This window comes from Lissotriton helveticus, chromosome 7, assembly GCF_964261635.1.
Source record: "Lissotriton helveticus chromosome 7, aLisHel1.1, whole genome shotgun sequence".
Lineage (NCBI taxonomy): Eukaryota > Metazoa > Chordata > Amphibia > Caudata > Salamandridae > Lissotriton > Lissotriton helveticus.
This window is the reverse complement of record NC_136068.1, coordinates 358,607,900-358,679,988: the sequence shown is the minus strand read 5'-3', so window position 1 is coordinate 358,679,988 and position 72,089 is coordinate 358,607,900.

Sequence of the window (72,089 nt, the reverse complement as noted above, 5' to 3'; positions counted from 1 at the left end):
CAGGGAAGGTGCTTGACAGTGGTGGAGGGCAAAATAATTATTCTAACTCCTCCATGTGTTTCCTCAGGGAAGGTGCTGGACAATGGTGGGGGGCAAAAATATCATTCTAACTCCGCCAAGTGTTTTCCTCAGGGAAGGTGCTGGAGAGAGATTGGGGGCAAAAATATTATTCTAGCTCTGCAAGGTGTTGGCGTCAGGGAAGATGCAGGACAGTTGTGTGGGCAAAATTATTATTCTAACTCCATCGGGTGTTTACCTCAGGGAAGGTGGTAGACAGTGGTGGGGGGTAAAATTATTATTCTAACTCCGCCAGGTGTTTTCCTCAGGAAAGGTGCTGGACAGTGGTGGGGGGCAAAATTAAATATTCTAACTCCGCCAAGTGTTTTCCTCAGGGAAGGTGCTGGACAGAGATGGGGGCAAAATGGACAGTGGTGGGGGGGCAAACATTTGTATTCTAATCCTGCCAAGTGTTTTCCTCAGGGAAGGGACTGGACAGAGGTGGGGGGAGAAATTATTATTATAACTCCACCAGGTGTTTGCCTCAGGGAAGGTGCTGGACAGTGGTGGGGGACAAAATTAATATTCTTACTCCGCTGGGTGTTTGCATTAGGGAAGGTGCTGGACAGTGGTGGAGGGCAAAATTATTATTCTAACCGCTGGGTGTTTGCCTCAGGGAAGGTGCTGGACAGTGATGGGGGACAAAATTATTATTTTAACTCTGGCATGTGTTTTCCTCAGGGAAGGTGCTGGACAGAGATGCGGGTGAAGTTATTATTCTAACTCCGCCAGGACTTTGCCTCAGGGAAGCTGCTGGACAGTGGTGGGGGAGCGCAATTATTCTTCTAACTCCAGTGGGTGTTTGGCTCAGGGAAGGTGCTGGACAGTGGTGGGGAAAAATTATTGTTCTAACTCTACCAGGTGTTTGCCTCAGGAAAGGTGCTGGGCAGTGATGAGGTACAAAATGAAAGATGTTGGTCAGTTGCAGCTTTCAGAAATGTAATCATTTAACAGTGAACATACAATCAATATTCTTTTCTTCACAGTTTCATAAAAATCTGCAAATAACAACAGGATGAACCTAACAAACAGCTTAACTTCCCCATTGTCACCAGCACTTACTCAACAAGCAAAAGGCCTTTCAGAGGTAAAACATTTGGAAACCTTAACGATACAGCCAAAACTAACTAGAACATTACGCATTACACAAACAAAAATCTCTTTAAAAACAAATAAGAAATGGCGATAGCAGGGTAAGCAAACATTAATTTCAAAGAGCTCTGTTAATCTCAATTTTATCTTTCGGACATACCCAACATAATCCAGAAGGGAGAATACTAAGTCAGCCAAACCACCAGGAGCAAACTAATGATAAAACCATAATAAGGTGAGGAAAATTGTATTACCCATATATAAAACCTATTTTTCTTCTCACATGAGTCAACAGCAGACCATAAAAAATCTTAGCTCAAAAAAGCAAAGTCAAAAAAATTAATTTTCACAGGTTGCAATAAAAGAAAAATAATAATTAACACACATAATCACTTTCTTGAAGTTTTTTTAGACAAAATTCCAGATGACATATGGAAGACAGGCAACATACATGACATCCAACAGAGGCAATAGATTATTGTAGCACAGTGGCTACGTTTATTGTAAGTAGAGATTAACTGAGCCCAGGTGTCATTGGAGGTGTGTGCAATATTGCTCATACCATTGCACAGGCAGAGCGGTTACTCTTGGTGACACTGTTGAAAGGATCACAGAGCATAACCACTCTGTCTCTGCAATGGAGAATGAGGTTAGAGAAAACAGAAATCAAATGAAAGACATTGCATCCACCTCCAATGAACCATGTGCCGCAGTTTTGAGGGCGGTATCCCAAAACATTTCTATGCATGTAGAAGGTTGTATGCCCACAATTCCAAACTTATGCAGAAATATAGATTTAAAAAAAGGCAAGTAACCTCCAACGTGTTACACCCCAAACATACTCTGATATTAACATTCCTCCTGAACTAACTGTCACTGTTACTAATGAAACCTTTCTTTTGCATGACAACAAAAACTCTCAAAAACGAATACTAATCTTTAGCACACACCATAACCTAGTGAAATTGGAGACTAGTCATATTTCGATGATGGATGGGACATTTAAATCCACACCCCACCCATTCCCCCAAATATACACTATTCATGCCTACTTTAATCACACCCTAGTTCATTTAGTGCAGTTTACTCCCTGATAAGCAAACCTCTACATAAACTGAATCATTAACAGTGGTAAAATCTAAAACCCTGGACAAAAGTCTTTGAAAAGTGTTAATTGACTTTGAATTACCCATGATTAACACCATCACCAAAACGTATCCAGATACCCAAATTCAACAATGTTTTTTTCAATTTTCACAGGCATATTGGAGAAAAATAAAAAAAATCCATTGTTGAGGATTACATATCAGACAGTAAACTGCAATTTGAGTTAAAAAACTAATTGCCCTGTGCTTTTTTCCTCCTGACTCTGTGGATGAATACTACACATCAATTACTGAATCAGAATATTTGACTACAAATGAAGAACAATTGGCACCCCTTTTAAATTACTTTGAGGACACATGAATTGGCCATCTGAGCAGGTCAGGTCGCAGGAGGAAGCCACGTTTTTATGTGAAGTGGTGGAACTGTTACAAGACGTGCTTAGAGGGAGGAGCAAAAACAAATAATCCCATAGAGGAATGGCACAACTTCAACAAATCAAGCGGAAGTCCTTACCTTAACATATCCTTTTTTGGAAATTTTGAAGTAGGCGCAAAGTTTGCAAGAGATGAGAATAGCGAAATCATTGACTGGTAGTCTGAACACACAAATTTCAAAAAGAACAAAAGAAAAGTCAGACTATGGGTCAAATTTAACAATTTTCGTTGATGGTGGCTTCAGACTACCTAGACAATATTGCACACATGCTACATTTCTAACCTACACTAACACCTATTCAATTTTACTTGATGTTTTTGTGTTTCATTTTTACTCATTCAATTAGCATTGTTCACATTTTTTTTCATTTAAAAAAAGTCAGATTTCCTACCTTCAGTTGTCTTTTTTCTTTGGATCTTGGACTTGCGTACAATCCCACATTTCACCAAGAGTCTTGTGCAATCCTAAATCCATAGTAACAAATCCATAATCCAAAATGTAACTCAATTCCCGAGTCAAACTATCAAAAAGGTACACAGATTGGCACAGCTATTTTTTACAGCAAATATAGTATTGCAAACGGTACTGTTTCCACCTAAAAAACACACCCCAAAAAAATTCCAGAAAAACTAAGCCAGAAAACACAAGAAATCCATCGTTGTAATCCATTATCCACAGAAATCCTGCATAAAGTAAAAAAACATTAAGCAAAACTTCCAAATTGTCCAAAACATTGATTCATCCATCCATGCCATCTCTGTTATTGAACCTTCGATTTTTTTCAGAAACCAAAAGTGTCAAAAAAGAAATCCACTTGACGTGGGCCTAAAACCGCTACCTGCATAGAAATTAAAAAGTTGGTTAAAACATTCAAAACATGCATAAAAGTACTATCCTAGTTCTAACTACCTCCTTCCTCTTTCCTCTTACAATAAACTATGCCACTCTCAATCTATCTATTGAAATGTAAATTTACCTTACCTGAGCGCAGCACTTCCTTGCTTCTGATCTTAACCAAAACGAAAGGGAATAATCAGCACATAATCTCCACCAAGATAAAATGTCTGCTGGTGTATCTCATTGTTACAAATCACTTTAAAAAAAACTTCCTAAACTGATTCTATGCAATTGAAGCTACAGACTCAATTCTTTTAAATTAAATGATGATTTTCACACATCTTAATCCTATGATTCCCATCACGCAATAACAAACTTCACATGTCTTTGCGTAAAATATATGCTATTTAAGGCCATGCTCTAATGCTATATACCTGTTCTCATAAAATCGATCACAGCACGGGCCTCTCTCCACTACTCTTCTTTACAGGGACACCAAAACACCCCTTCCTATAGGCTAGATGTATGAAAATGAGAATAATGAATACCTAATTGCACTTGTTTGTGATTTACAATTAGAAAATTGTTATTCCTTACGTATGGAACTTTTTGGATTCATTTATCAATTCTGAGTTGGTCACAAATAGACCTACCTCATACATATTAAAGAGGTAGGTCGCAATTTGCAACCCACCAAACTTCTCTGCCATCACAGGAATGGTGGACTGCTGGGGTCAGCAGACCACCATGTCTGTGTTTGCTTTTAAATTATGCAATATTTTTAAATACAGCCTGTGGTCCTTTAGGGAAATGAGATACGTTTCAAAAGAAAAAAAGATGAGAGAACATAAGCATAAAAGGTTGCAGCAAGGAAAGTCATCAACTTGGAGAAATTAGTGTTGCACACATAAAATGGTGGTCATTTATAGAGAAGCACAGTTCACATCAGTAATGAAGAAATTTCATTGCAGAAACTGCCTTCAATAATAATATAGTACTATGCTGTAACATTTGCATTCCAAGAGGCACATCATCCTGAAATTAGTCAGTTTACCCAAACTCAGTGATAGAAGACAGCAGATAATTGAGGACTCGAACAGCACGTAGAGGAAATTGCAGCTGCCCTTGTTTGATTGGAATTCATTGCTGCGGCACCGGGGCACAAAAGACATTCCTCCGAAGTTTCCCACTGGCTTGCAATGTTGCAAGGGTAAATGGGAACACAAACATTCACCCTAGGGCACCAGGAGCGGCTGAATGGTGGCTAAAAAGTCAACATTAGCTGCGGTTCATGACGGAGCTCAACAACCCGCTGCCATCTCGCTCGATGAGGAATGCATGCCCCCGTAATTCTATTTGCTCTTTATTTCATTTTGAACTTGCCTATTTCTAACTGTACTGTTGTATTAGTGTTGATCTTGATATACCGCTTGCAATTTTCTAAGGGGAAAGTCTTGCTGTGAATGATAATTAACAAGGGGAAACCATGGATTCATCATAGAAACCTGTTTGTTCACAGGAATTTGCTCAAAGGAATCTGATTGTTTTGACTTTGTATGATTTCATCAGCAGTTCATCAAAGTCTGAAGAATTTTGACAACATTACCCCAATACTGATGGATCTTCAGAAGCTCCCCAACATACGTGCATCCCCTTCAAGACTAACTGTATCACTTTTGAGGCCATCAGAACAGGATTTACTGCCTATTTGGCTGAGAAGCTATGCACCTCTGGTGGACTAGGCCTGCCAGGACATACCTAAACTGGAGACAAATTACGTCAATAAAGAATAGAAAAAAACAAGCCTTTACTCTTTCTGTCTCAGGATCTGGAATAACCTTTCTGTTATCATCAAAAACGTCCAACTATCCTATGCCTGGCTAATTGAGTTCTGCACAGCAAGGGCCTATGGCTATTACAACATCTGGTTTGCCCCTACATCCCCAATAGGACATTTGTCTACTGACAGTTCCTAAGATCAGTAAATCAAGAAGTGGTGGTAGTCCTTTTGTCTACTTGGTTCCTAAACTATGGAACTCACTGCTTGTTAAACTACGGAGGATCAAAGATGATCTAAGCTTTAGGAAGCTTTTGGAAATTATGCTGTACACCAATATGTAATTTGACAACAATATCTCAACCGGATTTAATAAGCAGGAAAAAATAAAGATGTTTGTACAAGACATTGTGAGAACACAGGAAAAAGGAAGAGAGACTATCAATTTCAGTTTTTAGAAAGTGCATCTAGCATCATATATTTTGGAAAAAACACATTTCATACAAAACAGTTGGAACGACACTGGGGGGGCGGGGGCTTTGTGCACTAGTGATAGTGAAGCAAAGAGTGACGGCGCGAGTGACAAGTGGGTATATACAGCGAGGGACGCAAGGTGACACTGTGAAAAAACAATATATACAAAGGCAATGGTTCTTCCTCGATCAATAAGTAATAATTATTAGTGTTGGGAACCAAAGTTGTTGGTGCGCCACAAGTCGCGCTGTAAAAAGGGTCGACAGCATTTCGATCCTATTTAGTTCAGGATCTTCATCAGGACCGGGTTGCCAGTTCAGGTAGTGCTGTGTTCAGGTAGTGCTGTGTGGGGAAAAGAGGACTGGGGTTCCGGAAGGTGGGCGGGCAGGAGTCCACGGAGGTATGTGCAAGAGGTCCGGTCAAGTGTGGAAGGTGAACACAGACATCCACGGGGCAGTAGGTACAGCTGTACAATTCAACTGCCGGGGTCCTAAGAAGAGGGAGGAAGGAAGGGTGAGGACGGGCCGTATTCAAAAAGGGGGACAGTGGGAGGAATTACTGGGTGTAATAAACTCACAATTGTTGGCGAAATTAGGGGACAGGCTCGGAGCCCCGAGCTGGCCAAGGAGGACGAATCCGTCTTGTGGGGAGTAAGATTGTCAGGTGGAGGGGTAGTCTGGAAACGGGCCCCTCGTCGGAGGATGACTGCCGAAATCTGAATAATCGGAGAGGGACGAAGTAAAGTTTAGCTATGGTGGACCACAGGGGGGAAGTGAAGTCGCACTCAGAGGTACCGGGTGCTTACCTCGGATGATGGAAGGCCAGCCGTTAAGTACAGGTGCCGAGGCACGGTTCTGGAGAAGATGAGTTGCCGGAATCCATGTGGGGCCAAAGTATAACGTGATGTGGATTGAGGGTGGTTATGATACTTCCGGGGTGGGCGTGGCCCAAGTGTGGCGAGGTGGGCGGGGGCGTGGCTATGCGGGGCAGCAACGTCAAGCATGAAGGGACTAAGGAGAGTTTATGAAGAACAATGAACGCGCATGCAAGGAATTCTAGGAAAAGCTCTAGGCAAGGGGTTTCAGGGAAAGCAATGTTGGTGCCATGTGAGTTATGGCAGTGTTAACCGATGTGGAACATAATCAAAAGAAATGACTGATTATGAAGTGAGGCATGAAAAATACGTGACAAAAACCAACCTTAAACAAAATATTCTCTTAATTTAATCATTTGGGAAGAGAATCATAATCAAAAAACCACGTGATAAAGGCAGTTTTACGTATGCAATGATGGTGAATATTCCGTGGGAAATGAGGGTGTCATATGGTGTAGAATTGGAAATTAAGGACTAATGGTCAGATCCAGAGGGGATCCCTGTGTGGTTGTAGCTGGAGGGGCCAAAGTATGATGTTGTGCACAGGATGGGAAAAGCCAAATTGGTCCAGTGTAGGGTGATTCTGAAGGGAGACGGCAGAAAAACCTGGTCAGGGTACAGTATAGCCGACAGATGGGTGTGGGTCCAAACATATGTGAATCAAGGGACATCAGAATAAGGCAGATGAGGACGTGGGCTATAGCCAGGTAAATTGCTTGGGGATTAGAAAAGTATTGGAAAGCTCAAGTCAGATGGTATTGTTCCACTCATCAAGAGTGTTTAACCCATTGTGTACCGAGTCACAGATGGAAATCCATTTACATTCTCGGCGGTTTAGGAGGCTCAAGAGGTTGCCTCCTCTAAGGGGCAACACTGGTTGTACAATCACCTACCACATCATTTCAAGTTCAGTGTGGTTTTTCTCGATGTAGTGGGACACTAGAGGTGCGGTCAGAATTTTACAATGGATTCTGCTCTTATGCTGGGCAATCCTCTGTTTAATCATCTGTGTCGTTTGGCCGATATTCAGCAGGTTGCAGGGGCAGCGGATCGCGTAGATCACATTTTGAGATCTGCAGTTCGTGAGGGTTTTCAAGGGATAGGTCTTGTTGTTATGCTTGAACTACTTGGTGTTGAGGGTCAGGTCACATACAATGCAGGATTGGCATCAATAGTGTCCAATCACCGGTGGTAGTCCCCAAGCTGCTGTGAGTATGGTAGGTTTAGTAGGTTTGGTTGGCTAGGTAATTGCATGTACAAGGTGATTAGCAAAGTTTTGGCCGCGCTGGTAAGAGAACAATGGGGGTTCAAGGAAAGGACCTTGTGCCCTAAGGATCGGCCAGTTACGGGTAATGATTTTCTTGACGTGGTTGCTTGAGGGGCTGAACTTGGTGACAAAGGGAATGCGGCTGTTGGTTTTTCTAGGTTGGGGTGTTAATAGATCGTCTCGGTGGCAGTACCATGCCCTTTTGCGTGCCTGTTGTACGAGTCGTGCAGGATAACCCCTAGAGCAGTGTTTCCCAAACTGTGGTCCGCGGACCCCCAGGGGTCCATGACACATTCCCAGGGGGTCCGTAGGCAACAGTTTTAAAAGCACAGAAATGTTTCTTGTATAATTAGCAGCCTTCCAGCAACAATAAAAGTGTGAAGAGAATGCCAGTGATTAATGTACCTGCTGGAGCTGAGGAGAGTTTTGTCCAGTGGCAGCTTTGATTGAACTAATGTAGCACAGAGGGTTAATGTGCCTACTGCAAAGAACGTGTATCATGCATCTTAAAAAGCAGTATTTTATGTGTATTGGTTCGTGGTTACTGCTTTTGTCACAGAAATTCTTTTGTTACTGTGCACTTCATAAGTGACAATCATAATTAGGGCTCCCGGTTTTCCGTTTTTACGGATATTTACTTATAAATACAGACGGAAAACAAGTTTTCCTTTATCTGTATTTATATGTAAAAACGGGAAAATACTAGTACATTTTGTTCTGCTGCAATCTGGTGTCTCCCCCTCCGTAGAGGGTTAAGAGGTGTCAGCCCGGGTTGAGACACCTTCCCGGGCAGGCACGGAGCTGCCAGCCGCACCCGAGCACTTCACAGGTCTTTGAAAGACCATTTACAGAGACGCGGCAGGGTGCTGGGCCACCTTTGTCGCAGAGTTCAACAACGGGAGAAGAGACAAACCCCTCCCAGCAAGTTAGTTAAACAAAGCATCTGGCAAAAAGAACGGCTCACACAGAGAATGCAGAGAGCTCAATTGCAAAGCTTTATGCTGATGGATTTAAGAGGGCCAAACCCGCTCTGCTCCCCTCATTATCATTGGGGGTAGGGATGTGAGAATTCTATTTGTCTGGAGCTCAGTGACTCCTCTTAGAAGATGGTTCTGTTTAGGCGCTACACAGCAAGACCTCCTTTGCACACACACTAGTGTCACTCACAGTCTCTCGTGCAATTCTAGTGCTTGAAAGCTACTAGAACCCGAAGATTTTGGAGCGCTTTACATGACGACAATCACATTACGCATGACAGTTATTCATTTTTTGTAGGCACGGGGATATTAATTGACTTGCCCAGAATCTAAGGATGTTGAGCCGGCGCTGAGCCTCGAACCTCGTTCTTAAGTTCCAAAGTAGGCAGTTTTGGCTGTTATACCACATCCCCTCCCTCATATTCAGAGAGGATTATTGCACAAACTGTGAGACACTCGACTCTAAATATAATTTTACAAAGTCTTGCACAATCTGATTGCTCCCTCCCCAAAATATCGCTTCTTGTCTTTTATTCGGTCTGATCTTCCTTCCCCACGAATTCTTGTATTTGTAGTGTTTAATGTCCTCCGTATTCTACCGGCCAAGTGGGCCCGCCGGATATAGCTATTAGAAAAGCCTCGAGCTAGTTAGCAATTATAATTTGAAATCATGCTCTGGAAGTTTTCATGTACACATTTCATGCTCTTTGGCAATCGTCAGAGAGAAGTATTGCTATCTTTTTGGATGGAGGATCCTAGTATGTTGTTTCCAGTGGTCGAAGTGGGGTACCAAAAAGTAGGGAAACTGTGGGAGTTTGAATCAGACGGTGGGAATTTCCGGAGGAATGGGTCAGTGAGTGGAGCCAGAGGTGTGGCCAGAAAGAGCAAACCATCCCAGTTTTTAGTATTTGTTTGGGATTTCAGTGACCAGTTCCAGCTTATTACATAATTTAATTCAACCAATGGATACACATGTTTAAGGTTTAATATGATTTATCGACATTAAAATACATTCACAAACTGGGACACGTTTCTAATCAAAGAATGTCCCAAATAAGCTTAAAAATTGAATCACAAGCCATATGTCTCTGAGCCATGCAGTTTCTATCATCAGCACTTCTCCAATTTTCCACAAAAGCAGTTCAAACATGAATGGCAAAATATCCTAGTTTGCAAATGTTTTCCACATAATTAGGCTCTGCCATATTTGCCACATAATACATCATCTGCTGCATAATCTGACGATTTTAACAAAAAAACGTGTTTGTAGCTCAAACAGATCAAAAGTTACAAAAAATTTGACTTGTGTTGCTGCAAAGGAGAGGGCCCTTTGCAAAGGTTGACTGGTCACCGTTCTCACTGCTGCATTTGTATGTTACACTGGTACAGATGAAGCAAAATCTTTGCAGAGACTGTTAATATGTGTAAAGATGTCAAAATAATAAGGTATCAGAAAACGTACAGCATTACGATACAGTCTTTTTTTGCTGTATAATTTAGTTAACACTGCAACATAATTTTGTCCTCCATTGCTGCATAATTCCAGTGGCCACAAAGGAGGCAGCATGTGTTAAAAGTGATTGTGCATGAAGCATTGTAGCATTTGCGAACTTAGTTTGGTGCACGTGCAAATCCTGCATTGCTGATCTATGGTGAGTTGCACTACCACTGCTAAAACAAGGCCAATGGAGGTACCAATGGGTGAAGAATACTGGCCTCAAGGGTCCTGAGACCTCATTCACATAGTGGCTGTTGCTCTAGGGTAGGCTGCTTCGTAGGCCTACCCGCAAGACTGGAGGTGAACGTCAGTATGGATTGTGGTGGACAGGCCTTCAAGGTTAACTCACACTTGCCACTGCTAGGGCCAACCTGCTGATGCTAAGACACCAGGGCTTCTAAGGTCTGGCGTGGCGTTCTAAGGTCTAGCATGGGAATGTGCTCCCTCTGGAGAGTGGTCTGGTTGACTAGGCATGACGGCTGAGCCTGGTTCCCCAGTTCCATATTCAGCAGCTCTGGCCATAGTGCCACATCCTCTCCCCACTGAACACCATACTAACCCACTGAGAGAAAATTGCAGTGCCTTCAGCTACAACCCAATTGTGCCCCGCTATAAACTCCTGGGGGCAGATTTATGAAGGCCTTGCGCCGCCGGTGCGTCACTTTTAACATGGGAAAAAGTGACGCACCGGCGGCGCAAGGCCTTCATAAATAAGGCCCCTGGATGTGACTCAATTCAAATTATGCACTACACAAGAGTAATATGCTGTCTGAAAAAAAAAAGTAACAACATCCTGGAAAAAGCAAACACTCATAAGGAGTGCAAGATTAAGTAAAGCATATGAAATGTGAGCAGGAACAACATGGTTACCTTAACGCTTTTACACTAATTATTCAGAAATCAATGAGTGTTTTTGCCTGAAAAGTTAATGACATGACTACAGGGCCCGGAAAGGACCCGTTACAATGTCCATTGGTTATATACTTACAAAATGGAAGCAGTATAGTGGAAAAATCGTTTGTAATTATTTAATGCACATGCACTCTGTGTTGTTTAATGAAACATTTAATTTTGCTTCATGCAGCCTGCCTGTTGGAATACAACAAACATGTTAAGATATTATGAAAGTGTTTTCGATTCAAGTAGTGTTACAAGAAGCTTGCTAGTCTCCCTGGAACATGCTATAGGCAGACAAAGGAGTAATAAACAAACATTTTCAATGCAATAAGTCTTGCATTTACCCGAGTTTAAGCTATTGGCATGGTAAATGACAATGCCTTTTATTTATATATTTTTTTTAAAACAGATAAATAAAAGGCATTGTCATTTACAATGCCAATAGCTTAAACTAGCGTAAATGCAAGACCTATTGCATTGCAAATGATTGTTCTCCTCTGCACACACAAAACATCAATCCTCATAGTAATAGCCAGGGACAGCTTTAGCGCTGGTGGGGCACAATTGGGTTGCAGCTGAAGGCAGTGTGAGTTTCTCTCAGTGGGGCAGTATGGTGTTCAGTGGGGGAAAGGATGTGGCATTCTGCCAATGACAGAAACTGCAAGGCTCTGAGACAAAAGGCTTGTGATAGCACATTTAAGCATATTTGGGACATTTTGCAAAAGGCAAAGTTTTCAAATGAATGTATAGTGTTGACCAATAACAACTGAGCGCATGTGTGCATTGTCAATTTAAATAAATGTGGAAAAATACTAGCTGTAGCGTCGTCTTTTGCTTGTGGCAAAAAGAAATGTGGATAAATACAGAAAAAATGGCTGAAAAATAAATATGGATAAATACAGACGGAAATGGCAAAAAAATAAATACCATAAAACCGGGAGCCCTAATCATAATCTAGTAGAGGGACCTATAAACTGTCATCAAAGAGCTGCTTGCAAACTGCATTGTACCAGTTATTAACTTATATTTTTTCCCAGTTATTTATTATCCTGATTCTGCTAAAAAGATTTATTTGGGAGGAAATGCATTTTTAATGTTAAAGTCAGTGCTAGCCACTGTTATGTTCTGAATCCTGAGTTTGTGCTTTTCCAGACCAAACACTCTTTAAACATTTTATATACACACTGATTTACATGCATGATTCAATGTCTCTATATGTGTGTGATGTAAAGTGCTCTGACATCCTACAATGGTATGAGAGATGCTATAAAACAAATGAAATACATGTGAAAGAGGGGCTTTTACTTCAATATAAAATACTAAGTGCCAGATGTACGATCTGTTTTTATATGTGCGAACGGGTTCGCGCACCCGTTTATGCATGCAAAAACCTTTTGAGCCCTGTACATAGCCTATTTCGCGAGTCGCAATTTGTTTGCGACTCGCTAAATAGGTTTTGCAACTTGCTATTTGGAAGGGACATTCACTTCAAAATAGGGAGTCTCAAAACTATGAACAAATGTTTTGCGGTCGCAAAACAGTCACAATTACCACCTACTTCAAGTAGATGGTAATGCATTCGCAAATGGGATGGGGTCCCCAGGGAACCCCTCCCCCTTTGCAAATGCATGCAAAATTATTTTTTTCCGGGCAGGCAGTGGTCCCAGGGACCTCTGCCTGCCTTTAGAAAATAAAACGAAAAAGTTTCATTTTCTTTTTTATTTTAAATGCATGGTAAACAGGCTGCATTTTTTTTTTAAACTGCTTTATTTAAAAGCAGTCCGAGACATGGTGGCCTGCAGAGCCCAGCAGGCCACCATCCCTGGGAGGGCCGGCATTCCCAATGGGCTCGCAAATTGAGAGAGGCTAATTAATATTAATGAACCTCGCAATTTGCGACCCCATTCGGAATCCCAAACAGTGTTAAACACACTGTTGTACATTTCATTTAGCGACTCGCAATTTGCCACTCGCAATGTGTCGCCAATTGCGAGGCGCTAAATAAAATGGTCGTACATCTGACCCCAAAATCCTTAGTACTTTGAGTATTTGTTTTGTGTGCACATGTGTGTATTTTTTTCGAATTACTGTTTTAATTTTGAAATTTAACTCATACAAATTGCTTGGGGGTCCCCGGCTTCCAGTGGTGACTCAATGGGGGTCCTCAGGAGTCAAAAGTTTGGGAACCATTGTCCTAGAGTTCAGTTTGTTCTGTAAGATGTGTGATTCTTTAAAATAGTCCTTTCGCCATTTGCAGTTTCTGCGTATATGCAGAAATTTACCAAAGGAAAGGCCATCCCTGAGGCCTCGTGGGTGATAGCTTGTGTAGTGGAGCAGTGTGTTACGTTCTGTGGGCTTGCGGTACAGGGCAGTCCCAATCAAACCATCCTCCGCATGGATGGTGACATCAAGAAAAGGGAGGTCGTTGGTTCTGTACTCCATAGTAAATTTGAGGTGGGATTGGTAGTTGTTGAGCCATTCCACGAAACTACTCAATGTGTCAGAGTTGCCTGCCCAAAGCAAAAGAATATCGCCAGTATTTGTATTTGTGTATTTGTATAAGTATTTGTGTCTGGTAGGGGTTGGTGGGGGTGGGTATATGTGTCATTTCCAGGTTAGAGACGAAGAGGATTGCAAAATTAGGGGCAAAACAAGCACCCATTGAGACTCCCTTGATTTGTAGATAGTAGTAATTTTTGTAAAGGAAATAGTTGTCTCAAGGGCTATGCGTAGGAGGCTCATGATGAAGGAGGTTGGAATCTGGGTCGGACGTGGGCTGGATTCCAGCATATTCTTGATGACTGAGAGTCCCTCCTCATGGGGAATGTTGGTATAGAGGGACTCGATGTCGAGACCCACTATGAGTTCTGTGTTGGGGTCAAATGGTCGGTCCTCTATGGTTTTAATGAGGTCCATGCTGTCCCTGATGTATGTTGCAGTATTTGGGACGAACACCTTGATGACAGCATCAATATACTTTTCCAGGGGTTCCAAGATCGACCCACATCCTGAGACGATCGGTCGTCCAGGGGGTTTGGTGCTGTCCTTGTGAATCTTCGGGAGGACATAGATAACAGGGGTCCGAGGGTGTTGGTTATTCAGAAACGCATGTTCCTTTTGAGTGATAATCCCATCCAGTTTAGCTTGGTTGGTTACTAGTTGGATCTTGGTCTTTAATTCTGGTAATGGGTCTCTGGGTAGTTTGCGGTAGTGGAGTGGGTTGGAAAGTTGTCTCTTTATTTCAGTGTCATATTGGTCTTGGTTCATCACTACAATTCCCCCACCCTTGTCTGCTGGTTTGATGATTAAATCCGCTCATTCCTTAAGTTGTTGCAGGGCTTGTTTCTCGGCTAGGGGGAGATTGTAGGGGACGTATTCAAATTGTTTTTGTAGGACGGCTACTTCGCTAAGTACCAGTCTTTCAAAGGCCAGTAACTCAGGAGGCATCGCTGAGGATGGTGGATTGAAAATGGATGGAGGGTGGAAAGTGCTTCTGGTGGTGTAGTTGGAGTCTGGACTATCCTTGAAGAATCGTCTTCCCTGAGGCCACGTGGGTGATACCTTGTGTAGTGGAGCAGTGTCTAACGTTCTGTGGGCTTGCGGTACAGGGCAGTCCCAATCAAACCATCCTCCGCATGGATGGTGACATCAAGAAAAGGGAGGTCGTTGGTTCTGTACTCCATAGTAAATTTGAGGTGGGATTGGGAGTTGAACTAGACCCGATAAATAGGGTATCAGAGCGCTTTACATAGCAGTTTCCACCTTTTGCACAAAGTGTAATTGGACTTTCTCTTTGTGACTTTTGAGACACCAGTGAGGAAAAGTTACACAAGGTAAGCGCTTGTGTATAACAAAATTAAATGAGTGTGAGTTATTTTGTTTCAGCACCAACTAATACTCGTGAGAGAAAAAAACGACAATGAAATAAATAAGGGCCGATAGTAACGAACTGCGCAAGATGGCGGCCGTGATCGCGGCCGACTAGGCTGGTGCTCCGTACTCCTGGACTTCATCTCCCCCCAAGGGTCCCTATCCCGGTGTTTGTTGAGCATAATTGAGCCCTATTGCATGCGCTTCTCCCCCGGCTGGAATCTGTTCGTGCGGGTCTTACCGCTAAGCTGTTTTCTATCTGGTGGGCTCCTGTCCATTCCCGCCCTCGTCATTGCTCAGCTCCGGCTCCGGCTTCGGCTTTGCTCCGCCTCGGTTATCGAAGTAATTCTTGGCCGGGCAGTGGTCGGTCTCCTGTATTCCTCATTATGCCTCCGAAGCCGCCCGTGAAAGGAGCCGCGGCTGTCACAAAAATCCGCGTCTCCACAAGAAATGCTCCCGATGTAGAAGGGAAAGAATCCCTGGCTCCCTCCGGTGGCGGTATTGAAAAGCTGACTGCAACGAAACCAGCGTCTATTTTTTCCGCAACATCAAGGAAAGGGCAGACATTGCCAGATCTGTTTAATTGGCAAAACCTTAAGGAACAGGTTCCTGATGCCAGTGGAAATTCGAAAACCTCAGAGAAGCCGCGGGACTCTTTAAATAATCAAAAAGTTGTTGCTGGTAAGGAGGTGGCAGTGGCTCCTACTCTTTCAGCTCCACAATTGTTATCATCACCACAGTCTGTCCATGCAAATTCTGACTTACAGGCTAACATTGTGCTGTGTCCTGACAGTTCTGATACCATACAACCTGTTAATGAGGATTCTGTCACTGGCGATGGGACTCTGTGTATCTCAACTGTACAATTATCCGCTAACCATTCCAGGATCGATGCCACTTCTCCCTCCCAATGCATGTTGGGTGTTGTAGTTCATCCTATTTCATGGTCAATCATTGCTCTGTCGCATAGTATTAATCTTGTGGTCCCATCTACAGAAGCTGTTCTGGATGCAAAAGAGTCGGAGGGTACCGAAGCTACCGATAAATTTTACTCTATGTCAGACCACTCATCGGATGATGAAATAGAGTTGGAATGGTCTGATTATGACAGTGAATCTGGGGATTGGCGCCTAAGTGAGGCCTCTAAGGACCGAAGCGCTTCCGGTACTGTTCGTAACGTTCTTCAACCTACAGCTCTGTCTGTAGCCCCAACTGAGGCGGATCCACATCATACATCTTTAGACCAATCTGTCGCAAATATCAAACATGCACCTGATAATTCTTTATCTACTACAATAGAAACGGCTGGTGAAATGACTCTTTCAACAATTTACCAAACTATTGTAATGCACAGGGAGCAAACACATCAGGAAAATATACGTACTCAAGGTGCATGTTGCAGAATGCAAAATTCTCTACGAAGGGTGGTAAAAACATGTACGGATATTGCCTCCAGGATCGGAGAAGCAGAGGAGCGGATCTCTGTCCTTGAAGATCCAATAGTTGCTCAGAAGGGACTGACAACCGAGATTAAGGAGCAAAGAGCAGATATCTTGTGGAAGCTCACGGATCTAGAAAATCGTGCAAGAAAGAACAATCTTAGAATTCTTGGTATTGACGAAGATAAGGAAGGTGATGATGTCCGACAATTTGTAGTTGAGTTATTTACCGAGGCCTTCCCGGATGTTACACAATGGGACTGGAATTTGGAAATCCAGCGTGCACATCGATTTCCATTTAAGAAGCGCCAATCTCCATCACCATCAGGTTAAAAAAATAACTTTCCACGTGCAATTTTGATATGTTTTAATAATTTTCTGGCTCATGAGAAAATATATGATTTGGCCAGACCTGATAAAAAACGGGTGGGGAAAGGTTGTCCATTTTTTGTACGGCCTGACTTTTGCCCAGCGACTGTTGAACGTAGATGGCATCTTCGTCAGTTGATTACGAAGTTTCAGTGGAAAGGTGCTCAGGCTTATTTGCTTTTCCCATCCAAGTTAAAAGTGATTATTAAAGGTCAAACGAAATATCTCGAATCTGAGGTTTTTGCTAATGAATTCTTGGGCTCTATTTAGCTAGAACTGTTACAATTCATTTATTAACCCGGGATCGGGTCCGTTTTTGTGATGTTCTGAGCCATAAGTCAACCCGGATACTCCTCTCTTGCTAGAACTCTGTGATTGCTTAAATCTTTTAAGTTGAGACGGGTTGCCTCGTAGTTTGTATTTGGGGGGGTTATTGAATCCAGGAGAGCGGTGGGATCACCAACCTAAACCGTCATAAGGATTACAGTCCTGCTGCGCTACAAGGGGGGTGAGGGGGGAGATGCTCGGGGTTGGGTTCCTGGGTGGTTGGGGTTAGGGTGGTGGGAGTTGCTTTGGTGGTGGTGGGGGGTGTCTAGGAGGCATTATCTGTTGCAAGAATTATACCTGAGTGGCGTAAGCACATTTTCTATTGTACTAATGCAAATACTCTCTGATCTTAGTGCTATAAAACTGAACTATCTTTGTATCATTATCATGTGTGTGCTGGTTTATACTATTTTTAAATAATGGGGGATAGAATCCGACTTTGTACCTGGATCATTTGTGGGTTAAATGATGTGAAGAAACGTAGGATCTTCTCCAAAATCCTTCAAATTATGCAGGCTGATGTAATGTGCCTACAGGAGACCCACACTGCATGGCACAATCGTGCTTTTCTAAGATTTCCTGGGTATGAGTTAGTTGCCTGTTCTCGACAAACTTCTACGATAAGGGGTGCTGCTATTTTGCTTAAGAACGGGGTTGGCTGTTGGAAAAGAGTTAAAGAGGATAAAGTAGGTCGATGGGTGATTGCAGAATCACTGGTTAACTCTTGTCCTCTTTCACTCTGATCAGTATATGGTCCTAATTTGGATGACCCTGATGTATTTAGGAACTTGAATGTAGAATTAGTGGCCTGGTCGCATCCATTGGTATTTTGCGGTGACCTCAATATTAATCTGTCTAGTCAAATAGATCTGACAACTCACCGTAGCTGTATTGGTCGGAAGCCCCGTGTGTTCAAAGCCTTGCAGACATTAGCTGTAGAACATGGCTTGATTGATGAATGGCATTATCATCATCATGATTAGGAGGGGCATACGTTTTATTCCATTCCGCACAGCAAAATGGTCCGTCTTGATTATATTTTGTTGTCTGATCATTGTGCTGGAGCTGCCAAAATTGAGGTTGCTCCAAGGACGCTATCGGATCATAACCCCATAATTCTTGACTTGCCATGGGATCGTCCTACCAAATTGCTTACGTCATGGACATTTGACAGAAAGCTGCTTTTAGACCAACAATATCAGCAACATATGAGTTCCTGGATTTCAGAGTTTATGGATATCAATCGGGGGACCGCCCAAGATGGTGTTGTCTGGGATGCATTTAAAGCCGCGCTACGTGGTGAAACAAAAAGCTTTGCATCTTATCGATGGAAGCTCGCCCAGCATCAGATTAAAAACAGGTTGGATGAGCTAAGGATAGCAGAACTTGAATTAAGTACTAATATTCGATTAGAGCATCCGTTGACACTGAGTCAGAAGGCGGTCGCTATATTGAAATCCAATTTGCTCGATCCATTCTATCAGGACTTGGCAGCTAAATATACTCAGTTCCGTACGTCAATGTATGAATTTGGAGAAAATTCAGGTAGGGTCTTGGAGAAAAGATTGCAACAAAGGGCTATGGCAAATCGGATTATTCGGGTGAAGGATCATTAGGGTGCCCTCCAGGAGACCCCAAACGGTGTTTTGGATGTTTTTGTGAGCTTCTACTCCAGCTTGTACACAGAGGAGCCCAGTATTATCCGAAATCAGACCCGGCTAGATGAATTTCTAGATGCTATAGATACCCCAACGGTAACAGAAGAACAAAATCAGTTATTATCAGTACCCATCTGTTGGGAGGAAGTTGAAAATGCTATCAAATCCCTGGCCAATGGTAAGGCCGCTGGGCCTGATTTCATCCACCTTGAGTTCTATAAGACCTTTCTGCCAATATTAAGACAAGATCTGCTCACTATTTTCAGGGTGGCTCAACCTGGTGATATTCCAGATTCTTGGAGATATGCTACCATCGTCTTATTTAAAGAAGAAAGGAAAAGATGAGCTGAACCCTGCATCATATAGGCCAATAATGCTTATCAATACTGATAGCAAAATTTATTCAAGGATTTTAGCATTTAGATTGGTTCAAATTATTTATAGCCCCTCTTGTTTCTAATCACCAACACGGGTTTATCCCTGGTAGGGACACAACCGATCATGTTCGCCGCGTTGTCACCCTCCTTGATTGGGCGCAGGTTACGGGCGCTTCCCTCGGGGTGATCCTGTTGGACGCCGAGAAGGCGTTCGACAGGGTCTCATGGGGGTTTTTATGGGCAGTATTGCGCTGGAAAGGCTTCACTGATGGGTTTACCCATGCCCTTCAAGCGGTATATCTTTCTCCAATGGCAGCCATTCGTATATCAGGGAAAGAATCTGGGTATTTTAGCATTAGCAGAGGGACTAGGCAAGGCTGCCCTTGCTCCTCTCTGCTATTTGCTTTATTCATTGAGCCCTTTTTAAGTATGATTGAAAATTGTCAGGATATCTCTTTGGCTACGGCTTGGGGATGGATTGTAAAGCATTAGCATATGCGGATGACATGGTCGTCTTAACCGATGATGTCGATTCCTCTTTTTCAGCCCTAGAGTCTATGGCTGGGCAGTTTGGTGCCATGTCCGGCTATAAGCTTAACATCACAAAGACTCAAGTGATTCAATCCACTGGTATGTCTCTTTCATTTCCTCCAGCTGTTAGTGTGGCCATGTACCTAGGGGTACAGATTTCACCAGAAGTGGACCAGATCCCTGACTTAAACTATCTTCCCGTAATTGACTCTCTCCATACCAAACTTGAGAGACTGGATCATTTACACCTATCTCTTTACGGGCGCTGTACCATCTTGAAGATGATTGTTTTACCCAAATTATTATACCTCTTCAGGTCTATTCCTCTTTTGCTGGGAAACAACCCTTACAACGCAACTATTACAACGCACACCGTTACAACGCACACCATTACAACGCAGGATCCGTTACAACGCATGCCTTTACAACGCATGACATTACATAGCAGATGCTATTACAACGCATGCCATTACAACGTAAGTATTGGTAAGTATGTTATTTTTTTTAATCATTTTTTTTTAAAATGTAAATTAAATAAATTAATTTAAGTAATAGTATATATTTAATTTTGGGTTATGGGGTACAGGGGTATTTTTAGGTTTCAGGGCTAGGTTTGGGTTTTGGGGTACAGGGGTATTTTTAGGTTTCAGGGCTAGGTTTGGGTTTTGGGATACAGGGGTATTTTTAGGTTTCAGGGCTAGGTTTGGGTTTTGGGGTACAGGGGTATTTTTAGGTTTCAGGGCTAGGTTTGGGTTTTGGGATACAGGGGTATTTTTAGGTTTCAGGGCTAGGTTTGGGTTTTGGGGTACAGGGGTATTTTTAGGTTTCAGGGTTAGGTTTGGGTTTTGGGGTACAGGGGTATTTTTAGGTTTCAGGGCTAGGTTTGGGTTTTGGGGTACAGGGGTATTTTTAGGTTTCAGGGCTAGGTTTGGGTTTTAGGGTACATGGGTATTTTTAGGTTTCAGGGCTAGGTTTGGGTTTTGGGGTACAGGGGTATTTTTAGGTTTCAGGGCTAGGTTTGGGTTTTGGGGTACATAGGTATTTTTAGGTTTCAGGGCTAGGTTTGGGTTTTGGGGTACAGGGGTATTTTTAGGTTTCAGGGGTAGGTTTGGGTTTTAGGGTACATGGGTATTTTTAGGTTTCAGGGCTAGGTTTGGGTTTTGGGGTACAGGGGTATTTTTAGGTTTCAGGGCTAGGTATGGGTTTTGGGGTACAGGGGTATTTTTAGGTTTCAGGGTTAGGTTTGGGTTTTGGGGTACAGGGGTATTTTTAGGTTTCAGGGCTAGGTTTGGGTTTTGGGGTACAGGGGTATTTTTAGGTTTCAGGGCTAGGTATGGGTTATGGGGTACAGGGGTATTTTAAGGGTTCAGGGTAACGGGTATTTTTAGGGTTCAGTTTTTAAATAAATAATTTTAAATAATTTAAATAATTAATTTTAATAATTTTATTATTTTTTAATATTAGTTCTTTAATAATAATTGTTCTTTTTAAAATAAACTATTTTTTAAAGTATATATATTTACAAATTAATTATTAAAAAATAATTTAATTTGTTAAATTAATTACATTTTAGTAAATTACATTTTTTTAAAAAATAATATACTTACCTATACTTACGTTGTAATGGCATGCGTTGTAATAGCATCTGCTATGTAATGTCATGCGTTGTAAAAGCATTCGTTGTAAATGTATCTGCGTTGTAAAAATTGCGTTGTAACGGTGTGCGTTGTAAAAGTTCGCGATGTAACGTCATACATCCTCTTTTGCTTCCCCAGGTAACTCTAGCCAGAGCTGAAAGAATATGCCAACGGTTTTTATGGGGATATCGTCGGGCAAGAAGAGCTGCTAAGTGGATTCACCTACCTCGGGATCGAGGTGGTTGGTCTGTTCCCAGTTTACTATACTATTATTGGGCAGCTATGATCCAACATTTTGGCTTGCCGTTGGTGGGTGATCAAGCTAATATCCCTTTGAGTTGCTCTCCCTCTGTTTATGATATAGTACTTAGTGATGCTGCTAAGGGGGTTTTAACGCGAGTTATGGAACCAAGCTATTTTAAGAAAATTAAATTTAAGACTTGCTGGACCTTGTTTTCTATCTGGCATAAAATTTGTCGTTGTTTTACTATTTCCAAGCTCAATTATTATACCCCACTTAGTACTTCTGGTTTGTTATCATCAATTTTCCAGGATGGGTTAATGTTTAAATGGAGGTTGTTAGGCCTGAAGGAAATCGGTGACCTTGCCCAAGATGGGCAAATGGCTTCTTTCTCCTTTCTTAAAGAGAAATTTCAGCTTCATTCTAATAATTTTTTCAAGTATTTGCAAGTCAGAAGCTATCTGGATAAACAACTTTCTCGAAATACTAATATGTTTGTCAAGATTCCCCTTGTAGAACTGATCAAGAAAAAATCTAGAATAGGTGTTCTTTATCAATATATGCTATCCGAACTTCCAGACGACATGGAGGCTCAGAATATCAAACTAGCCGCTAAATTCAATGCTCCAATAATACATCTTACACTCCCACTTGAAGTAGCCAGATCTGTTTTAATCTCTGGGACTTTAAGAACTCAAAGTTACATGATTTGTTTTATGCCTGTCCGGATTTGAATATATTTTTGAATGAAATTGAGGTGTTTCTTAATCAAGTACTTAAGATTCAGGTCCAGTTAACACCAGAGTTAATTATCACCGGATATGAATATTCAAGTGGTATTGAAAGAACAAGATATATTCGTTCATTTCTGTTTATTGTGATGGCTATGATCAGACTATGTATAACATCACAGTGGTTAAGCCCTGAGGCTCCTACTTTTAGTCATTGGAAAGCTAGGGTGCTTGCATGGTATAAATTAGAATCTTCTGTTTATTTGTTGAGGGGGATAGGAAGACGTTTAATCGCATCTAAGAATTGGGTCCCATTTGAGGACTGGCTTTTACACTGAGATATAGTGCTTTTCATTTTTTTTTCACTGTCTTATCTGATTGTTTCTTTTCTTAAACTTATTTATTGATTTACAACTGAAAACCGATTGTAACAAATTTCTTTTCTTTACTAATTTGTTTATGTACTTATTTTGATGTAATTTTGTGTTTCCTCAATCTTAATGTTTGTCTGTTTGCCTCCTATTAAATTGCAAAATAAAAAATTAAGTTAAAAAAAATAAAATAAATAAAGACCAAAAATCGAGAAATATGCTAAACTTCGCTGCCCATAATCTTTGCACACCTAGTTTAAATACACAGACAGCAAGTTTCCGTGTGATATGTACAGATGAAATCCGTTCAATATTACACACCGGAGAGCTCTGACCATATTTATTCATTCATTGAAAGTTGCGACAAGTTCGAGGGGCGAAGCGGGGAGAGTAAGGACCTTGTAGACTTTTGGGCAGGGGGAGGTCACTGTTTCCGTGGATAAGGTAACGGGGAGGTCTCAGAGCCAAAGTCTCTCCACAGGCTGCTTACTGGCAGGTGGGGGGTGGGGTGGGGGGTGAGGGAGGGTGGCACCGGATTCAAGAACATTCCAGGCTCGCATTGTGATTGTTTTCTTTTTTAATTCTCAGCACCCTCTGAGATTAGTTTGCGATTAGTAGCATATAAATACTTAGTTTCATACCAATATGGTGCAAAGTACTTCCTGTTCATTATCGTTTTTCACTTCCAGATCTTTTTTCCAAAATTGGGGATTTTGGGGTTGCGTCTCAACGTCACTTGTTGCTCCCTGTTGGATTTCGATTTTGTTTCCTGTTGCTTTCATTGTTTTGCACCGTCATCGTTTGGAGCCCAGTATTTCCCGATTCTTCATTTCTGTTGCCTGCTGATGTCTTGTGTGGATTTCTGAGGTTTTTTCGATTAATTCGTTTTCTCCACTGGGAACTAGAGTTTTCTTCTGTTGCTTTTAATTATCACCTACATTTACACAATACTGCAATCTTGAGTGGAAAAGGAAAGCATCCGTCTTCTATTTCTAGCAACCAAGAAGGTATTTTTAGCATCCCCAAGAAGACTTGCTTTTAGCAGGACCATCATGGCAAGTAACGTGTGCAGGAGGAAGGGGCCAAGGATTTTCTGCATGGTGTCTGAGACTGGTTCTCCATTAAAAAAGGGCTGTAGTTTGATGCTGCAGTTATTGAGTCAGTGGATTTTCTTTGGGGAGGGAGGGGGCATTCTCTGTTCTTGATCAGGGATGGGGGAGAGAATCAGAAAGCGGTGGGGTAGAGCGATGCATTTTAAGACTAGAGTTTATTTTCACTAAACAAAAAGCAAATGGTACGTCCAGTAGAATAGTTTTCTCTCTGCATGTAGGAGCCAATGGGATCTTGCGGGGCAGCTGACAAGGGGGAGGTCTGCCCCTAGGGAGAATTTGGGAAATGGAGCAGTCCGGCTTTTCAACTTTATTTGGCTACTACGTAGTCTAGGGGTATAAACACCGCCTTTTTATGTTACCAGCTATCATTTTATAGTGGGAACATTGTTGCTGGTAGCAGGTGTAGTGAGGAGAATTTTTCTTTTCAGTTTTAGGGTTAGTGAGGCGTGTGATTGAGTGGTGTTTTGAGCATTTAGTGCATTTAATCCTCAGACCATGATTGCAGACAAAAAGGTAGCGCAGGCAATGAGCTTTCTGGCAGAGGCGGGTCGCCTTGATCTGTTGGCTTAAGCAGGGTGAATGGAGGCCGCCCTCTGTGGAGGGCCTCAGCGGGGGTCATGGTCGGTGGTGGCTTGCTCGCGTGGCGCAGGACCCCCAGTGGCAGGGAAAGCAAGGTAAGATGGAGGGGCCGCTCCCATATGAGGAGAGCTGTCCTGAGGGCTCGGCTGGCAGGCCGCTGGGCATAAGTGGTGCCCGGGCAGCCTGCTATGCTGAGCAACATGGGGGGAATACACACATGGGAAACCCAGAGGGTAAACGCTGATACACAGGGGCCGACAGCCTTAAGAAAACAGCTGACGGCTCTGTTGTAGCGCAGGTGACAGGACATAGCTGCCAAGGTTTCAGATTGCTATGTGTGACATTTTCATAATTTCAGTGTAATTATGAGTGACATTTCAATGACTATGACAGACAAAATCTCTTCACTACATAGCAAACAAAACAGGAGAAAGTTGATATACACAAGCCATTGCTAGTTTCCTCCTGCCCCCAGGCCGGAAAAAAAGTATTTTTATATTAAGTTTGCTCTATGAGTGCTGAATGCTACTTAGACGGCTGGATGTGTGTCGAGACACTGTTTAATAAAGTGTAAAATGCCGGGCCAAAGAGCAGGTTTCCATGGCAACCACAGTAAAGGTCTCTGGGCCCAGCTCATACTGCCCCAGCTCGCACTGCCTCCGACACAGGTAAACAGAAGTTGAGGGCACCTCCTGTAGGAGAGAAAAGCACCATAGGCAGTACTGCAGAGGAGCTAAATATGCGTGACAACACATTTTAGTGCGGTGATGCGCGGGCACACACTACAATGTGTTACATTAACATCTAATGCATTGCACTTGGCAGGGCTGACTGGAGCGGTGGGCGGGGCCTCTACGAACGTGTGCGCATCTAGAGGCATAGGGACTGGGGGACAAGTCATGTGGGCCCGAGCTGCATCAGACCCTCATTTGTGGGAGTCTGTGAGGGGCGCTGGAAGGGGGAGAGGATTCTGGCACTGGCAGGTACTTACTAGCTGGGAGGGAAAGAGCAGGTAGGCCAGGCTATCATTTAAAGCAGCAGATGCTGTAGGCATGGGGGTAGGCAGGGGCAATAGCCCTGGGAGGCACAGTTGAACAAACCAAGTAGTGGGGAATAGGTCCCCCTCTCCCCAGTGCCAATCTTCATAGTAAAGGGGGGAATTTTGGGAGCAGGCACCAGATGCAGCCAGGGAGTATTTGGCATGGGATGTGTTAAGGGATGAGACTTTGTGGGAGGTGGGGCAATAGAGGGACACCTTGCTGGAAGGAGAGGAGGCCTACAGGGGAATAAGCTGGAAATGTCGCAGGGCCTGTTTACAGTGACTGCACAATTAAAATGGAGCAATGGAGAGGAGGAGAGATAGGAGGCAGAGCAAGGCGAGGGCCAGCTAGTTGCGGGTAGAAGCATTTTAGTGGGGGCAGTGGAGAGAAGACCTTTTAGTCACTGCTGTCCATTCCATTCTCCGGGCGTGCATAGAGGTCCATTGTTTACTTGCATGTGCCTGTGATGGTTCAAGACTACTTTGTCCATTATATGGTTTTAGTGCATTCCACATTGGTTAATACGCGTATTATTCAGGTGGTGAAGGCTTAGCTTACTATATCACTTGGGGCTATGTTGAGTGCTGTGCTTGGAATGTGCTATTGGGCATGATACAAAACACCACAGTTGTGCAGATGTCACACACAGTAAAAGCACCACACGCTGAACGGCAGGAGGCTATGGCAAAAAGTGTGCTTGTTGCGGCAGAAGCAGGTAGTTCAGCGGGAGTACAGACAGTTTGTCGCAATACTTGCACACGGTACCATCACAGAAGTAGCAAAAACGCAGTAAAAGCTGCAGACTTTGGCCAAGAATGAATTTAGTGCATGTATTCATTGCAGCAGAAGCAGCAAGGTGCGAGCGAAGCGGGCGGCTGCGAGCCGACAAGCAGGACCATTTGGTTGTCTGCCCTTACGCCCCACTACATTCAAATGTCACCAGCCGCCACTGCTTTCCCGGAAACCCGTTGCCTAAAGCTTTCCCTATAATTCCACGCATGCACGTTCATTGTTCTCCATAAACTCTCCTTAGTCCCTCCATGCTTGCCGTTGCTGCCCCACATAGCCACGCCCCCATCAACCTCGCCACACTTGGGCCACTCCCATCACAGAAGTATCATAACTACACTCAATACGCATCGCGTTACACTTTAGCCCCACACGGATTCCGGCAACTCATCTGCCCTAGCACTGCGCCTCGGCACCCGTACTTGGACGGCTGGCCTTCCATCATCCGAGGTAAGCATGTCTTTGCATGTCTCTCAGAGGTCCTGGGGTGGCAGTTGGCCCGCACGCCGCAGCTGGCCCTTTTACATGTAATGGAGGGGGTTGGGGGTAACAGGTACAAACAACACCTTTTATTGTTAGGGCTCACCTTAGCAAAGCGTGACATTGCACAGGCATGGAAAGCGTCGAGGGCCCCATCAGTAGCAGTCTGGAAAAATTGTCTTGATTTCTGCATGGGCCTGGAGCAGCCTATTTTTGTGGCAAGGGGGTGTTCACTCAAACACTATAAAATCTAGAACAGGTGGGCAGAATATCAGGGCCTGTGGCTGGACCCTCCTGTGGTGGATGAGCAGTTACTGCCGGGTTAGGGGAGACTGCATGCGAATACAATGAACTGTGCCGATGGTGGGGTGGGGTGGACCGTGGATGCCTTACGGTGTATGATTATTCAGCATAACTGTGGTGATGGAGTGGTGGACCTGTGTGACCTTGGGGGGGGTTTGGGGGGGAGTTGGGAGTGGGGGGAGTTGGGAATATGGGAGTTTTTGTTCTATGCTATTGTTTTTGGGGCAGAAACTCCTGAGGGGGTGAAAGACTTTGAACTGAACAGTCGAAGGCAAATGTGAATTGGTTGTAATGATTGTGCAGTTGCCTCTGGGTTACAGGGCGCTGCTTGATATGTGCTACTGGACTAATAAAACCTGTATTAAAAAAAAATATACATATACACCTAGATCTCAACTCGGTCTATGGGTTTTACTCCTGTCGCCTTTCCCCGTACACCAATATGAGCACTGGTATAATTTGTTAGTGCTGGGAGGCCCGTTTGCGTAGCCATTCGCTCTAGAAATGCCAAATATAGAATAGAATTAAAATGATGTTAAAAATAGTACATGAAACAATTTAAGAAATGTAAAAAAAAATAATAACAAAAGAAAGAAAAACCAGGAAAATGTACAACATCCAATACTGTTTAAATATGCTTTACATTGTTTTTTAATAATAAAAATGTATTGCATTTTTTATTCATTTATATATAAATGTTTTTTACCTGGAACTATATATGTTTAAAATACACATTAAATAAACTTTGAAAAAAAAATTACAATTGAAAAATGTGTTATATATCTTTATTCTATGAAAACAAGTAAATAAGATTGTTATTTATTACAAATATACAGCCAGCTACTTTTTAAATTATCTTTCTAAATGCCAATAATACTAATTAAATGACATCAACTTTTCCTACTACATAGAAATATACTTTAAAAAAGTATTTCACAATAAAATGGTTACATTAAATAATCACATTTCAATGTAAACCGTTTTGAAAAAGAAATGAACACTAAAGGGGTGACATTTACTATTTCCACTCCAATCTAAACCAATTTGGGGAAGGGGTAGGACACTAAAGGGGTGACAATTACATTTCCACTTCAATCTAAATCAATCTAGGGAAGCTGTAGAACACTACAGGGGTGACATTTACAATTTCCACTCCAATATAAGCCATTCTGGGTAAAGTGTTGGACATTAAGGGTGTAACATATACTATTCCCAAAATATTCTAATTCAATTTGGGGAAGGTGTTGGACACTAAAGGGATGACATTTACTATTCCCATTCCAAACTAAACCAATTTGGAGAAGATGTTGGACAATAAAGAGGGGGGCATTTACTATTCCCGCTGCAATCTAAACCAATGTGGGGAAGGCGTTGGACACTAAAAGGCTGACATTTACTATTTCAACTACTATCTAAAAATATGTATGCAAGGTGTTGGACAATAAAAATGTTATAAACGTTGTCAATAATCCATACACACAGATCATTTTTGATCTATAAAATAAAATATAAATGACTTAAAAACACAATAACCCAAACTAAAAACCAATATATTTATAATTAAACATTAACATATAAAATAATATGTTTATCGCTATTATTTATACATACATTTTTATAACCATTTGCTAATATCCCTAAACTTTGAAACACAACATAAAAAAAACACACTCCAAAAGTGAAAATAATTTAACCCCACCCCCCTATCTGGTTGGGACGGGTCACATTGTAATCCTGGTGGTTTTGGCGGTTTCAGAGAGGTGTGGATGAGTCTCGGGACAGCAGCGACGGATCAGCAGCATCTGCGGGAAGGAGTACGCAGCGAGGGTGGTGGGCTGTGTGGTGGAGAGAGGTGGCACTGTGGCTCTGAAAGGACCAGCGAGCCTCATCTCAGATTTCCTTCCAGGGAACCCCAGGCAGGGTTAGCTGGCTTGCAGGCACACCAACGTTTTTCAAGAAAGCGACTGTCAACATGCGTCTAATGAGCTAGTTCAGAAGTGCTACTTCAAGCAGCGGAGGAAACGCCCGGGAGTTGTTTATTCTGCCTTCGTCAGAAAAGTAGATTAAAGGAGAAAGGGCCGTGCTTTTGGGGAAAGGAGGAAGTGCCGGGGCTGATCCAGGAAAGGCTAAAAACAGGTATGCTGCATGGAACTGCAGATTTATAATGGACTCCCCTGTAAGAGGGAATAGAAGCGTAAGGCCTCGGGCTTCGATGATGGACTGGCCCTGTAACACCCTCCTTCTCAATCTCTGGTCCATAACACATCCAGAAGGAACATAAAAGCCTCTGACTCATAGTTTGAGTGCCCCTCTCTGGTTCAAGATGCTTTTTGTCCCTCAGAAGACAGAGATAAGTCAGGGGAAACATCTGGGAGGTGCAGTGAAATAACAGCATAGCGTTAAGGTCACCCCTTCTTTGAGGTCATTTTTCAAAGTACATTTAAGCAAAGACGTGAGTAGACACTGGCCACCTTACCAAGACAGTTTATCGAACCCTTTGCATTTTCAATAGGGAAGCACTTGCATCATGTATGGTGACAGACAGGACACAAAGAGGGACAAAGTAGCCATTAGTACTGCAAATAGATTCCAAGCAATAGCGAGTGCAGAGAAAGTGCCATAACTGGGACAGTCTGAATGTCTGCAGTCACAGGCTCAAGGAACACAGGGAAATGTACAAACACAATTAGAGTTAGGTGTGGAAAGTCTCTAGGTAGCATTGATGGAAGAGAATATATCCATGCTTGTGGTTTTCAGAAAACAACAAAGCAAAAATAGAAGAGAACTGTGAGACTCTAGAGGGCAAAATGAACACTCTGATGGAGAGGATGAACACTATGGAAGCTCCACTGAAGGAGCTAAACACAGTTGTTGTAATAAATCTGGAGGAGATACATGCATTGAAAACATGGGAAAAAGAGCTCCTCGATAAGATAGAGTCTTTTGAGAACAATGCAAAAAGGAATAACATGAGGTTAATAAATATCACAGAAGGTACTAAAGGAACGAACCTCAAATGCTTCCTGATAAGTTTCCTGAAGAAGTGTATCACTTTGGTAGACCCCAGTGAGTTGGCTGCAGACATCCAATCAATTCATCGGGACACTTTTAGAAGCAACCAGAATAGAAACAAATTCAAGAAAGATTTTGATTAATTTCAAATCTTATTCTTTAAAAGAACAGTGGAGGCTTTACAGACTGGCAGCTTTAGGAACGGTGAATGGACTTTCTACATTAAATTAGAAATTTCAAGGGCAACACAGGAGAGGCAATGGGAGCTGGGGAAGCATATTCAAGATCTCGGCAGTTGAGAGCTACTGCTCAAATAAAGTTCCCCGCAACATTGAAATTCATGTGGAACAATAAAATGCACAGTTTGAAAGAGCCACAGGAGGTGGAAAATGTAATTAAACAAATTGCAGTGCACCAGAAGTAGATTTCTAAAAGTTAAAACTAGATGCAGGAGGTGTGGAGGACTCAAATGGGCACAGCAGGAATACCCGTAAAGGAAACAGGGAGGGTTCCCCAGGGAGGGACGGGTAAGGCATAGTGGAGGACAGTGTGGGGTTGACTGCACTGGGTGGGGAGCATCTGGGTGAAAAAGACAAAAAAGGGGGTCCTCACTTGTAAGAGCATGTGGTAAAGTGTCAGTGGAGGGAGCGAGTCGTATGCTAGGGGAGTAGATTCTCAGGAGCTTTATCAGAAGTATATAAGATAGATTTTACTAAGGTACACTTTTTGTGGCTCTTATCATGGAATGTGAATGATCTAGAGTTAAAAGTGGGAGCAGGAAAATCCTTGAATAGCTAAAACAAGCAAACAGTGGAATAGTAATACTACAGGAGACACACCTATTGAAAAAGGAACATGAGGGTATTCTATGGAAGCAAAGATAGATTAGTAGCTTTGCATGCAGGGATAACTTGTGTTGCGCAAAGTGGCAATTTTGATTAACTGATCTTTTCAGGCAATCTTGGGGGAATATATAGCCGACCCTGGAGGGCGGTTGTTAATAGCAAATGTCTAGATACGTAGAGCATGGTACACCCTTTTAGGTTATTATGGTTCAAACATTAATGATCCAGATCCCCTACGAGCCTTGTATTGTTAGCCTTTAGTGGTTAAAGTCCCTATATATATAGGAGGAACTCTAATGTATCACTGGGCCTTGATAAATCCGCCACAAGAGGCACAGTGAATTGTCCTAAGATGAGGGCACATGTGCGGCAGGTGATGGAAGACTAGGGGACGGTTGGTATCTGGAGACAGAGGGCAAACGGAAGGAGAGGCTTCACGTTCCACAACAAAAAATATGGCCATGCTACCAGAATTGACTTTTTCCCTGCTGATTTGAAGATTATGGGCTTAATTTAGATATCAAAAAGATTGGAGAAGGTGATAGGGGCCTCAGTCAATTAAGATCATAAAGGATTTATCAAGTGGAGACAGCTCAATGAGCTGACACATGATTTGGTGGGAGCAATAAATATGGCAATAGAAGAAAAAATTCCAGTAATGGTTTTAACTTTTGATGCCCATAAGGCCTTTGACAACGTGAGTTACCCTTTTTTAATGATATTTACTCTAGATGTTGCAGGCTCATTCTCTGCCTTTCTGCAAGGTCTGGGAGGTTTCGGGAGGGTCTCCGTATATTTAATAAATCAACAAAAAACAGAGGCAATGATTTAGAATACTCATTGGGATTATCCCTCGGTGAGGAAAATGAAGGTATTTGGGAGTTCAGGTTGCACAGGATTTGGAGAGAACGCCCAAATTAAATGTTAATAAGCTTATGAAGGAGACCAAGAAGCTTTAGAGTATGGGGGTGTCTCCCCCTCACTATTATCTGGAAAACTAATATGGTGAAAATGGCGATAATCACAAGAATTTCTTTTATCTTTAACATGATTCCCCTAACTTTTAGAGCTGAATGGCTTAAAAAACGTCAGGGCAAAATAATTGGCTTTCTCTGGTCATCTAAAGGATTAAACAGGAAATACCTAAGAGGAACAAATATGAAGATGGTTTGGCATTTCCAGAACTTAAGGTCTAGTGTTACGCTTTTCAGCTGAAAACTTAAGAATGTTGTTAATGGGAGGGGCCCAGCAGATAACTCCCCTGTTTTAAGCCTAGGTGATAAATGTGCCGTATGGGGACATACATCTTTGATATAAGATTGACCATCCCAGTTCGTTTAAGAAGATCAGATTGAGTGCTGCCTGTAGGCTATGGGTCCAGATCAGGCGGGTACTAAGGAGGCCTTACTACATTGAATTTGCCCCGAACTGGAATTCACCCGGGGAACCTGTATACCTACAAGACAGTCTAGCAAGCGAGACCTTTGATGGAAGCAGGTGACGATAGATGGGGCCAGATTATTGAGGCTGATACTCGGGTGACTTGGGAAACTCTACTTCAACTCACGAACAAAAGGCTATTCAAATGTAAGTAGTATAAGACAGCGAGTTTTGCATGAGGCTTAAGTAAAGAGGAAAAAGGGAATTTGGAATGGGAAGGAAAGCTAGAAGGATGTGCTCCCCAGAAAAGATAAATGACAAAATGGTATTGGATTCTAGTGCAAGGTGTCGATGGAGTCTTTACCGTGCCAGATGAGACCTGGAGAAGAGACCTGCCGGCGCTGGAGTTAACACGCTTGATGCAAGTATCTGCTGACTAACGTTTTTAATGTCATAGCTAAGCTTGGTCCTCCTAAATCTTGGAATCTCTCAGTTATTTTTACTGTTTATAAAAAACGGGACCGATCTAGTCCTATCTATTATCTTCCTATATCATTAATTGATAACACTGCTAAACTGGTGGGACATTTGTTATTAAATAGACTGGAAGATTGGGTAGAGGAACAGAAAGCCCTTACTGAAGCTCAGTATGGCTTTAGAAAGGGTAAAGGAACCATAGATCAATGTCTAAAATTGGCCATTGTAATGGCTAAGTACACAGTGGCAAAAAGGAAATTTGTATATGGCTCTTATGGACCTCTTTGCCACATTTGACTGTGTGGTCCATAGAAAGCTAAGGTTAATAATGGAGCAAATCGACATTGAGACATTCATGATCACATTTATAAGGCAACCTCATGTGTCTGCTATGGCAGGGAGGGAAAGTGCACAAAACCCATTTTCATCCAGAAGGGTGTGAGACAGGGGTGCATTCTCGCTCCCTTCCTGTTTGCTCTATAACCAACAGGATCACTATGGCATTGGCAGAGTGTGTTAAAGATGTGTCTTACATTGAAGCTTCTCCCCTTCCCATACTCCTATATGCAGACAATGCAGTGCTCCTAGCTAGGACCCATAGGGTGCTGCAAAGTCTCATAGAGGAGTATACCAAGTTTATGTCGAGTTTGGCACTACATGTAAATTAATCCAAATCTCATCTGCTTATTTCAGGGATTCCCCTAAGAACCTCCAGAGATTTATCAGGGGTGGATAGAGCTCGTGGAGCTTCACTAAATGGAATTCAGCGAAGTTGAAAAAAAACTCTGTGAAATTCCGCTCTGCTCCACCCTAGTCTGAAGAGGGACATGCAGGAGTTTGGAATAATCGCATATTTAAGGGCTGGCACCCACTTCTTGCTGTATTAGACATGTTATTTGGCTTCAAAACAAATAACTTATTACTATTTTCTTTCATACAACCAATCTCCCTTTGCTGGTTTCCCCTTTGCATACTGGTAGTTTTAGTACTCAATCTTTAATGGCTTGAATGTACATTCATCAAACTACAAGTAGAAAATATGACTGCCTGAACTATTTACATCTGACACAGTTCAACTTGACGCCCTATGTCGGATCCTAAGCTTTCTCTCCAAAATCACAAAAGGTCTCTTTGTTCCCAAAATCGCAGCCTCCTGAGGAAAAGAGAACTTATTTAATTTGTCTGTTTACAAAATTGATAGAGAAAAGGCAATAAAGAGCAGGAATCCATGTCGAATTTCCTTCTAAACAGTCCTCAGAAAAGCTCCTGCAATTAGTGGAATGACTTCTAATTAGGATTTCAAAAGCACATCATGTCTTCTGAGAGTATAGGGTGGGTAAAAGAGGTGGAGAAGGGGAAGGGAAGTGCCCCACACCCATGACTTTAATAGCAACTCTAAGGGAAAGCACAGCAAGAGGCGCATCCACAGGAATTATTTGAGTTAATTCAAATAGGAGTGGGTGGGGGCGTGCTCTGCGAAAAAGACACCCCCCAGCATGTAGTTTAATTAAGCCTCCAATTCGGAGTAAGGTGGGTCAAGCATAGGGGGCCATTGCGGGACACTGGTATGAGGAGATGGGCTACCGGTGCCCGAGGCTCAGCTGATGTGCTTGGGGATGATGCTCGGAAGCTCAGCCTAGGCCTCCTGTGAGTCCCACCTTCTACTGGTAAGCTATCTGGCGGTGGCTAGGACAAAACAAACACTGCATGGGTCCAGCAGAAGTTGTCGCAAGGGGCCCCCTGACCCCCAAGCACTCACCACCTACCTGTCAGTTTCGGGCCAGTGGATCATCTCGCAGACCTTCTCCCTGGCTGCAGCTCCTCCTGGTCATCTACGTTCTACCGATGGGACTCGTAGCTGGCTGCCCAAGAGCAGGCGCACAACAGATTGCCAGTTCAGAATGAAAACTGAAACCTGCAGGTTGGGTCTGTGACTGTGAGCCCCCACCCAGCTCCGCGCATGCGCCCTGCCACCCGGCTCCTCAATTCTCTCTTATGCTGCCAAAACAACAACAACAAAGGACATAACTTTACAAGTTAAGGCGGCTGTAGGTGGTAAACTCGGCTGTGCTGTGGTGGAGGCGGAGTTTTTTGCCAGACTCCACATTCCAAGCAGAACGTGGAGTGCAAACGCCGTAAACTCCGCTGGTGGAGCAAAGTTTACCACCAACCCCTGATTTTTATGCAGCCAACCGAAAGATAGAGGTAGTGGAGACCTTCTCATACCAGGAGGTGTTATTTGACAGGAAATCCCTGTGGAAGGCAATGGTCCCTAATTGTGCTGCCCTGTTGGAAAAAATGTTGTTTTAATGTTTAATTTTGTGAAGAAGCTGTGGTCTAGGCCAATGCCAGATATATTGAGTATTTATTCTGCAATGGGTAAGGCGGTTGCATCACATGGTGCAGCAATTTGGGGAGTGATGGAAATCACTCATTTGCAAAGTGTGGAAGACTCCATCACTGCCCTCAAGCTGTGTTAATTTTATTTGTCACAACGAGCTGAGTTTCCCATATATTGAGTATAATTTCCGATTGGCACTATTGATTTCATGGCATTCGATATGGAATTATTGAAACTCTGTCAATTAAAATCAGGTGGTGCTGAGGGATTGCTTAAAATTGCATTTGCTACCAAGATTCCCTGGCTGAATTATGTCAGTTCTACTTCTGCAACTTTGGGACGTACACTTTTTTATAATCCCCATCTGCTTGCAGTAGCTTTCCAAGGATAAAGCTTAAAAAGCTATTTTTAGATAAAGGTGCTAGAGACAGGTGGGCATGCAACAAACACAAAACTTCTGTTTTTTATATCATATGATGCTCCCTGTGAAACCTGGCACTCAATACTATTGGTCATTAGAATCGAATTCCCAACATCTCTTCATCTTGATATGGTTTCATTCAAATATGACTCTCCTTATGCTTGTTTTTCCGTCTAACATTCATACAGTAAGTTCTCTGCCCCCCTTGACCCTGCAACGGAAGGTCTGCCCAGACTAATTTGCATCTTTTATTTTTTTGTTTTTTGTTTGGCTCAAAGGAAAACCTATATTGTGCCCCGGCTCTGAAAATATAATTTTATACAATGTCGCCCAGCACTTTATTATTCTACAGTTAGTTGAACATAATGTGTACTTTGGGGTAGAATAATTTTTGTGGGCTGCATTAAAATGTAGATGTGATGCAGGCAATTAAATATATTTTAAACATGATCTGTTTTTAAATCTAGTTTTATCTGTATGTATTAAAATGTATGTACTTTATGAAGAGTTAATGAATGTGAAGGCTCTATTTGATTTTATGAATTGAGGAATCACATTTTATTTTAGTGGTTCTATTGCAATTGATGATGGACTTTGATCGTGAAGGGTTGTATTATGTTGATTCAAACGGGCATTGTTTGTACCATTTGACATAATATTTTAACAAGATTTGGTTGTGTAAGGCAAGTTTAAGTTATTTGTCAAAAAATGTATGCATTGAAAAATTTGAATAAAGTCTGATGATGATGATGTATCTATATCTATTCTTTGGGATTCTGTAAAATCTGCATCTCTCAGGAAGAACCATTTATTGAAAGTTCATAGAGCTTATTGGACTCTGAAGACGTTGTCAAGTTTAGGAGGTCTGGGAACTAAGGCTTGCCCTAAGCATCGTTTGGAGATGGGGAATGAAAAGTATATGTTCTTGCAGTGTCCCAATATCCAGTCTTTCTGGCAAGAAGTGGGTAAGACTCTATCTGAGACACTGAGCAGAGAAATCAAGGTAAGCCATGCACTGGTGATTTTTGTTATTTTAGAAGATGAAGGCTCCTCGAAGAAATTGCGAAAAAAACAATGTTCTCTCCTATTTTATCCATATTGCTTATACTAAGAAAAAATACACAAAATGGAAGTTGGCTATATCTCCAATGTTCGTAGATTGGTCTGCTTTCGGCCCAATGTTTTTATAGGCTTGATCACTGTTACCAGGCTGCAAAAAGGGTGGAAATGTGGGTACCTATAAACATTAATTTTGGGAGAGATTCTGCTGTCCAGTGATTATGACCTATAAACCAACAAGGGAGTGAGCATTAGGATCATTCCAAACCCCTTTGTAATCTTGGATGTGGTCCCTGACTTACTTGGAGGTAGCACAAAGGGAGATTGTCATCACTAATTCTGTGGTGACTCCTCACCCGAGCTCATACCATTTGTCGGAAACGAGGACAAAAAAAATGCCAGATATTCTTGACACAATATTTTTTAATCACAATATTTTTGATTCAATATGTTGTCCAGACACCATTTCCTACATATCAATATATTTGTGTTGACTTCATGTGTACTAAATAGTTTTGCATGGTGGTTGATTCAACTTAAGTTGGTGAAACATATCCAACTGGAGATATTAAACACAACAGGGCAACTAATATTATTAATATCAATATCAACAAAAATATATTAAAATGTTGACAGTACCTTAGTCTGCTATTGGCAACCATCATCTAATAAGTCAAAACAAAATGAGACGGGAAAATCTTGAACAAAAAAAAGGTACTCTCATTTTTTTAAATGTTTAGTTATTTCTCTCAATCCATAGATTACAAGACCACCTACACCTATTGTCCTTATCCAGATACCTAGGGGTCGATTCCGATCCTGGAAAAAAACGTCCGTACGATTCGTATCCGGAGCCCTCTCCGTACGAATCGTAAACATGCCGTACGACCCGACGAGTACGATCCGGACCGGTATGAGGACGCGATTCGTACGGTCCACGTCAGGAAAGGGCGATTCGTACAGAAAAGCACCCAATCACATACACACCGTACGGTCCGTACACCCCATGATTGCAGGGGTACGGTGCCTACCCCTGCGATCATGGGGTGTATGCTCCGTACCTCGCGATCGCAGGGTGTACGCACCTTACACCCAGCGAACATGGGGTACGGTGCGTACACCCCATGATCGCGGGGTACGGTGCGTACACCCCATGATCGCCAGGGTACGTACCGTACCCCTGCAATCATGGGGTGTACGGACCGTACCCGGGGGGGCCGTTCCATACCTGTTTCGAGGCAAACTCTGCTTCTCCGGATGTTTTCGGCTCCTGTAGAAAAAGCGTTGTACGGTGCGTACCCAACACGAATCGTACTTGCTGGGTCGGAAAAACCAGCCGTGAACCGTACGGATGTCGCGTACAGCGGGTTCCGAGGGAGGTTTGTACTGGGATTTGATTCGTACGGTCTCTGTGCGATTCGTACGGAGTCCAGCTCCTGGTACGAATCGTACTTCGTCGTACGTACGGGGGACGTTGCAGGGTACGATTCGTACGGGAAAAACGCTCTGTACAGCTATTCGGAGCGTTTTTTCCGGAATCGGAATTGACCCCCTAAAGTACAAAAGTATTTTTAAAAAAGTTCATTTATTCTATGCATTTCAAAACTGCAGCTTAACAATTCATCAAACGTTTTTACTGAGTTCAAGATGGTTCTTGTGATTCTTCTTCTGAGATGAACTGGCAGCAATTTGTTAAATGATAGGCTTCTATGTCTTACTCTTCTTCTGCAACAACTGAGGCTAGATAAGCCCACTTAGGAGATGTGTTCTTTCTGTTTGGAACTCTCTCTCTTGTCTGTCTTTTAGCTACAGGTGGTTCACTTTCCCTACATTCAGAATCAACTTCAGATGTCTCTGGTTCTTCTGCAGCTGATCTCTCAGTTCAGTGCAATCTCTTACACCTTCTCATGGATTCAGTCCACTTTTCTCTTCAATACATACTCTCCTCTTCTGCTTCTCTTGTGACTACTGCTGTTTCTTCTCCATTCATGACTGAACTTGTGTTTTTCCCTGCAACACTGCTTAGCTCACAATAAATCATTTTCTTTGGGGGGGGGGACTAGAATTTTCAGCTTCAACTTCTCATAAACTGGAGTTTCAGTCTCAATGTATTCTTGTTGCTCATAACTTGGAAATGTTTCTTCTTCTTAAATGTAGATGATGTCTTCTTCACCCCTGTAACTTCTGAACCAGCTAGAGCAACTTCTTCTTCTCCCCTCCTTGGATCCATGCAGCAAACTCAAGCTTGACACTATAAATCTGCGGTTGTGGTCACCATTTCTTTATCTGCAGGCTTCACCCTCTATGTAGGAGCTGCGGAGATCCACTGTGAAGTTCCAGCACACTTCACAGCAGTGTTAGTCAAAAGATTTACTTGATATGGAGCTTGTCACCGTGGTACCAGACAATTCCTGTGAACATGTATCTTTATTGGCATTAATCGCCAGGTTGCTAAGCAAGACACAACTCTTTTGCTTATGGCATTGCCAAATTCACCTGATGTCTGCCAGATCTCACTACATCAGCTAAACCTTCACAGTAGTCCAACATAATGTCATCACTTACTGATACAAGTGCTGCCGAGGGGATGCACAGAATAAAGATAGCTCTCCCCATGAGTACTTCATGTGAGGAGTAACCAGTATTTTTGTTTGGAGTATTCCCAATACTCATCATTACACGTAGGAGAGCATCAGGCCATTTCGAAGTTGTCGAGGCCCATATTTTTGCTAGCTTGTATTTAATAGTTATGTTCAGGAAAAAGAAAGAAAAATACCTTCATTATCGATTGGGCATGCTAACATCTCTTCTCCATATTCCCTCCTGGAAATGACTACATGTCGCTTATGCGGGGAAGTCAATGAGAGTGTATTACACTTATTGACTGTGCATCTGCAGAGTACTATAAACTGAAGGGAGGCAGTTACTGAAGCCCATCTTTTTAAGCAGGGAGATAAGAACTTGCAGACAAGCAGTGAAGGCATGCCTCGGAGGTGAAGACGTACAGTTATTGTGCTGCTTTGTACGATTCATGGAAGCCGCAGAGGAAAAAACCTTGCATCAAGTGACCAGCAATCCTCACCATCACTATTAAAAGACTCTTATAGTCCCACCTTCTAGTGAAAATCACTTACCCAGCTCAACCTCCATCCAGAAGGCAGGTGCTGGAGCGCAACACTCATCAGTATCAAACTACTGCTGCTGTTTTTAACCAACCGAACATTGTTATGTTGTCCCTTAACAGAGACCCAAATATTCTTTTCTTTTTTAGTCTCCGTGATCCTTACTCCCTTTTTACCTCAGTTTGAGGCACCTAAAGCAACAGTATCAGTAAACCTTTTGGAAATCTGTCTGAAAAAACAATGGTTATAAGATTTTGCCAATTCACTCTATTCGACAATAATTACTGATTAATGTATCAATTATTTTTATATAATGAGTGCACATTTCATGATACGCTCTTTCGATTTCTTAATCATGAATCATGCTGCTACGACCTGTTTTTTTTTTTTTAAAGTGAAAATTGTAAAGGTTTTCATTAACCAAACAATAACATTATCATTATCATTATCTTATCTCCTAGTCGGATAGGCTTCAGCCCAATTTGGAAAAAGGCAGACTATCACCGAGATATACTTCAGTAGATTTAAAAAGGATTACTACTATGAAGTCTGCTTGACGCCTAGTGAAGGTTCCTTCTGATTTGTCTATGTAACTCATGGCTATATGTGTTCATTTTCCCTGAATAACTCTGTTGCTGGTAATGCACGTTTAACACAAGTCTTCTGCTACAGCTCAGAATATTGCACTTTAGCTGTCAGAACTCCGTTCAGAGATCCATGGGGCATGTAGGATCTTCTGGGCCCACGATGGGGGTTGAGGCCTTTTACTTCTGATGTCCCAAGGCCCGACCTACTTTTGATCCTGAGCACTGGGCCATGAACACTTCCAGTACTCAACTCTCAGGAATAGTGTGGTCTGAGCAGTCAAAGGCTCCCTGAGGTGAGGTGGGTACAGGGCAGAGAAGATAGGCTCAAAACTTAAAACACACAGAGCAACAAATTATTGTCCAGACAAATACTCACTTTTGTGATAAAAGAGGTAATTTATTTTACCACTAACACCACAAAGGAAAATGTGACATTCACAAACAACTACACATTCCCTCTGAGGTCAGGGCTCTAGTGGTTGTAAGGTAGTTCCGTGTGTCCTACTCTCTCCTCACTATAGATATAGTGGTTTTCCTCATTCACTATAGGCAACATTCAGGTAAGACCCACTAGTACTCTGAGTCTCAAAAGACCACTCCAACTCTGTTCCAAAGTCAAAATTGTTCCAATGCTGTCTTATGGTCACATTACATGCTCATGTTTAAAGTTGACATCTTTTGTTGAATGTTGACATGTGACTCTCATTTGGTTGAATGCTTGTATGGATAAGGTTCAATGAAATAACTTTGCTTACATTTACACATTTTCATAGGCATATTATCGGAGACTTGAACATTCTGTATGAAAGCTAACGTTCACTGCGCAAACTGTTGTTGTTTGCTATTGCAAGAGAAGTAATGTTAAGGGCAGAGTACAGGAGCGTGGCAGCATGGTGTGTGGAGTCAGATGTCAATAATAGGGACAGAGATTGAGACAAAGGCGGTTCAGCCACCCAGTCATTCCACGTTTCATAAACTACCCTTCGTAATACATGGTAAGATAAGAAGAGTCCCACCTGCAGTTCGTACATCTCCGTCAGCCCAGGGTATAGCATGAGTGTTGCTTTGTTATATAGATCCCCTGCTTGGGCAACAGCAGCATCATTCCATGGCCGTGAATCAACTTGCCTCTGTGCCAGGCGTAATGGGGGCTAATCCCAGATGGGAATGGAGGGAGAATATGGTAGGGTGTGGCCCTTAAGGTGCACATAGCAAAGCCAGCAAATGTAGGCATAGGTTGAATAGCAGAGTCAGACAGCCAAGTATAAATTGCAGTTCACTGTAGGATTGTGTGGATGTCGGATGAGGGAGAATTTCGGGCATGTCAGGGCACTCAACCAGGACATGGGCCATTGAAGGTGTGCTGCGGCGTGATTGAACTCAGAATTGGGCACCCCCATCCCTCCTTTTGTAATTGGGCACTGTAGAGTCATCAGAGACACCCGTCGGTGGCTCAAACTCCAAATTAATTCCAATAGCAATCCGTTCAAGTTGCAGAAGAGGGTTCTAGGGAGCACAAGGGGTAGAGCTGCAAAACAATACAACAGGCAGGGTAATATTACAAATTCTGGAAATTTTGACCTGGCCTAGTGGGACAGTGGAAGCGAGCACCAAAAGGGGAGTGAAAGACATGTGGAGCTGATGACCTTGTCCAAGTTACCTTCTAGAAGATCACAGTCAGAGTGATATAAATGTATACCCAGATACTTGACAGTATCATAGCACCATTGTGGGCATGATTCTGGGTGTGTTAAATGGTCAGTTATTGGTATGTGCACTGGTGGGAAAACACAAGACTTGGGCCAGTTGACCCTCAGACCGGGTAGAAAGCCAAAATCTTCTACGATCTGCATTATGTTGGGTAGGGGCTTTTCAACATCACGTAAGAAGATCAAGGCATCATCGGCAAATAACAAGATTATGTGATGTAAATCATATTCGCGTAGGACCCAGTCTGCTGCGTAATGGTGGAGTTGGCAGGCCAGGGGTTCCATGGCATGGGCAAATATGAGGGGGGACAAGGGGCTGTCTTGTTTCGTACCCCTCTGGATAAAGAATTTATTGTAGATAACCTGTCCATTTTTAACATGCACTTTTGGGTGGCGTAAAGGGTGTGTACCCAATCCAGAAAACCTGGGCTGAACCCCATTCTAGTGAGGACTGCAAATAAATAGTCCCAGGTCATTGTGTCAAACACTTTCTTCAATGTTCAGCAACACTACCACTTGGTCATGAGCATCCGAAGGAGTACTGTGGAGAAGGCGTAAGAGGCGAAGGACATTTAGGAATGTACTGTGGTCCGGAATGAACCCAGATTGATCGGGGTGTATCAGTGAGTGTATAATTGAAACAGCACAAAAACAACAATTTATGGACAGAATACAGAACAATATCTTACATTGACCCCAGTACAGAGATCTGGGCCTAAATCCATTGTTTTTTTCTCACCATGCCATTCCAGTTTGAACCCAGCCATATGCAAATCAGTCTTGAGCCTATGCCCAATTTGAACAGTCCTGCCCGAACTGCCAGGGCAGTTCATAATTTGTTTCCGTATAACTTTTCACCCTAAGTGGGATGGGTTATGCACAGACATGGGTCCCGTGCTCAATGCACCACTGGATTCAATGATGAAGGGTGATGCCCCAAAACCGGTCCCAGGATGCTTTATTCCGGTCCAGGGTGGACCTGAATAAGTTAGGGCTGAACTGTTCCAAATGGGGCACAGGGTCAAGACTGATTTGCGTATAGCTGGGTCCAAACTGGGGTGGCTTAGTTAGCAGAAAAAATGGATATAACTCAGATCTTTTGACTGGGGGTGAATGTATGATTAATTCAGCATTCCGTCCAACAATAGTTTGCGTATCACTTTTCGCACAAAGTGGGATGGGTATGCCCAGACGTAGGTACTGTGCTCACTGCACCACTGGATTCAAGCTTGCCTGGCTGATGAAGGGTGATGCCCCGAAACTGGTCCCAGCATGCTTGTTTCCTGTCCGTGACTGACCTGGCTTGGCAGATTGGGCAGGACTGTTCCCATGGGGCACAGGATCAAGATTGATTTGCATATACCTGGGTCCAAACTGGGGTAGCGTAGTGAGCAGAAAAACAATGGATTTAACCAAGATCTTTCGACTGGGGGTGAATGTATGAATAATTCAGCATTCCGTGCGTCATTTGTTTGCGTATCACTTTTTGCCCTAAGTGGGATGAGTATGCCCAGATGTGGGTCCCGTGCTCACTGCACCACTGGATTCAAGCTTTGGCTGATGAAGGGTGATGCCCCGAAACCGGATCCAGGATGCTTGTTTCCGGTACAGGGAGGACCTGGCTTGGCAGTTCCAGCTGGAATGTTCCCATGGGGCACAGGGTCAAGATTGATTTACATATAGCTGGGTCCAAACAGGGGAGGCATAGTGAGCAGAAGAAACTCTGGATTTCACCCATATCTTTTAACTGGGGGTGATTGTATGATTAATTCGGCATTCCGTCCATCATTTGTTTGCGTATCACTTTGTGCCCTAAGTGGGATGGGTATGCCCAGATGTGGGTCCCGTGCTCACTGCACCACAGGATTCAAGCTAGCCTAGCTGATGAAAGGTGATGCCCGAAACGGGTCCCAGGAGGATCTGGCTTGGCAGTTCGGGCTGGACTATTCCCATGGGGCACAGGGTAAAGACTGATTTGCATATAGCTAGGTCCAAACTGGGGTGGCGTGGTGAGCAGAAAAATGATGGATTTAACCCATGTCTTTTGACTTGGGGTGAATGTATGATTAATTCAGCATTCCGTCCATCATTTGTTTGTGCCTAATTGGAAGGAGGCAATTGGCCAGGAACGCTGAGTAATGCTCGATAGGCAATCCAAGAGTGCCCGGGGTTTTACCACGGGATATCTAGGACACAGTAGCGTGCACCTCATCTAAGTGCAACTGTTCCTTCAGGTCAGTGCACTGTAGCGCGTTTAAACGAGGTAACTGTAATGCATTAAGGAAGCCACTCAGGGTGCAGTTCTGTATCATAGCTGGGGCGGAATAGAGCTTACTGTGGTAACCATAAAAGACTCCATTAATATCCAACTGTGTGGACAGCAACTTGCCATCTCTCAACCTTATTGCATCTATAGGAGCGTGCTGGTATTCCTCTCATACTACCCATGCCAGCGACATCCCAGCGCATCCTGCTCAGCATGCTGGAAGGTTAAACACTGTTTGTAATCGTGTTTACTTGAAAATCTGTTCCAATCAGATTGTTCTTTGTTTAATTGTGTAGGCTGTGCATTAGTTGTTGTCCTGTTGGTCAGTTGCACCTCTAGTAGGCGAAGATTGCATTTGATAGCAGGAGGTCTTCGTGAGTCTCCTGCGTATACCCCGAGTGGCCCAGAGGCAATAGCTTCGCATCGTAGTTTTGTGAGCATCCCATTCGATAGCACAGGATGATGCAGTGTTGGCATTGAGTGCAAAGTATTGCTCTATATATTGGGTGAGGTCTACCTGAAAAAACTGGTTGAAGTTATTATGTGGATATTAGGGGGCTGGAGTGCCCCACCGGACTGTGCGGAACAGAGGAGAGTGGTCCGACAAAATGTGCGCCAGGTATTCCACACCGGTTAATTGAGTGCTGAGGTGAGGTGTGCAGAATAAGAGATCAATCCTGGTGTGAACATCATGTACAGGAGAATAGAATGAGTATTCACGATCTACTGGTTGTGTGAGCTGCCATGCATCATGTAGACGCATGTGGGATGCCCATCTGCAGAAATTATGTGCCACGCATTCAGATGGCACCTCGCGGAGTGAAGGCACAGAGCGGTACACAGCCACATCTAGAACACAATTAAAATCACTACCCCAAAAGACAGGAGAGGTTGGGTTACGGAGCAAGCCGGGGTGAGGTAGTCAAGAAATTCACATTGTCGTGCCTCTGGGGTATATATCGCAGCTAAGACCAAGAGGGAGCCATCCAAGTGACCCTCAAGCACTACATATCCACCCTCAGTGTCCACCGTTTGAGTAGCCACTACATATGGAACACCCGGCGCTATCCAAATAAGAATTCCACAGGTGAAGTAGATGGACGTGGTGCCATATACCTGTCAATGTCAACGTGCGCGGAGTTTTTGTAATTCAGTGGCGATGAGGTGTGTTTCCTGGAGCATTGCTATGTGGACACGAGGTCTTTTCAAATAGGCAAATATACAATGACATTTCAATGGTGTGGCCATGCCCTGCACATTACAGGTCATTAAATGATAGTGGGGAACATGTGTGTTTGTCTTGAGATTAGGCCTATAGAGGGCAACATGCACCAGGGAGACTGAAATGTAGTATATGTTATAAGTCTTCCTCTTTTCATTCGTTCCATCCCCACTTACATCCACTTCCGTAAAGCCCTAAAAACATTCCTGTTTTCTCAGGCTTTCCCCGGTTAGTTCCCTCTGCTCCCCTCACTGAGTCTGGTCCTTTCCCTAGCGCCAGGAAGCCGCTTGGCCGCAGTGCGCTTTATTAAGCTTCTTTTCCATTTCATTTTCATTTCATTTAATTTCATTTCATGTTGTCCTGTTCATCTACCCACCTTTCAATGCGTGTACTGTGTGGAATAAGCCCAGTACCTGATGGTGAGTATCGCAAAGTGAGTCTGATCCAAACAGAGCATCTCATAAAGACAGAACAAGAAAATGAAAACAAAAATCCCCCAGGATAACTGCCATGAAGGGCTCGTCCAGGTAAACATCCCCAAGGCAAGCAACATAAACAATAAAGAGAACAAAAACAAAAGCAGTATCACATAAAAACGTAAAGTCCACACAGGAACCTGCGGAAGGCGTGGGTTCGAGTAAAGGAGTGTAATCAGTAGTGACGCCGTGTCAGCTATGTCTAATGAAGCAGTGGTGTGGGCTCAGTAATAGAAACAGCTCTCAGTCCCGTGCCCATTGTGTGCTGCTTACAAGTCACCAGCAAGCAATGGCGGGTGCGCCAACTTAAGCTGGGCTCTGGACGCAGCTCTGTAACAGTACTTACAGATCATCTGCTGACCTGGGAGTCCTCTTCGGTCCTCCGAGGTCCCTGTCCAGCGAGGTGCGAGAGTCACCCGAGTCCGATCCCGACTCCGAGGGGGAACTGTCTCGCAGAGGGGTGAAGGGGTTTGCACCATGTAGGGTGGCTTCCGCCAACGCTCAAGCTTGTTCTTCCGCCACCTGGTCCTTGGAAGGATGTGGCCCTGGTGGGTGGCGTCTGCGTCGATGTGGCTTGGGGTTGGTTCAGGTATTCTCGGGGTGCTCTGTGATTGGTATTTTCAGCAAATCTCTTGCATGGAGCCATATCCAGGCGTCCTCTAGGGAGTGGAAAAAGTGTGTTGCATCATTATCGATAACTTGCAATTACGCAGGGAATAGGAGTGCATATTTGATGTCTAGCTTCCGTAGGCATTGCTTGACCCGCAGAAATGAGTCACAGCGACATTGGACTTGCAGTGTGAAATCAGGATACGCTGAGATCTGAGCATTTTCAAATGTCCAGGGGCCTTTTTTACAAAAACGCTGCAGGAGCAGGTCATGGTCTTGATATTTGAGGAGACATGCTATAACGGGACGGGGGAGCGTCCGGGAGAGGAGGGCAGCCCGGAGTAGGGTTCGCCTGCTCAATTGAAAAGAAATTCATTGCTTTACCATCCAGGACATTTTTCACCAGATATTCCTCATGACATAGTTCCATGCTAGACCCTCTGAGAACTCTGGGAAGTCTAGCAGGTAGCTGTCTTTGTGTCTAGATCTGCCCTCTGCATCCTCCACTCTATGATATAAAAGGGTAACTTCTGCTTCCACCTTCTTCAGGCGTTCCTGCAATTCCTTATTGAAGGGGTGAAGGATCACCAGCGCATATTCAGTTCCGACCACCAGGTCCATGAGCTTGCAGTGGTCCGCACGTAGTAAGTTCACCTCTTATTGATACTGTGTCAATTCAGGCTTCTAGTGAAGTCTTAGTATCCAGGAAAGCCTGGCGTACCTGATCAAATTGCACCATGTGTGCTTGCAGGGTCTGCTGCAAGTGTTGAAGGCTAGTGAGAGTTCTGTCATTCAATGCAGAATCCATCGCACCAGCCTTGTCTGGCATGTGTTGCCATTTGGTAGGTCTGGGTTTTCCCATACTCGTGAGCTAGTTAGAATTCTAGGGTAGGTCGCCGCAGGAAGCCCCCACCATGGTAAGACAGGTCGGAACTCTACTATCAGAGGTGAGGAGGGATCATGTAGGGCGATGCAGGTAGGCTCCAGGCAACCGAAATAGCAGGCATCACAGCAGGGAAGAACACAAACCCCAGTGGCAAGAGGAAAATCTTTGATGTCTGTCTTGGTTTGATACACAACTATGTTACATTGATGCAATTGTGATTTGGGTCCTCATTATCTTCATCATTTTTTGGAATCTGTAGCAACATTGCAGGATTCAAAGTATTATATCTCCTGATTAGTATGTTCTCAGCCACTAGTAATGTTTGTTCTTGCTTTGTTAAGCATGTGCAGAGTTTAGTGACTGAGTGAGGAACAAACACAATCAGTGTGTAGCCCATTACAATTACCTTGCTTTGCTGTATTGCCAGAAAAAACAGCTGCTAAATACTTCAGGTAATGAGGAAGATATGAGTCTTCTGGATTTAATGTAGCAGAGAGGTAAGTGACAGGCCAATTTACAGCACCATGCTTTAGTGTAAGGACTGATAGAGCACACCCTGCTTTTTATTGACAGCATAGTTGGAATTCTTTGTCATAATAAGGCATTAATAGAGCTGGTGCTGCAGAGTGTGTCCACCAGTTCTAGGTTCTGCTCCTAAACCCTTGCGCTGTGGGATCCCACAGGGCTCCTCTTTAAGCCCCACGCTATTTAACATTTATGTGGCCCCGCTTGCTAGTGTGGTGATATCATTTGGGTTGGAGGTGTTGTCATATGCGGACGACACCCAAATAATGGTCTCTATTACACATACGGTAAAGGACTGTACCCATAATTTCAGGAACTGTATGGAGGCTGTTTCCCAATGGATGGTGGAGAATTTATTGAAGTTGAATGGAGAGAAGACCGAGGTCCTGATCTTTTGGAATGATCGGGAAATCTGGTCCAGTGAGTGGTGGCCGTCTGTGCTCGGGGAGTGCCCTTGCCCGGCCTCCCACGGGAAAAACCTGGGGGTGATAGTGGATACTGCCCTCTTCTTAGATCTTCAGGTGAACAGGACTGTTTCCACCTGTTTTGGTATTATTAGGACTCTCAGGAAGATCTCCCACTATCTTTCCCCTGATGCACGTAAACAGGCCACTTTGGCATTAATGTCTTCCAGACTGGACTATTGCAATGCCCTTATTATGGGCATTAATAAGAGCCTTATCCACCGGCTCCAAATGGCACAGAACACGGCAGCAAAGCTGGTGTTGAATCTTCATAACCACAATTCAGCCAAGGCCACGCTTAGGAGCCTGCACTGGCTTCCGATGGACCGCAGGATCACTTTCAAGATCCTGTGTTTCACCCACAAAGCCTTTTATGATGCCAGCCCTGAAGACATCAAGTCGCTTGTCCAGCATTATGCCCCCAGTAGACCCCTCCGATCTTTACATAAAAACCTTCTTGTTGTTCCTAGGTTTCAGAAGGTCAAATGGGGCGGCAGAGCCTTCCCCACGGCCGTGCCTAAACTGTGGAACTCCCTTCCTTTAGAGATCTCCGGTCAGGCCTCTCTTTTGTTATTTCACAAGGCCTTAAAAAAAACTGTTTTTTACCTGATACCTTTGCTTAAGCCCTATTTTTCCTGTGTCCGGTTGCTCCACATCAGCGCCTTGATGCCCTTGGGCTAAGTCTGCGCTTTACAAGACTAAATTCAATTCAATTCAATTCAATGTATTCATCATCAAATGGCACCTGATCCACTATGTAGCTGCAAGTGAACCTTATTAAAGGCTCTATAATCAGGGAAAGTTTAGAATCCACTGAAAACAGTAGCCAGCCATGCACAGAAACATTCACACTTCCTCTGGGTAGTTGGAGGATTATATTTTTAGGATTTCAGAAAAGCGTTCTTTGCACATGTTTTTTGCCAGGTTTCACCATTTAGCAGAAGAATATGACTTTGATCTAAAGACATAAGACCTTGCATAGAAATGGAATTGATTGAAGCAGAAATTGAGAAAATGGATTTACTAATTCTATGAGCGCATATAAAGGATTTGATTAAATCTGTTAAAGATTGGAAGGATTTGACAAAATACAGAAACAATGAAGAAAAATGCTTGCCCTAAAAAGAAAAAGATTGATACAGGTAATAAAGTGAGCGTGGTTATGAGTGAGTCTGAAATGGAAATGGCTTTGTCAGAGTTTCATTTGAGGGACGTACATGAGGGAATTATGTGTATGTTCCCTGGTCTAGGGGTAATCTTTATGTTTTCATGACAAGTTTCCAAAAACTGAGAGAGGATCCATGCAAATGGTACACAGAGGTTGAAGACAGATAATTATTTTTAAAGTACTTGGACCGGTTCCAAATTCTTTGTTTGATATTGTCATTATCAAAAAATTGTAGGCGGAGTGAAAACCTGCTGGCTTCTGATGTGCAGGTAAATTAGACATTGGAAGAATTAATGTAGACAGATTCCAGATCACATTGCAATTTTATTCCCCAGATGCAAAAGATTGCAAATCACATGACAGACTCCTTGTTTCAGCATGCACTACATAGATTCTAACTATTGGCTCAATGTTTGTGCAACCTGCTTCTTCATTATTTTCCTTTCTCATTAGCCACTCAATCCAATAATTTAATATTCCAATTATGTAGGTCAAGGCTGTAGCATTCGCTCACACATTATATGCCTAAAGTGATCATGCTTTCCAGTATTTTTTTAAGTTCCCAAAAAAATATATTGAGAGAATAAGGGTGTCAATACACAGTTCAGAATATTAAATGCATATCATTATGAAATATTTAGATGCAACAAGTTAGATTAATCGGACTCAAGAATAAAAATTGAAAAAATAAGCAACAAGATTAACTCTGAACAACATTGGAGTAACAAATAGTTTAGGAACAGTTGGGGGTTAAGGAGGTTTTGGAACCTCTTGTTGGATTGGTTGTAGTTGGAAAGATCATCTGGCAATTGCATCAAGGTATAATGTAACCAGAGACCACAAATTGAGGCGTTTTACTGCCATGTGTATAGGATATACAAAAGAGGTGTCCAACCTGTGATTATGGCAAACAGCATATCACCATGCCTTAAAAGAAATTTTCGTGAAGTCTTTCCAATTTGCAGTAATTTACTGAAATACTACCGCTAAAAGCACATCAATAATTTTAACAGTAAAGTTCCCAAGTTCCCAACAAGGTGAGAACCTTCCTAAGAAAACATGAGTAGGAGAAAAAGAAAATTGAGTTCCAAAAATTTGGTTGATTTAGGACCATACTTGTTTCCAAAATGTGTGTACAATAGGACAAGAAAATAACATATGGAGTAAATCAGCGTTTGGGGAGGAACATGTCCAACAAATATCTGGCACAGTCGTAAACTTTTTACTTAAGGCAATCGGTGTTAAGAACAGTCTGTTGTAAACAAAAAACAGCGTTTGGGTTATACTAGCTGCCCTGGATGATTTACGTATCTTAGTCCATAAGCTGTCCCATAAGGACACTGGCCAAGATAACGCAAAATCTTGTTCCCATGCCTCTTCCATTTTGGATTTCTGCCTAACAGTGTCAGTGCCGTGTAAATACCTATATATGGAGGAAGCTTTGGGCATAGTTTGTAATAAGGTATGAAGTCATGAAGGAGGATCAGGAGTGAGGGGAAAAATATGCATATTAGATAGTTGGGTAAATGTGTGCACCACAGCTGTCTTAAGTAGATTATATTTATGAATAAATGAGGTTGGTAGGTTGAAAGATTGACTAAGTGAGGGAAAAGGTATGAAATCTGATTGTGAGAGTAACTGATGGATCCATGTTAATCATCTCTGATGCCAAGTCTTCCAATAGAATGGTTTGTTTCAAATAAGTAGATTTTTATTGTGCCAAATTGCTGAGTTGATGAAGGAGTCTATAGTGCTATGAGCAGTGAGGGATGCGGATACCAGGAGTTTAGAAGTCATTTTGATTATGGGAGTGGATAAGGCCTGTGGTTTGAGTGAAAAGGAAAGGTATTCCTCAAAGGAGTAGGGGGGCAGAAAAAGTCGCTCAACTGTAGTCCATAAAGGACAATCTTCTGTGGGATCGTGCAACCAAAGAGAAGCCTGATGTAAAAGGAATGCTTTTTGATACGCCGGGAAATCGGGAAAGTAAACTTCACCTTCTGTTTTAGGTTTAATTAGCCTGAGTAAAGACATTCAGGATTTCTTGTTGTTCCATAGAAAAGAGGAGAGGACGGAGTTAATCTTCTTAAAGTTGTTTATGGGAATAGGGACAGGGATGTTAGAAATAATGTATATAATTATAGGATTGAGCATCATCTTTATAGTGTCCAGACAGCCCCACCAGGACAAGTAAAGAGGGTGCCATTTAGTAGCTAGGTCTGAAATCTTTTGTATACATTTGTTCATGCATAAAGATACTGTGTCCGAAATTGAGGGGGTAACATGTAAACCTAAATACTTACTATGATTGGGACTCCATGTGAAGTTAAAAGCAATAAAATCTGATTTAAAAGTATACTTAGTTGAGGGCAAAATCTCGCATCTATCATTATTAAGTTTATAACCAGAAATATTGGAATAAGCTTGAACTCCTGCTAAGAAGGCAGGGATGGAGTCATTTGGTTTAGACATAAATAGCAAAATATCATCAGCATAAGTGGTAAGTTTAATATGGGAATTTAGTGTTTGAAAACCATGTATATTTGGGGTTTGGCGTAATTTGGATAGAAAAGGTTCTAAGGCCAAATTGAAAAGGAATGGGGAAAGAGGACAACCTTGACGCACACCTCTCCCTAGATCAAAGAATGGGGAAATCAGACCATTGGCACAAACAGCCGCACGAGGATTAGAGTAGGGAAGAGAAATTAAAGCTGCACATTTAGGGCCAAAACTAAACCATTTAAGAGTATGAAATAAATAAGTTCATTCAACTCTATCAAACGCCTACTCGACATCTAGTGCTATCGCTACAAGGAAATGTGTTAAGTGAGAAGATTTAGATAAAACGTTAAAAAGGAGTCGTGTGTTATCAGTTATGAAGCGACCTTTGACGAATCTAGATTGTTCTTTTCCCAACAAGTCTGGTAAGTAGGAGTCTAATTGTGTGGCTAATGCTTTGAAAACAATGTTGTAGTCAATGTTGACCAAGGATATAGGTCTATAATTTTTGCAGTATTGAGCATCTTTACCTTCCTTGGGGTTAAGGCAAATGTGAGCTCCTGAGAAGGAACCAGAAGAGCCGCCTAAAAAATTAAAGGAATTTATTAGGGAGTACAATTTGGACATTACAAGTTTGGAGAAGTGGAGATAAAATTCATCAGTGAAGCCATCTGGCCCCGGGGCGTTGTCTTTTTTGAAGAGTTGAAGAGCTTTCAGTAGTTCTTGCTGTGTAAGATCGAACTCCAAGAATGATAGATCTGGAAGAGTATGTTGAGGTTTTGGGGTATTGGAGAAAAAGTACAAGGGAGTGGTCAGTGGGATGTGTTTCTGAAGCATATAATGACTTATGAAATTGAGAAAATTCATTCAAAATATCAGCGTCTTTGAATTTTAGGCTTGATTGTGTATCATAGATAGATTCAATGTTCAGTTTATTATGTTTAATTTTTAAGTAGTTGGCCAATATTTTCCCTGCTTTATTTTTCCCTCCATAGAATTTTGCACTAGATTTTAACAAGTACAGTGAAGCATCTTCCGTTGATTTCTTATTGAAATGCATTTTGGCATTAATGAGAGTTGTTAAACAATCCTTCGAATTTGAAGTATAATAAGAGTGCTCCAGTCTCTTGATAACCTGAAGGAGATCCATAGTTACTTTACGGGCAATCTTACATTTATTGGCAACAAAGCCAATAATGAAATCTCTCGCTGTGGCTTCGAATGCATCTCATAAGGTAGAAAAGGGCATGGAATGAGATTGATTCGTTGAAAAAAACTCATTAAAAAAGGTAGTAAAGGCAGTACTAAATTTTGGATCTAAAAGGATGGCATTATTAAAATGCCATCTTCTGGGGCCTGTACTTTTGGGTAGGATGTCAATGCTAATGGAGACAGGGGCATGGTCTGACAATAAAATGGGTCCAATCTCTGCATTTGTGAGAGTTTGTGAAATAGTATGGGAGACAAATTTATAATCAAGTCTTGATTGAGAATGATGGGTAGGGGAGTAAAAGGTGTACTCTCTAGTGGTGGGATTGCAGAGACACCAGACATCGAGGAGTTTATGCTGAGTAATAGTGAAAACAAAAGATTTATGAGGTTTACTAGGAACAAAAGGGACTTTACAATTCCTATCAATAAAAGGGTCAACATTTGATTACAGTCACCCGCTAGAATAAAATTATCCTCTATGCATTGAGTAATTTTCTTGGCCAATGTAGGCCAGAAAGAAGAGTCACCACAAGTGGGAACATAAATGTTTGGGAGAGAGACTGGAACACACTTCAAAGACAATTTAACATTCAACCATCTGCCAGCAACATCATATTCTTGTGATATAAGTGTGTGCAAAAGGGATTTGCGGCAAAGTATCATCACTCCATTACGTTTACCATCACCTGGGGAAGAGAAACCTTCCCACACCCAACATTTTTTTAATTTTAATGCTTCAGCATCCGAGAGATGGGTCTCTTGCAGAAATGCAATACCGACATCTAATTTGGCTAAGTGGGTCAGAACTCTTTGCCTCAAATAGGAGAGTGTAATCCCCTAACGTTCCAAATAATCAATTTTAAAGACATAGATTATTAGAAATACATTGATCAAGAAGAATAAAACATTGGTCCAATTCCTTGTGAGAGCTAAATAAAATGTGAAAGGCGAGAGGAAAGAAATGAAAGTTGAATTTAATACCATAGTAAGAAAAAGCGTAAGAATCGAATAACCAGAACCAGAAATGAAGACGAAACCAGAGAAGTGAACATATCCTATTGAAAAAAGAGAAGATAAATAAAATGAGTAAGAAAAGAGAGAGTAAAGAAATGATGACAGTCAAAATTGCAGCAATTGATATAGAAGTATTAACGGACATATGCAAGATAATAAGAGTAAGAAAGACACCAAGTAAACATCTGATTGTAAAGTTCAAAACATATTTAGAAACCAAAGACAAAACTACACAGATAACAAAGGACAAAGCTTAAAACATACCTACAAAATGGAAATGTGAGTGGGAAGGCGTGTGGAGCCACATGGAACAGACACGCATCTAGGGAGGGTCCAGCAGGATTCGGGAAAAACCATTTAACGATTAAACGTAGCTGTGAAACAGGAAACAAGAAACATAACTTAGCGGGTAATAGAAATTTAAGAAAGTAAAAACAATAGGAACACGACTTAGAAACACTATAAATATGACACCGTGAATTTAAACCAACAACACAGCGCAGAAGGAGCCAAATAAACTAAAGAACTGTTAAAGATAGGCCATCAACACAACCCAAAACTAGTTGCATGAGAACTACAATTAAAAGAGCAACAACAACGCAAATGTATACATCAATAGTTCATGTAATATACGTGAGGGTCATCCTGAAGAAGTCGTAGAATCAATCCTATGCGAATTGATGAAACTCTGCAAATGAACTGGATCTTCGTAAGTCATTGTTCTGTTGTTGTAGGAGACCTTGAAGACACATGGATAGAAAAGGCCATATCTGGCACCCATGGAACGTAAGTCTTGTCTTAAGTTGAGAAAAGCTTTACGTCTGCCCGCTTTGGCTATAGAGTAGACTTGCGCAAAGAACAATTTGGAACCAGATCACGTGATTGGTTGAATATCTTTAGCTGCTGTCAGTACCTTTAGCAAGTCATTATGGTCTAGAAAATAAAGGATGACTCCTCTTGGTCTCTGAGAAGGTGAAGCAGTAGTGGAAGCTCGCTCCAATCTGTGGGCACGTTATATGTTCAATGTAATGTCATCTGGCATATGTAATATTTTAGGGAGGAACGATTTGGAAAAAGCGATGGAATCTGTGTCTTCGGCCCCTTCTCCCAAGCCATAAATACGTAGGTTGTTCCTCCTGTTGCGATATTCAAGGTCCTCGACCTGCTTCTGGAGGGTCATGACTTGGGATAGCAAAAAAAGGACACTCTTAGTAGTGTCGCTGAGGGAAGAAACATTATGTTCAACTGCGGTAAGTCTTGTATCTAGTTGCATCCAGTTACCTGAGGGAGCTTGCAGTTTGGAATTTGTCTCCTCCATGAAAGGCCTAAGTGCTCTAATCTCCTGCAGCAACACTTCCATTGAGACTGAGGAAGCTGGTTTAGGGGGCGAAGGAGGGTCTTTTTTTAACCTTTTAACATTTGATTTTCCTGATGCCACAGGTGTAGAATCCATTGTTGAGTTTGCGCTATCCAGCTCTAACAACTGTGAATCCTCCAGTTTAGACAACTGTGAGAAGAGTGTAGAGTTTTTAATAAAAGAGCGCTTTGGTGTAGTTACGCTGTACAGAGAGCCTTTCGTTCTGCCCATGTACTGAGAAAATGAGCCCAGAAGCAAGGTCTGGAGTTAGAGCCAGAAAATGTAATGTAAGAAGTGTGGACGTAGAAAGAAGGGAGCCTCAGCTTGGGGTACACAGTTCTTATAATAAAAGATATGCAAACAAATAAATTAATATATCATATAGGTTATCAAGTGTTTACTATCTCAGAGGAAAGGTTCTGCAAAACTCATGAGTGCTTGAATTATGTTGCCTCAGACCGCCTACATCTTCTCTCAGAACTGCTTCACGAAGACCATCAAACTGAATCAAAAAATAATTAGGTGAGAGATGACCAGCTTTCCAATTAAGCAAGTGAGGAGGAAGTAGGAGATAAGGAAGAACGGTTCATCTGGAGGCTGGAAAATGCGTCGTATCCTAGATGTGAGTCAAAAACGATTTCAAAATGGCAGCCATTGCAAAGATCCTTCAGCAGATGTGGGCTAACAGAACAATGAAAAGAATTATTGCAGGGAATTTGTTGAAAGCATAGGCATTAAGGTTCTGGGCTGAGAGTAGAGCTGTGGGGCATAATGAGGCTGCTCAATGTTCAGTGAGTGAGGCAGAAAGGCATACACCGCTTGCGTTGCGAAATCCAAAATGGTGGCCGCGGCACTGAAAAGCGCTCAGGAATGCCTTTACCTGTAGAAAATGCTTACTTTCCCTTTAAATGCATGCGGACGTCTTCACCACAGGAGCAGCATCGGTGCTACGGCGTTTTCCCGCAAACCACTTCACATTTATGTGTCGCGGGACAGGTCCTCTCCGTTCTGGGAGCTCTACGCAGATGCGACCATCCTCCTTGGACGCCTGTCCACGCCCCAAGCTTTCTAGTATTGAAATACGAAATGTGAACCAATGTCAGTCTTTTAACCAAATGCATATGAAACCTGATGTACTTCATCATTTCAATAGCTTGAGTGTTTTCAGAAGGAATCTTTTGTCCCTCCATATCAGGAACTCTAGGTTTTGTAAATCCAGCATCTACTTTCCCCAATCAAACAGTTTACAAGAAACACAAAAACAAACAAATGAAAAACAACCCTCACAGTGCGGCTATAGCAAATGTCAACCAATTACAGCACGATCTGCAGCAGCAAACAACCAATGACACCATGACTCATGGTGACATCACAGCAATTCCTGCAGAACTCTCAGCCTCATCCAACCACTTGCAACATGACTCAACTCATGAAGGAGCTGTGAATAGAAATCAACACAATGTCTTTTACCACTACAACACACTTAAACAAACAACATAAGTCTTCTATGCTCAATCTATTAAAATAGGAAAACTAAGAAAACAAAAAAAAATCAGCTTTGGAATTTGATAGAAACAGAACCAGCACCTCTGCTGCATCTATCTATCACTATTCACGTCCAGTGGTAATCCACCTCTCACAAGTGCGTTTACTCCAGTGCCCCAAAGAATTGACCTAGACCAATCTAGATTAGAACACATTCCACCTAAATGCTCTTTGATAACTAAGGAAAATCCCTATCTCTATACAAGTGTGATGCCTCACAAAGTACACTACCCTGACAATATAGATCGAGATCTTGGATCGTGATGAATTTTATTACCTTAACCAAGAATAAACATAGAAAATCCAACAAGTTATTTGACACAATAATAAAATCAGCTCCCTTTCATTTGAACAAATGGAATAACAAATACAACATATCTAACTCATAGATAGGACAAAAACATCAGCATAATATTAATTAAACCACATAAGGAACCATAACTCAGGAGCACATAACTAAAAATCCCATATGCTGTGTAATCCATGTTTTCACACATATCCATGTTCTCAAACTACAATTCTCACAATCCTACCATTAGGATGCCACAATCTCTCACAAGTCATTCCACCTTGCTTGTACGGACACTCCTTCACTAAGGAACAGCTCCGGATTACGGGAACACCGCAAATACAGTAATTCATGGACTTTGGAGTGTGCAGATAGAATGCAGATTGGGAACAAAACCTATCTGAGAAAAGATCTATTATGTTATCTCTTTTCTTGCCCGCATTCGCCACCAAAACTGTGGATGCGCTGACACTATCACTTAGATGATCTGCATTATGGTGTGCTCAGAATGCGAGGTTGGGGACTGTACTGACCTTAAGAAAAGATGAGGCAATGTGTCCCATAAGGATAAGATTCATACAGCGATGCAAAAATACAGTCAAAAAGAAGAAAGGACTCATTAAAAAAAGGTATTTGATATCAGTAATTTGGAAGTAATTATGAAGGTTTAATAAAATAATAAGGCACAATACAGAAGGCAAAAATATTGCTTAGTTCAATCAGTCATAATATAGAGAAAATGAGTTACCATGAAGGCTCTCTGGAATAGGAATAAATTAGCAAAATCAGGAAATTAGTCCCAAATGTGCAGCAAATCGACAGAGATTCGGCAGCATCCCCAGAGCCTCAGAAACAGTCATGGCTCACCTCCAAATTCAGACATCATGAATTTTATCTTAGAATGCTTTAGAAATGTTCACAGTCAGCAGTGGTAGACCAAATGCATCTAACCATTGACAAATCACAGTACATCATTATAAAACTTTATACAAAGCTACTATTTTAACAGTAGCCCACTACAAGGTTCGCCCCTTATAACCTAATGTCATCAGAGATAACTGAACAAATGTGTTAGAATACACAATGGAAAGTCTCATAGATGTTTTTTTTCTCTAGTGTAAAGGAAGAAGAAGATTGAATGTTGCAAATAATTCTCCAGATTTCTTCTAAAACAATATTTCATTACAAAATAAACAATGCACAGGTGTCTGTATTAGGTGCCAAAATGAGGGAAAATAAACACACACTTATTGTTATGTAATAGTTGCAGCCATCTTTTCTAAGATAGAATTGAGGCATGTTGGGGCCTAGTTAAGCATAGACCAGGAAAAACATGTGCCTTAACATCTCTGTGTTTTTGTTTCTCTTGCAATAGATTCATGTTCATATGCACAATGGTTGTAATAAAAAAATAGCTCATAGAGAGTATAACCTTTAGTAAATGTAACACCCTCAGCCTTAGAAGAGTTCATCTAAATATTCATCAACAGCATGACTTTCTGAATGCTTCTTCTATATTTTCAATGTCTTTCTTAAACATCTGTGGTTAAAGGAATAAGTCTTGGCAAGGAAATCCAAGATCCATATAGCAAGGTGCTGACTGCAGCAACACTGTATCATGCTAATCTAGTAGTGATGCAGGAGGCCTTGATGGATGGTACATTCAGGTAACCATGGCTGCCTTCAGCCACACTTCCTGACAATAATGCAGACATCATACCCAAAAGAATCTTTAGAGACTTTGAATGTTTGATTTAACCCTTGTTGCTTAGGATGGGGTCAGCCCCACAAAGATGATATCAAACCCCCATTGATTTTTTTTTGGACAAGATTCAAATCCCTAGACAGGAGTTTGAAAGCGATGTTGTGGAGAAACCTGATTCACTTATCTGATTCAGGAGTTTTAACCACTTTCTGTGCAGAGCTTATAAAGTTAATAGTGAGATAAAGTCTTTTGATTTCTCTAGTTACTGTCCCTTGCAAAATTGTATTTTGTATTAAACTTAAAGCTCTTCCCTTTCAACTGGAGATAATGGGGTCTTCTGGATGAGGTCCTTCTGATTTCGAATTACTTTCTTTAAAAAAACCTCTCTAGCACTAAATAATTATGCAATTCTAGACTGATATCCATTTTTCCATATCCTGCCCAGCTATTCCATAGAGAAGTCCATACTGTAATTATCTGTAGCCCAAAAACGTATGGTAAATCATTATTAAGCAGGCTTCCAGCCAGGTTTAGGTATGGAGTTAGAGGTCCCCTCTACATTGGATGATGTGTGAGCTAATAGAGGTGGAAGCAATGGCAGCGCAATTAATTTATTCGATCAGCAGGATTCTACAGAGGTGACCACCCTTTCCTCTTACAACTCTTGGCTGACTGTGATATTCAGGATCCGGCCTGGAAATGGCAGGAAAATATTCTCTCTAACTGCAGCCAAGCCATCCATCTAGGCCATTTTTTGAAGCTTAAAAAACTTTTCTGTAAGGTTATCCCATAAGGTTCATCCTTGTCCTCAATTCTTGTTACTATATATTTTTAAATGTTTTCTAGAAACTTTTTTATGCTGAGGGAGTGAGGCGACTTCCACTCTGTGTATTAATGTTTGTAGTGGTACAGCAGAGTGCTATGGACCATAATCCAAAAAGAGGATATTGCCCACCTGAATACAAGTTTGATAGAAAATTACATATATAATATTGGTGCTGTAGACCATGCAAAGCTCCAGGCTCTACTGGCACTGCACCTGTGGCTCCCCTCAAATGAAGCATTAAACACGTGTGAGACAAATCTCTTGGTAGAGATCATAAGTGGATGGCAATTTGGCAAATCTAGAGTTAGCTGGTTATGCAAGCTTTCTGAGACAAAAGTAAGACACAGTAGTTGTGGAAAATAAATTCCAATTGCCTCAAATTAAAGCAAATGTTATGGCTACAAGGAAAATAGTTTTAGCGGGAACAAATTTTGAGTTTAAATTCACCATTTGTTTTGGCTTATTTTGGGTGTTAAAATGGGGCTCCAAATGAGGCTCTGGCAGAAATGCTAAGAGCATTGGTGATTGCATTTAGAAGGAATGGTTCTGTCAAGTGAACATAAGTCATGTAACAAGCCGGTGTGGGACCAAAATATTGTTGTCAGAATATCATCTGATATGAATTTAATTTCATAAATATCACCAACAAAAATACAGCCCCTTTGGAGTTATTAATAAAAAATCTACACACAATCGAATGATGTTCTTCTAAATGATTTTAGGACACAATAATTATCTTGGATGATATTTGTATTGGTTGCCAATTCCCGCTCTACACTCCCATAGTCCTGGCAAGGCTAATAGTTGTAGACCGTCCTTGTAAGCCGGCCGTTTGTGTCAACGTCTCTATTATCCAGATTAGACCACCTACAAGTATCTCACCCGAAGGAGGATGTGCCTTTTCTGATATACAGCACAATAAGTACCACGTAGTTAAGGAATGGGTCACAGACCATTGTTGTGACACCTGGCTACCGGTGGGGGTTGACCAATCCTTGGCTATTGTGCTGTGGTTTATGTGCATGGGGTTCCTTCTAATTTGGGGGTCGCCATGTTAGTAGGTTTATCGTTTCTGCACTTTTTGGTGATTGGAAGTTTGGGCTGTGTCCTGACTCTAGCAGGTGTCCCTCACACTTTTTAGTCCTGATGAGACCCCATATCCTACAGTGGGTCAAAATGTCGTCGACAATACCAAACCTAGTGTGATATCCTATCCTTTGACTGGAAGGATTGTTTTGTGATCTTGATGTAAACCAATGTGAGGTTGTTGTTTTTTGGTGTTGGAAACCCTTGTTCTTTTGTTTGTTATTGTATTAATGTACATGATGGTGTTTTTGTATTTCGTTTTGGGGTTCTGTTTTATGTGTGATATTTCATATTGCTTATGTCTTTTGATAGTACCAATTTGTAGATCAGTACAACAGCTTGTTTGTGTTGAATCACCAGATTCTGCAAGATTTCAGTGTTAAGTCTTCCCTGACCACCTCCTACCATGTTTAAAACTTTGCCATTGTGCTTCTACTCATTTAAGTACACATTAATGGTTCAAAAGTAACCAGGGCCAGCTCTAGGGAGGTGCGATCCGTGCAACCGCACCGGGAGGTGACTTGGGTTGGGGGCGCCATGTTTATTGTTTTAAAAGCAATTTTTAAGGATCAATAAAAATGTCACAGTAACTCTGGCGATTAATGTTCTTCCTGGAGAGAGACCAGAGCTTTGTCTGGTGGAGGAAGTTTTGACTCATCATAGCACAGAACTTTAATATGCCTGCTGCAAAGAACATGTCCCATTCAGATCACAAAGTGCATACACTATAAATAGGTCAATGGGTTTTCGCTTTTGTCAGAAAGATCCTTTTGTTGCTTGCAGTTTAAAAGATAAAATCCTAATATAGAGCAGTGAGCTATTAACTGTCCTCAAAGAGCTGCAAACAGCAAAGAATACATCACAGCTACATGTTTTTTGCCCAGTCTTTCCATATCCTAATATTGCAAAAAGGGTTCATTTGGGTGGAAATAAATTCTCTTTATTAAAGAAAACCCCTGCCAATGGTGTTACATTTTAAATTCTGAATTTGTGCTTTTCCAGACCAAGCACTCTTAAACTATACTGTCTACCAGTATGGATGACGTGTGACTCCTACACCTTGTAGGCCTCTGTCTTATGTAACATTTCCTATACACTGATTTACACACGCATGATTGTCTCTGTACAATGTATGTGTGATGTAAAGTGTTCTGACACCTTTAACTGGTATAAGTGGCGCTATAAAACTAAATAAATCTAAGAGACAGTGTTTATGGATATTTGGGGTGCATTGTCAAGTGGTGGTAGTAAGGGAATCCATGGCGAGATGGTAATTGGGGGGGGCGCGAACAAACACTGTTGCACAGGGTGCCACCAGTACTAAAGCTGGCCCTGAAAGGAACTATGGGCCAGATGTATCAAGATACCCTTTTGTGATTCCTAAATAGCGATTTTAAAGGAATCGCTATTTGAGAATTGCAAAATGGTATGCATGTAGAAATTCGCTATTTTTTAGCGATTTCTTAAAATTCCTTAATTGCGATTAGCAAATTGCTAATCACAATTAAGGAATAATTTCCCATTCATCTCTATGTGCCAGGAGGCCCATAGTAATGAATGTGAAATTATTCTCAATTTGCGATTCGCAATTTGCTAATCACAAATTGAGAATAATTTCAAGGGTGCAAGGGTGTCTTAAGGACACCCTGCTGCACCCCTGAAATTGACATGTGTGCGCATATGGCGTATTAGGGCATGTATGAGCGTCACATGCCACCTTTACAAATTGCAAAAAGTGCATTTGTAAAAGAATTCGCAAATTACCACCAACTACAAGTTAGTGGTAATTTGCGATTTCTTAGTGTGAAATCGCAAAACTTTCTTGTTTCTTTCATACCATTTAAGGAATCGCTTTTTGCGATTCCTTAAATGGTAGCGAAAAATTAAGGAATCGCAAATTTTGCGATTCCTTAATTTTGCAATGCGATTTTTTCCATACATCGCATTTCCCGTTTTTTTGGTCGCAAACGCTGCTATTTTGCGATTCGCAGTGTTTGCGACAAAAAAAACGCTTGATACATCTGCCCCTAAATGTTTAGATAGAAAAACAAGTATGTAGATATCCTTTAGCCTTTTTTTTTATAATTGAAGAACGGATTCAAACACCTTCTCCTGCGTGAAGACGATGTAAAAAACAAGGTGTCATTATTGCACAAAGCTAAAAGTGTCGCTGCACATTATCAGCTCCATTAAAAAATATAATTATATGTTCACTTCCATCCAGTGAAGGCGATGAACATTGCAGGACAAGGGCTCATTATTTTGTGCTACTTCAAAGGGAAGGAACAAAATGTACGATTTTTAACAGAGGATTCGGTTTAAACCAACTCTTCTCTCAAGATTTATCTTACCTCGGCTCATTAGAAGCCACTATTAAAAGGTTTGTCTGTATAGCTGTCAACTATCTATCAAAATACTTTTGCAACCTATAAAACTGTTTTCCAAAGTGTTTTAGCCGAACAGTTTACATCGTTTTGTATGTGTCTCTTAGCCAGCCTGGTCTTCTGCCTTTCTGAGCTGTTTGTTTGCTTGGCTACTGCCTAAATAGCTGCCTGATTTGTTTATATGCTATCAACCAGTATATGTGTCTATCAATGTACTTTGCAAATAGTTAAAACACTATTTATACAGTTGTTGCAAAAAATTTCGTTTTGGTGATCCTATTTTAACATAATATAGTCGAAATTCTTTCTGTCGACTTACATGTTGTATTCAGTTTTGTCCTGACAGCGCCTACTTTTAAAATAAAAAGCACTGGAATATGAGGCACTAAAGCAAATTCATGGCTTGCCCACCACATTTTCTGTTAGCATGCGGTGTAAAATTTAGCGGATGCGCAATTTGGGCCTGATTTTGTACTTGACAGTTCAAAAGAGGGAATAATGCCCAGCACTGTCTGTTATTCCGCATTCTGATATACCGAACCTTCTCATACACGTCATTTGCTACAGTGATTTGAGAGAGGTTTCCCATGTACCACATTCAGATCAGTTCAGTTTAAAAATAAAGTTTATTTAGACCATTAGGGGCCATATGTATCATGCAAATTCGCAATCGCAAAGGCCGAAATTCAAAGTATTTTGGCCTTTGCAAATGCAAATTTGATAAACGGAATGTATGAAGCAAAACTGGTGCAAAATAAGGAATCGCAAAATTTGCGATTCCTTATTTTGCAATTGAATTTAAGGAATCGCAAATTTTGCAATTCCTTAAATGCAATGTATGTAGCTAAATAAATTAGCAAAATGCCCTTAAGGAATCGCAAATTACCACCAACTTCTAGTTAGTGGTAAGTGTTGGTTGTAAGTTGCGAATTCCTTGAAAAATGCACATTTTTGCATTTTTCAAAGTGCCATGTGATGCACATACATGCCCTTAGGGCATGTATGTGCGCGACATGTGCACCCATGTATATTTCAGGGGTGCAACAGGGTGTGCTTTGGACACCCCTGCACCCTTGAAATTATTCTCAATCTGCGATTTGCAAATTGCGAATCGTAAATTGAGAATAACTTCCCATCGCTATTTGAGAATCGCAAATGGGTATCTTGATACATATGGCCCAAAGTCATTAAACCACTTAAGCACATACATTAAAAAATTCTAAAACTATAGAAAATTCGTCTTCTTATGCCATTTTTAAATCAAAATTCCCATGGATTAAACTTCTGTTAGATTTGGGGATCTCTAGTTGGCAGAGGTAGGTACCTTTGACAAATAGGGACCCTTGCATCAAGTCAGGGTAAGGGGGTACACTCCTAAAATAACCCCTGCTCACCCCCTTGGTAGCTTGGCACGAGCAGACAGGCTTATCTCAGAGGCAGTCTATTAAGCATTTGTGAACACATACAGTAACCCAGTGCAACACTACAGATTGACACCACACCAGTTGTATATTAAAAATAAGTATTCTTCATATAGATTTAACACAAGACCACAAACGACAAAAATCCACAATACTGTACTTAAAATGGTAGAATTAGCTTAGTTCTCTTTAGATGTTAAAATGCGACACTTTGAGTTCAATGTACCTTAGGATGCGTAACGCTATACAACGAAAGTGTTGCAGAAAAGGTGATGCGTTGGTTCCTTACACGTAGGAACAGTGATGCGTCTGTTTCTTATTGATCTTCCGTTGCGGTGTGACCCGCAACCCTGTGATGCAATGAAGATCCAGTGCAATGAAAACAAAGATGGCGTCTTCTTGATGCGACACAATGCATGCACGCCCGACGGCCGTGGGGCGACTCAACAATTCTTCTGAGCCACGACAGGCCCTGCGACGTGCTTCTCCGGTGATGCAAGGCACTTCGGCGATGCGATGTGATGAGATAGCTGCAGCGGCGACACCCTTCTTCAGTGATGCGACGACATCGGCTGCGGCGGCGACGCGCTTCACCGGTGATGCGAGACGCTTCGGCGATGCAACAGCTGCAGCCCCAACACCCTTCTTCAGTGATGCGACGACAGAGGCTGCGGCGGTGACATGCTTCTCCAGTGATGCGAAACTCTTCTGTGATGTGAAGCGACAGCTGTAGCGGCAACACCGTTCTCCAGTGATCCGACGACAGCCGCTATGGCAGCGACACGCTTCTTCCTCGTGAGTTGTGCTTCCAGCTCCTTGCAACACGCAGTCCCTCAGACAGCCCAACACAACTGCAGGCACTTCCAAAAGAACTCTTGACAAGCTGGTTGGTGAAATCTGTTGTCCCTGAGACTTCAGCAGAAGGCAAGATCTTTCTCAAGCCCTTGGAGATCCTTCACAAGTTGATTAGAGTGCACACAAAGTTCCTCTCTCCTCTCTTTGGCCGTTAGGCTACCACTAAACTCGAATTTCTGCCTGGTTCCCTGAATCAGTTAGGATTATAAGATGTAATAATCAAACTGCCCATCCTGGCCTATAGGGAACAGGTAGCCTTGCAGAAAGACGAACATGTCTGTGATTCACTATTAGGACATGCCACACAAACCAGGACGTATCCTACCTTTAACCTCCAATGCACCCTCCCTTTGGGCATACCATAGGGGTGTCTGAAATGAAGAAAAGGGACGGCTAGAAATCCTCTAGTGATTCCTTAGAGTTATCCCAATGTCTCATAGAGTACACAGGAAAAAACAGATTATACTAACAGACCATATCACCAAATTGTGAAACACCTGTGATTGTCAGTCAACCGCAGTGAGGATTCCCATCAATGTCTTGTGTTGATCAATATTCTCATCTGGTAATCCTACCAGGGTATTGTGTCTCTTGATCAATGAGACAACCAGCATACCCCATTGGTCGGCTTGGGGTAACAACCCGCAATCACTCAGTTCTACCACATGGTGTTGATATGATGGGAAAGTGCAGTGCAAAAAACATATAAGTGGTGATTAAAAAAGGATAGGGAACTTAACAAGAACGTTTTATTGGACATAAGCCCCTTTCTGTTTAAAAACAAGAACAGTGCATTACAATAATCGCAGTGTAAACAAATAGCTGCGAGATGGCCAACATGTTTCATCCTTTAATGGAAAATGACCAAGGCTTTCTTCAGGGCCTCTGTTCTACATTCATGCTACTGCCTATGAGTGACTTAATGTGTGAAAAAATAATTCAAAAAAACACACTAGTGAAACATCAGTAGTAAAGGATATATTGTTCCTTCCACTGTCTGAAATCCTCTTCGGCACCTGGTGTCTTAATAGCATCTGTTGAAGACAAACATTTAGGTGAGCCCTACTAAGCTACAAGTCTGTTAGTTTCACACTTAGTTTACAATTGTTTCTAAATTAATTACTCACCCAGAATGTCCGGGGAATGGACCTCACCTCTTCCTGGACCTGGCTCAGGACATGTGAGACCCCGCTCTGCAAGGATAAAATCAACCCCGTCTTTAGCAAGGGCAGAGAGAGTTATCTCATATCTGCTCTGTCCATACATTAATCCCGGGGTTCCATATTGCTATACGTGCAGAGTAGCCTAGCATACAACAACAGGCTCCAAACTAGAGACCTCACACCCACTCTAATATTACCTACAACATTTTGGTTTCATCATTTGTTAAAATTAAGCGTAGTACAAAATAAATTCCCCATATATCCCTCACGAGGGAGTTTTGCAAAAGGAGAGGGGAGAGGGGAAAAGAGGGCTCCAGTTAGTGACGTCTGCCTTGTCTTCTTTCCTACAGAGGCTGCAAATCAAGAAAGGAAAGGCAAGAACAAATAGTACCAATAGGCCCAATAGGACTGTGTGCCTACCTGTCCGTCGTTGTCTCGGTCAGTGACTGAGTCAGGGGGAGGCACTGGGCACTTGTCAATGCTGCTTTTTCAATGGTAGTTTACTATCTCGAACAACCAATCAGTACGTTATAAAAGAGGGGGACTGTAGAATACTATTTTCTGGGCAATTCCCATGCAACTAAGGCTGGCGTTTAGTTATACCATGGGTCTGATATTGAAAAAATGACAGATTGAGACCTCGATAAACTCTAACTGTAAATTTTGGTTCCGGTATCTCCCACTCGCGTAGTCTCGCGAGAGAGTATTAGAAGAACTACCGAATGACGTCGCACGCTGGGTGCGTGTAGTTCAATAGATATACGACCATGATAAAGAGTTGCAATAAGTCATAGACATTATGTGGTCATCGTAGGTAATTGTGTTGGATAAAACCTCCGCCTCGGAGGGGAGTGCCACCTAATTAGAGCAGACATTTATACGAAGCCTGTAGTCCGATAGCCGTTTGATTCGCGTAATCTCGCGAGAGACAGCAAACGAACTACCGAATGACGTCATACGTCCCGTTCGAGTAGTCCGAGCTTAGTGCGCCCGATGTAGAACTACACAATTACCAAATACAGCTCATGATCCACGATGTTAGAAATTACAGAAAATACTCATTAGAGTTCAATTAGGTTATAGACAAGGGGTCCTGATAAAGCCATTAAACAATGGAGTCTATGAGAAACTATTAAAATGCTGAGTTCATGGCTGCAGAATCAGATGAACATAGGACAGTCAATTCATTAATAGTGCCGACATAAGGGAGTGTGATAACTCGAACCCTTCTTATCAGAGCATACAAGTATTGAGTGTAAATGCTCAGGATAGGTTGAACCAGGGTATATCGTCATTCAGTCCATGCCTGTCTGTGCCCAATTTGAAAACCCATTTCTGCTCTTTTAAGAACAGAAATTTAGAAACATCGCTCACGTGTGAAGGGATGAATGGTTTTTCAAGGACGCTCCACTTAAAGTCCAATTCACTGTGATTTTGTTGTATAAAATGCTTAGTCAGTTTTGAGATGTCTTTCTTGCACCGAAAGGTGCTTTTGTGTTCCTGCATCCTCACTCGCACCTTCCTTGTGGTCATGCCCACATAACGTTCATTACAGGGGCATGTGAGGGGATAGATCAGGTTGGTACTGTTACAGTTTGAAAATTGTCTAAGTTCCCAGGGGCGGTCTGTGCCAATGTCTATACTCATAGTTTTGGAGGTTAAAGGGCAAACGGAGCATGTCCCACATGGATGGTGTCCTGTCAACGGGGGCAGGTCCCAAAGATTGCCCACCTCTCTCCTAGGTGTATCCTTCGGGCGAGTATGTATTAAGCAATCCCTGAGACTTTTGGAACGCTTAAAGGCAAACAGAGGAAAATCTATTTTATCATTCCCGCTATTCAGAATGCGCCAGTGACGTCTGATGATCTTTTGGACACAGTTAGATTTGGTATTAAAAGTACTGACTAGTGTCAACCGGTCCAAAGGGGTTTTCTCCAGTCGTGGCTCGAGCAATGCTGCACGATGGTTATTGGCTGCTCGTTTGTAAGAGCGCTGGATAAGTCTCCTAGGGTAGTGTCTGGAGGTCAACTGTCTAGCTAAATCCTTTGCGTGGTGTGCAAACGTCTCTGGGGTAGAGCAGTTCCGACGAACTCGAAGGAACTGCCCAAAAGGCAAGTTATCGCGCAGGGATTTAGGATGTTGACTTTCATATAACAACAGAGAGTTCCTTGCCATCGGCTTATGGTATAGTTCACTCTCTAAGCCCGTCTCCGTGGTGTAAATGGAGCGGTCCAAGAAGGAGACCCTTGCTTTGCTCATTTCCATGGTGAAACGCAAAAAACTATTCTGGTTGTTGAGCCATTGATGGAAAAGAAGAACAGATTCCTTATTGTCCCTCCAGACCATTAGGATGTCATCTATGTATCTTTTCCACCAAGGTATTGATGGAAAGAATGGGTTGGATGGGTTTAGCACTGTTGTCTGCTCGAACATGTGAACATACAAGTTCGCTAGGGAAGGGGCAAAAATACTGCCCATGCTCGTCCCAGAGATCTGATGATATATCTTGTCCTCATACATGAAAAAGTTCTCCATCATGGCAATGGTGGCTAGAGCCATAATGAAGGGTACAGGGGTGATGGAGTCAAGTTCCGATCCTTCCAGGATGGATCTGATGGTATCTAAAGTCGCATCCTGGGGGATGGAAGTGTACAAGGACTCTACATCGAGAGAGACAAGAAAGTCCATCTCACGATTGAAGGCAATATCGGGAACCACCCTTAACACATCCGTTGTGTCCTTCAGGTAAGTAGGCATAGTGTGCACTAAAGGTTTTAGGAAGTGGTCTGCAAAAACCGAGAGGGGTTCTAAGATCGAGCCCTGACCAGATATAATAGGCCTGCCAGGTGGTGGACTCTGGGATTTATGCACCTTAGGTAAGGTGTAGAAATAGGGCATGATGGGATGCTGAGCCTGCAGAAACTGGGACTCTAAGGGAGTTACCCAACCCTCTGCTAGAGCCTCTTCAACTAAGACCCTGATTTCATTTCTCAGTTTAGGAGTGGGGTCTATGGTGAGTAGTTGATATGCATTGCTGTTGTTCAACTGCCGGAGGCACTCAGTCTTGTATGTCTCCACATCTTGAACCACAATGGAACCCCCTTTATCAGCAGGTTTCACGACTATAGTGACATCTTGAGTCAACGTTTTCAATGCTTGTCTCTCAACTCCTGACAAGTTGTTATAGCCAGATTTGGGAGAGAGACAGATTTTCTCAATGTCGTTTTTAACTGCCTGTTCAAAAGTGGGTACTTGCGGTGGTATAGTATGTGTAGGAGGTAAAAATGTAGATTTCGTCCTCAAACCAGTATTAACATCAGTTTCTTGCCCTGACTCCTCATTACTTCTGTTCTTAAAAAAGTAATGTAACCTTAGTTTGCGGAAAAACTGGGCTAGTTCTATTTGGAGTAAGAATGGATCACCCTCATCTGTCGTCACAAAACCTAGACCCTTGTTCAGTACCACTTCCTCAATAGTTGACAAAGTTCTTTGGCTCAAATTAACCACTAGACTCTCTTCAGGTGTCTCTACTCATCTTGTGCACGCTGTCTCGTGTGGCTCCGAGTCCCTGCGTGTGGGCCTAGATTGTCTTCCCACTGGACCTGTGGCTGTCCTAGCGTCGGTCTTCTTTTGCCCCGGGACAGTCGGGGGCCCCGCGATAAAAAAGACTGGTCATTGTATTGTGGGAAGCCAGAGAATGGACCCATGGGTGGTTGGAAATTGCCTGGATAACCCCAGGGCGCTGGAGGCCACCATGGTTGCCCAGGCATATTATACTGTCCTCTGAAGTTCTGGTATCTGCCGGCTCTACCTCGATTAGGTCCAGCATTAGGAGGTGGATTAGTGACGTCTGAGTCACTACCTGACTCAGAGCTGGATCCTGAGTAGTTTGATCCATATCTTTTTCCATGCTTATTAAAGTCTGACGCTTTATAAGTGTCACTGGTGTACGGATAGACCCGTTCTAATTTGAACTTGGCCAGGTCTTTCTTAAATGTATCCAGCTTGGTCTGGAGTACAGAGTCAAAAAAATCCTTGTTGGGTTTGTCCGACTCCTCTTTCTGTTTCTTAAAGAGGGTGGGAGTGATCGTCGCCTTAATCTGTCCCTCCAAGACTTGTATCTCCACCAGGATGCCGTCAGCCACCCGTTTGGCTGTGCTGATAATTAAAATCAACCAGTCACGGGTGCACCGCCACGCAATCATTGACCAGTCTTTAAGGAATGATTTGTCATTAAGAAAAAGTCGAGGGGCATTCGTCACTATGAGCCCCGGAGGGGCACAGCTTGCTCTCATGTATTCTGCCATGATGATCCCATGTGTCTGTGTACGTGAGTGGGATTTTCTCAGTACTAGAACTTTAGTCCAATCATCATTCGTGTTTACTGTTGGTGCTGGTAACGTTTCGAGAATGCTTGGCATGTTGTCCAGAATGAATTGGTACATTGAATCGTCATAAGCTAAGGTTTAGGGACTGGCAAGTGGGTGCACTTGTCCAGTCAGCATGGCAGTACCAGACTGCACACAGGCTCTGCAATGGCAGACCTGAGACACACATTTACAGGCTGCTTCTGTGAGTGGCACAACCAGTGCTGCAAGCCCACCAGCAGCATTTGAGCTACCAGCCCTGGGCATCCTCAGTGCACTGTACTAGGGTCTGGCAGTTAATCAAATAAGCCAAGAATTGAGTCACTAATTCATACATCAATTTACAATAGGAAGAGCATATGCACTTTAGCACTGATCAGCAGTGGTAAAGTGCCCAGAGTCATAAAACCAACAAAAACAGGTCAGACAAAATACAGGAGGAAGGCAAAAAGTTCAGGGATGACCCTGCAAAAAGGACCAAGTCCAGCAACTTCTATTTATCTTAAAACGTCATTCCAAACAGTAAAATTTCATATTAAATCACAATACTCATAACTTCACCTAAACCTATAGTCAGGCAATTTCCTTTTCCTTAGGGGACCAATTTACAACCTGCATATACTTTCCAATGGCTATAGCAGTATCTAAATTTTC